At 42.3% G+C, this 71,744-nt stretch overlaps 3 protein-coding genes, 1 long non-coding RNA gene and 1 other non-coding gene across 9 annotated transcripts; 4 read left to right on the top strand and 1 right to left on the bottom strand.

The window, feature by feature from the left end:
• Positions 1 to 3,488: 3,488 nt before the first annotated feature.
• Positions 3,489 to 19,177, top strand: dtwd2 (DTW motif tRNA-uridine aminocarboxypropyltransferase 2). Of its 3 annotated transcripts, none has more exons than XM_029709762.1 (6): positions 3,489 to 3,732; positions 5,974 to 6,064; positions 9,695 to 9,789; positions 9,879 to 10,107; positions 11,700 to 11,831; positions 18,750 to 19,177. In XM_029709762.1, exons 1-6 carry the CDS (start codon positions 3,542 to 3,544, stop codon positions 18,927 to 18,929), a joined length of 918 nt encoding a protein of 305 aa, XP_029565622.1. In that variant the 5' UTR covers positions 3,489 to 3,541; the 3' UTR covers positions 18,930 to 19,177. The 3 variants fall into 3 exon arrangements, with proteins under 3 accessions (XP_029565622.1, XP_029565624.1, XP_029565623.1); XM_029709763.1 differs by lacking the exon at positions 3,489 to 3,732 and adding an exon at positions 4,035 to 4,146; XM_029709764.1 differs by lacking the exon at positions 5,974 to 6,064 and having other exon boundaries at positions 3,490 to 3,732.
• A 774-nt stretch (positions 19,178 to 19,951) lies between these two features.
• Positions 19,952 to 20,022, top strand: trnag-ccc (transfer RNA glycine (anticodon CCC)). Its single transcript has one exon. It is a non-coding gene; the product is annotated as a tRNA-Gly (tRNA).
• Positions 20,023 to 20,208: 186 nt separating this feature from the next.
• LOC115159740 (nucleolysin TIA-1) lies at positions 20,209 to 27,531 on the top strand. Of its 3 annotated transcripts, none has more exons than XM_029709766.1 (12): positions 20,209 to 20,463; positions 21,878 to 21,974; positions 23,041 to 23,139; positions 24,556 to 24,610; positions 24,854 to 24,941; positions 25,321 to 25,396; positions 25,673 to 25,781; positions 25,924 to 26,019; positions 26,139 to 26,223; positions 26,445 to 26,595; positions 26,821 to 26,969; positions 27,258 to 27,531. In XM_029709766.1, exons 1-12 carry the CDS (start codon positions 20,435 to 20,437, stop codon positions 27,394 to 27,396), a joined length of 1,173 nt encoding a protein of 390 aa, XP_029565626.1. In that variant the 5' UTR covers positions 20,209 to 20,434; the 3' UTR covers positions 27,397 to 27,531. The 3 variants fall into 3 exon arrangements, with proteins under 3 accessions (XP_029565626.1, XP_029565627.1, XP_029565628.1); XM_029709767.1 differs by having other exon boundaries at positions 26,445 to 26,583; XM_029709768.1 differs by having other exon boundaries at positions 26,445 to 26,583; positions 26,824 to 26,969.
• A 4,943-nt stretch (positions 27,532 to 32,474) lies between these two features.
• On the top strand, positions 32,475 to 37,738 carry c23h2orf42 (chromosome 23 C2orf42 homolog). Its single transcript, XM_029710651.1, has 8 exons — positions 32,475 to 32,608; positions 32,996 to 34,221; positions 34,334 to 34,447; positions 34,999 to 35,103; positions 35,199 to 35,306; positions 36,289 to 36,389; positions 36,565 to 36,727; positions 36,840 to 37,738. Exons 2-8 carry the CDS (start codon positions 33,051 to 33,053, stop codon positions 37,064 to 37,066), a joined length of 1,989 nt encoding a protein of 662 aa, XP_029566511.1. The 5' UTR covers positions 32,475 to 32,608; positions 32,996 to 33,050; the 3' UTR covers positions 37,067 to 37,738.
• A 20,371-nt stretch (positions 37,739 to 58,109) lies between these two features.
• Positions 58,110 to 60,044, bottom strand: LOC115160234 (uncharacterized). Its single transcript, XR_003869045.1, has 2 exons — positions 59,659 to 60,044; positions 58,110 to 58,499 (listed from the first exon to the last, which is right to left on the bottom strand). It is a non-coding gene; the product is annotated as an uncharacterized LOC115160234 (long non-coding RNA).
• Positions 60,045 to 71,744: the final 11,700 nt, after the last annotated feature.

Consider the following 71,744-nt stretch of genomic DNA (forward strand, 5'->3'; position numbering starts at 1 on the left):
GCCTCGCCTGGTTCACCAACTACTTCTCAGACAGAGTTCAGTGTGTCAAATTGGAGGGCCTGTTGTCCGGACCTCTGGCAGTCTCTATGGCGGTGCCACAGGGTTCAATTCTCGGGCCGACTCTTTTCTCTGTATATATCAATGATGTTGCTCTTGCTGCTGGTGATTCTCTGATCCACCTCTACGCAGATGACACCATTCTGTATACATCTGGCCCTTCTTTGGACAAGGTGTTAACTAACCTCCAGACGTGCTTCAATATCATGCAACTCTCCTTCTGTGGCCTCCAACTGCTCTTAAATGCAAGTAAAACGAAATACATGCTCTTCAACCGATCGCTGTCCACACCTGCCCACCTGTCCAGCATCACTACTCTGGACGGTTCTGACTTAGAATATGTGGACATCTACAAATACCTAGGTGTCTGGTTAGACTCTAAACTCTCCTTCCAGACTCACATGAAGCATCTCCAATCCAAAATTAAATTTAGAATTGGCTTCCTATTTCGCAACAAAGCATCCTTCACTCATGCTGCCAAACATACCCTCGTAAAACTGACTATCCTACCAATCCTTGACTTCGGCGATGTCATTTACAAAATAGCCTCCAACACTCTACTCAGCAAATTGGGTGCAGCCTATCACAGTGCCATCCATTTTGTCACCAAAGCCCCATATACTACCCACCACTGCGACCTGTATGCTCTCGTTGGCTGGCCCTTGCTTCATATTCGTCGCCAAACCCACTGGCTCCAGGTCATCTATAAGTCTTTGCTAGGTAAAGCCCCACCTTATCTCAGCTCACTGGTCACCATAGCAGCACCCACCTGTAGCACGCACTCCAGCAGGTATATTTCACTGGTCACCAATTCCTCCTTTTGCCAATTCCAAAGCCAATTCCTCCTTTTGGCCGCCTTTTCTTCCAGTTCTCTGCTGCCAATGACTGGAACGAATTGCAAAAATCACTGAAGCTGAAGACTCATATGTCCCTCACTAACTTTAAGCACCAGCTGTCAGAGCAGCTCACAGATCACTACACCTGTACATAGCCCATCCAACTACCTCATCCCCATACTGTTATTTTTTTGCTCCTTTGCACCCCAGTATCTCTACTTGCACATTCATCTTCTGCACATCTATCACTCCAGTGTTTAATTGCTAAATTGTAATTATTTCGACACTATGGCCTATTTATTGCCTTACCTCCCTTATCTTACCTCATTTGCACACGCTGTATGTAGACATTTTTTCCTATTGTGTTATTGACTGTATGTTTGTTTATTCCATGTGTAACTTTGTTGTTTGTGTCGCAGTGCTTTGCTTTATCTTGGCCAGGTCGCAGTTGTAAATGAGAACTTGTTCTCAACTAGCCTACCTGGTTAAATAAAGGTGAAATAAAAACATATACAGATTCTACAGATCCTAGTGAGTAATGTCAACACCACTTTTACTTCTGCACCTAGAATAATTTTCTCTCTTTAAGCCAATATGTAATTTATAGCCATGTAGTGTATTGCATTGGGACCAATGGAGGGGGTGAAGTAGAAAGTGTTGCTGGCATATAGACCTCAGTCCCCAATGAAATAACAGCATATATAGATTTCTACAGACCCTACTGAGTACTCCCCACCCCACTTTTACATCAGCACAAAGATATGTTTTTCCTGTACAATGCTATATTTGTACCAAACAGTGTCCAATCACCCCATTTTAAGCTGTTTGACCACGGTAGAAGTCCAGCAACACTCCGTATTGTTCAGAGCCCCATGAAATGCCACCATATAGATTCTTCAGACACTACTGAGTACACTTTTACATTGGCACAAATAATCGTTTTTCCTGTACAGACTATATTTCTACCATATAGTGTCCAGTAGTGCTGAGTGATTAACCAAAATTGTTTGGTTGGTTCAATTTTTTGAATTCCATTTCGTTTGTTTTTTTTCCTACAGATAAATCCAATTATTAATATATACACTAGACGACTAAGCGGGAGTGCTGTGTTGAAGCCACTGTGCATCCATCTTGGCACTCCCCACTACTTGTATTTGTATATATTATGGATCCCCATTAGCTGTTGCTATTGTAAAACATAGAAATGCATGTATTATTGTCTATATTCGTTTTTGCTACATTTATTATATTAGACACCTTAATGTATACTTTTAAAATATATTATGTGAGCTAAATAAAAAATATATATACTACTATTGTTACTGTCCCACTACAAAAAAAATGTATACTTATATGCATGTAATTTTGTCCTTTGTAGAATATTGTAGAATTCCACTCATTCCTATGGAGGACTGCTCCTACTGGGGAGTGCCAATATGGCAGACCGGAGGCTCCAAAGGCGCCCAATACATAACATCAGCAATACAGGGTTTATATACATCATAAGATCACGACCAAACTGTGTAATTGTAGTAGGGAGTTGTAGTTTCCAACAGGCCAATATTCAACATCGTTTAGTGCCAAAAAAACGTGTTAATTAACTACAAAGACCATAATCCATTGCGTTTCTACATGCCGGTGGAAGGAGAGGGATGAAGATCAATCGCATCACAAGGTATCTCTGCCTGAAAATACATGATCTAAGTGATTGATAGTTGGTATTCAGCAGTCATAAAAGTATGCTTTGGAGAACTACTAAAATAGTGATTTTGTCAGACAGCAACTCTATAGAGATGAGGACTTGGAATGAAATAATAGTCATCAAATAAAACAAATGTAACATACACAACAACTGAAATATTGCATTAAAGTAAAATAATGTGCCTAAATGATGGTTAGTAAGTGATAAGCATTAATGGCCAGTCACTACCATCATGGGACTTTATTAATTGTTTTAGTCTGTGTTCTTACAGCATTCAACCCACATAATGCATAGTGCATTTATTGCCTAAAAAAATCATCAAAATCGAAATAACGTGACAATTTTTTCATAAACAAAACCGAAACCGAACCGACCTCAAAAAGCACTAATCGCTCAGCACTAGTGTCCAGGCACGCCATTTTAAGCTATTTGACCACAGTAAAAATCCAGCAACACGCCGTATTATTCAGAGCCCTATATAATTACACTATATATAGATTCTACAGACCCTACTGAGTACTCCCCACCCCACTTTTACATCGGGACAAAGAATTGTTTTGGTACCACTAACAGATGGAAACAACGCGTTGACTTCATTCCATTGGTTCCAATATAGTTATTACAATGAGCCTCTTCCTATAGCTCCTCCCACCACCCTCCACTGATATACAGTGATTTGCATTGGGGGCATTTAATTAACCTTGGGACCTGTTTTAAAACCCACATTTAATGCAAATGTGAACGAATATGAATTTATGAACAAATATGAATCATTGTTAATGTTTAGACAATTATTTTTCATACATATAAATAAATACAGGTTAATGACACCTTCCTACTATTACGTGGAGGACTTTTATTTAGAAAATGTCCAAAATTCCGTAACCCGGAAGTACTTCTGGTGTTACTGACGAAAAGCTGATAGGAGTTTCCCTTCATTTTTTTCATGTTCCATACATTTGTAATGGACACAACATGCCAAGGTCTCTCAAATCTTTCCCTAAACCACCCTCTTGCTCCAGTTGAATCTGCCAATTGTGGCAGCTCTTCTTCGCAAGATGACGAAGACGGCTTTGGGGATCTGCGATCTCTGCCAGTAGATGTCTGCGAGAGACGACCCACATGTTTACGATGTTGGTAAGTTCAGTTGGAGCACCGCCATAAAATATAGAAGTTACCAGTATCTTTGCCACCACCATTGATTGATAGTATGTGAATGAAAGCTTTATCAGTCAAATATTTATGATTAGCTAGTTACTCTAATGGACCATCACATATCCAGTTACAATTCTGTAGCTACAGCTGGGGTGTATTGATTACACGAATGCATGCCAAACGCAACCGTTTGGATTAATGATTAGACCCGTGGTACACTGTGGGAGCCTTGGCAACCCGCCTAAAATAGACAAACTAGCTACAGGAGGATATTCTTTCTCCATGAACTATTCTGCTGCTTCTAAAGAGACGACATGTGGAAGGATTCCCTCGCAAGGCTAGGGGTAGACTACTTCTCAAATAGTACAGGGCTTCATTCATTATGTCCAGGGTTGGGTAGGTTACTTTATAAATGTAATCCGTTACAGTTGCAAGTTATTTGTCCAAAGTTGTAATCAGTAACGTAACTTTTAGATTACCCCAAACTCAGTAACATAATCGGATTAATTTCTGTTACTTTTAGATTACCTTCCCTTTAAGAGGCATTAGAAGAAGACAAAAATGTATGTTATCAATTGAACGACATCTATTGCAGGATAAATCAATGTCAAAGTTTACATAGCTGGCCATATATGGACGTAACATTTTACTTTATGGGTTGGTTATGTAGGCTTCTTCTAACCCATTGCTTTCTATTACATATAATAACACGATTAAATTATATCTTTACATTAAAAACCAAAGTCTATCAGAATTCCAGTCATTCCAATAAATGTTATACCCCTTGATCTTCAAGAATAAGGACTTGTAAATATGGAAATATAGACTACCCAAATTGTTTTACCTGAGCATGACACCAAAACTAAGGACTTATTAGCCAGCCCTACTCTGTTGTTTATGATTTTGTTGGCATGGAGGACTGATTGGGCTCATTGAAGGGTTTTTCTTGATTTTTTTCAATGAGTAGATGTGTCCAGACTTTGGACTGGTACTGTAGGTATAATATTTATGAATCTCAAAATGGATTTAGCAACTACAGATTGCCCCTTTAAGTCTATCAAAAGTGTGCAAGTTTGAGCATGTGTCCATTAGGCCTATGGATTTATTTTATCAGCATAAATTAGATTGATAAATTAAAGCCCCACTTTTATTCCATAGGCTTGGATCCGCATTATGCAGCTGTTGCAAGAGCGCATTTTTCATTGGCTGTCCACTGGCTTCAAAAATAATGATTGATAGACAGTTTAAACTTATTGAATTCAACCATTATTGGGTTCAAATACACATTTAGGTTTGTGAACAGCCATCCACAACAACCACAATCTGTAAGGCGCAAATAGCTAAATGAAAGAGCAGCAGTGTGATTCACATCAATGCGCTATGTAGATATCAATAATAAGTGATATCCGTATCGCCAAAGACTACACCGCTACTGTCATCCTTACCTCCAAACGTTTATTCAAGTTGGATTATCTTTGGATGATGACAGCAGTCGCACCATTATAAGACATCGCTTGGACTGTAGCCTACAAAAGCCTATTAATGCTCTTTTCCCGCGATCCATCAAACACATTTGGTGTGTCATCATAGTGGTCTCTGACTTGTGGTCAGACTCGCTCAGGTGGAACAAACTTAAACTTGCGCCTTTTTTCAATGCTGATTTGAATGTCATTTAGAAAACAGATTTTTTTGCGCAAACATCCTTTCTGAATTTAAAACTAATCCTCAAAGTAATCATCTAGTTTTTCAAAAGTATCGGTAATCTGATTACAGTATTTTTTTTCTGGTAACGGATTACAGTTACCATTTTTTTTAATCCCTTACATGTAACAGATTACATGTAATCCGTTACTCCCCAACCCTGATTATGTATTGCAACGGATACCATTTACCAGACTCAACAGGAAGCTAACGGGGAGGGACCTACCTGAACTTGTCCAATACAAAACTCTAGTTTTTGTTGCAAACCGTTTTCCGTTTGGATGAAACATTTTGCAACAGAATCAGCATAATGAATACCACCCCAGTACTGAATAATTTTCTCCTTTTCTTTATCTACACACTGGTTTGTGGACAGGTGAAAGCAAATTCTCAGTAGTCATCCACCATAATTATACCTTTCACCTCTCCCTGGCAGTCACATATAAAGATATGCGATGAGGAAGGTAGTTATTTAAGACTGTTTGGGACACATCTTCACCCTCTCCTCTTCTCTCCAAACAGCCGTCCCCAGAAGGTGTGTCTCTGCCCGTTCCTGCCAGTCCACCCCCTGGAGGTCTCCACGTGTCTGTACATCGTACAGCATCCTGCAGAGGTGGGGTGTGTGTGTGGGGGGTCGTTCCATATGATTTAAATCACTTTCTGACTGCGCCCCTTTTGATTTGAACGACACCACCCTGTATTCAAGAGTATGCTGTGTCTCAACTGATGGCACAACACGAACTAGAGGTCGACCGATTTAATCGGAATGGCCGATTTTATTTAGGGCCGATTTCAAGTTTTCGTAACAATCGGACATCGGTATTTTTGGACACCGATTTGGCCGAATATTTATTTAACTAGGCAACTCAGTTAAGAACACATTCTTATTTTCAATGACGGCCTAGGAACGGTGGGTTAACTGCCTTGTTCAGGGGCAGAACGACAGATTTTTACCTTGTCAGCTCGGGGATTCAATCTTGCAACCTTACGGTTAACTAGTCCAACGCTCTAACCACCTGCCTTACATTGCACTCCATGAGGAGCCTGCCTGTTACGTGAATGCAGTAAGAAGCCAAAGTAAGTTGCTAGCTAGCATTAAACTTATCTTATAAAAAAACAATCAATCAATCATAATCACTAGTTAACTACACATGGTTGATGATATTACTAGGTTATCTAGCGTGTCCTGCGTTGCATATAATCGATGCGGTGCGCATTCGCGAAAAAAGACTGTCGTTGCTCCAACGTGTACCTAACCATAAACATCAATGCCTTTCTTAATATCAGTACACAAGTATATATTTTTAAAACTGCATATTTAGTTAATATTGCCTGCTAACATGAATTTCTTTTAACTAGGAAAATTGTGTCACTTCTCTTACAACAGAGTCAGGGTATATGCAGCATTTTGGGCCGCCTGGCTCGTTGCGAACTGTGTGAAGACTATTTCTTCCTAACAAAGACAGCCAACTTCACCAAACGGGGGATGATTTAACAAAAGCCCATTTGCGAAAAAAGGATGATCGTTGCACGACTGTACCTAACCATAAACATCAATGCCTTTCTTAAAATCAATACACAGAAGTATATATTTTTAAACCTGCATATTTAGCTAAAAGAAATCCAGGTTAGCAGGCAATATTAACCAGGTGAAATTGTGTCACTTCTCTTGCGTTCATTGCACGCAGAGTCAGGGTATATGCAACAGTTTGGGCCGCCTGGCTCGTTGCGAACTAATTTGCCAGAATTTTACGTAATTATGACATAACATTGAAGGTTGTGCAATGTAACAGGAATATTTAGACTTATGGATGCCACCCGTTAGATAAAATACGGAACGGTTCTGTATTTCACTGAAAGAATAAACGTTTTGTTTTCGAGATGATAGTTTCCGGATTCTACCATATTAATGACCTAAGACTCGTATTTCTGTGTGTTATTATGTTATAATTAAGTCTATGATTTGATAGAGCAGTCTGACTGAGCGATGGTAGGCACCATCAGGCTCGTAAGCATTCATTCAAACAGCACTTTCGTGCGTTTTGACAGCAGCTCTTCGCAATGCTTCAAGCATTGCGCTGTTTATGACTTCAAGCCTATCAACTCCCGAGATTAGGCTGGTGTAACCGATGTGAAATGGCTAGCTAGTTAGCGCGGTGCGCGCTACTATTGTTTCAATCGTCACTCGCTCTGAGACTTGGAGTAGTTGTTTCCCTTGCTCTACATGGGTAACGCAGCTTCGAGGGTGGCTGTTGTCGATGTGTTCCTGGTTCGAGTCCAGGTAGGAGCGAGGAGAGGGACGGAAGCTATACTTTTACACTGGCAATACTAAAGTGCCTATAAGAACATCCAATAGTCAAAGGTATATGAAATACAAATCGTATTGAGAGAAATAGTCCTATAATTCCTATAATAACTACAACCTAAAACTTCTTACCTGGGAATATTGAAGACTCATGTTAAAATGAACCACCAGCTTTCATATGTTCTCATGTTCTGAGCAAGGAACTTAAACGTTAGCTTTCTTACATGGCTCATATTGCACTTTTACGTTCTTCTCCAACACTTTGTTTTTCCATTATTTAAACCAAATTGAACATGTTTCATTATTTATTTGAGGCTAAATAGATTTTATTGATGCATTATATTAAGTTAAAATAAGTGTTCATTCAGTATTGTTGTAATTGTCATTATTACAAATACATTTTAAAAATCGGGCAATTAATCGGTATCGTGTTTTTTTGGGGTGCCCAATAATCGGTATCGGTGTTGAAAAACCATAATCGGTCGACCTCTAACACAAACACAACATAAACACCTCAGATGATGTAAAATAGGGTCTGAGCTACAACATACACAACCGTTCAAAAGTTTGGGGTCACTTAGAAATGACCTTGTTTTTGAAAGAAAAGCCCAAAAAATTGTCCATTAAAATAACATAAAAACATTAAAAAACGGCTGATTTAATTCTTGTCTATTCTTGTTCTGAGAAATGAAGGCTATTCCATCCAAGAAACTGAAGATCGCTTTCAACGCTGTGTACTACTCTCTTCACAGAACAGCGCAAACTGGCCCTAACCAGAATAGAAAGAGGAGTGGGAGGCCCCGGTGCACAACTGAGCAAGGGGACAAGTACATTAGTGTCTAGTTTGAGAAACAGACGCCTCAGAAGTCCTCAGCTGGCAGCTTCATTAAATAACATCCTCAAAACACCAGTCTCAACGTCAACCGTGAAGAGGCGACTCCGGGATGCTGGCCTTCTAGGCAGAGTAGCAAAGAAAAAGCCATATCTCAGACTGGCCAATGAAAAGAAAAGATTAAGATGGGCAAAAGAACACAGACACTGGACAGAGGAACTCTGCCTAGAAGGCCAGCATCCCGGAGTCGGCTCTTCACTGACTTACATGTGGTCGGCGGTTGTGGGACCGGTTCGACGTACTGCCAAATTCTCTAAAATGTTAGAGGCGGCTTATGGTAGATAAATAAATATTTAATTCTCTGGCAACATCTCTGGTGGACATTCTTGCAGTCAGCATGCCATTTGCATGCTCCCTCAACTTGAGACATTTGTGGCATTGTGTTGTGACAAAACTGCACAATTTAAGAGTGGCCATTTGATGTTCCCAGCACAAGGTGCACGTGTGTAATGATCATACTGTTTAATCAGCTTCTTGATATGCCACACCTGTCAGGTCGATGGATTGTTTTAGCAAAGGTGAAATGCTCACTAACAGGGATGTAAACAAATTTGTGCACACAATTTGAGAGAAATAATATTTTTGTGGGTATGGAATATTTCTGAGATCTTTTATCTCATGAAACATAGGACCAACACTTTATATGTTGCGTTTATATTTTTGTTCAGTATATATCAAACTCAACCATTTTTCTAATCGGTGATGAAGACATGGCTGTCTCATGGTAGGTGGAGTAGACAAAATGGGTCAACGTTGAGCCCCTCAATGTTTTGGCATTCAGGTCCAAAAAGTCACTTTCTGACCACTTGTACCATGGGCAAACATGTATGGAAGGTTTCGTTCAAATCACAAGGGGTCCGTTAATAAAGTGATTAAAATCCTATGGAACGACTCAATCACAACCCTGAGTTTAGCCCTTGAGTAAGGCCCCAAACTGCTTCAGGGTTACTGCTCTGCAGCTGACCCTATGCGCCTCTGATCCAGTGTGTGTGGTTGGGTAGTGTCAGTAAAAATAACAATGGAAATTATTTTCTCTGTGTTTTCAGGAGAGTCGAGCGCTTCGTACCGTTCCTCTCCTTGCTGCGTGTTTGCCCCCAGGAAAATGCAAGGTCTTGGTGGGAAGGAGATTCAATGAAGAGAGGTAAACATTTATCTTTATGTTGGTCCGATACTGAACATTACATGTACATCATTCTCTCTAAACATGTTGCCTCTCTCTCTACCTTACAGGAACCCAGAGCTGGCTGCAGTGTGTCGAGACAGCAGAACCCTGATACTGTACCCAGGACCAGATGCTCAGAACCTGGAGGAGCTAGTCCAGAAACAAGACTGGGACCAGGACAGGATGGGAGAGCAATTTGTGAGGGCAGTGGGACCCAATGTCATCATCATCGATGGCACCTGGAGCCAGGCAAAAGATATGTTCCTCAGAAACACCCTGCTCCACCAGCCCAAACAGGTGGAACAGCTATACTCCAACAGGGCACAATATAGTGCCTTGCAAAAGTATTCATCCCCCTTGGAGCTCTTTTCCTATTTTGTTGCATTACAACCTGTAATTGAAATTGATTTTTATTTGGATTTCATGTAATGGACATACACAAAATAGTCCAAATTGGTGAAGTGAAATGAAAAAAATGACTTGTTTAAAAAATGTAAAAACAGAAAAGTGGTGCGTGCATATGTATTCTTCCCCTTTGCTATGAATCCCCTAAATAAGATCTGGTGCAATCAATTACCTACAGCAGTCACAGAATTAGTTAAATGTACACCTGTGTGCAATCTAAGTGTCACATGATCTCAGTATATATACACCTGTTCTGAAAGGCTCCAGAGTCTGCAACACCACTAAGCAAGGGGCACCATGAAGACAAAGGAGCTCTCCAAACAGATCAGGGACAAAGTTGTGGAGAAGTACAGATCAGGGTTGGGTTATAAAAAAAAATATCCGAAACTTTGAACATCCCACGGAGCACCATTAAATGCATTATTAAAAAATGGAAAGCATATGGCACCACAACAAACCTGCCAAGAGAGGGCCGCATACCAAAACTCACGGACCAGGCAAGGAGGGCATTAATCAGGGGCAACAAAGAGACCAAAGATAACACTGAAGGAGCTGCAAAGCTCCACAGCGAAGATTGGAGTATCTGTCCATAGGACCACTTTAAGCCGTACACTCCACAGAGCTGGGCTTTACGGAAGTGGCCAGAAAAAAGCCATTGCTTAAAGAAAAAAATAATTAAACACGTTTGGTGTTCACCAAAAGGCATGTGGGAGACTCCCCAAATATATGGAAGAAGGTACTCTGGTCAGATGAGTCTAAAATTGAGATTTTTGGCCATCAAGGAAATGCTATGTCTGGCGCAAACCCAACACCTCTCATCACCCCGAGAACAAAATCCCCACAGTGAAGCATGGTGGTGGCAGCATCATGCTGTGGGGATGTTTTTCCATCGGCAGAGACTGGGAAACTGTTCAGAATGAAATGAATGATGACGCTAAATACAGGGAAATTCTTGAGGGAAACCTGTTTCAGTCTCCCAGAGATTTGAGACTGGGACGAAGGTTCACCTTCCAGCAGGACAATGACCCTAAGCATATTGCTAAAGCAACACTCGAGTGGTTTAAGGGGAAACCTTTAAATGTCTTGGAATGGCCTAGTCAAAGCCCAGACCTCAATCCAATTGAGAATCTGTGGTATGACTTAAAGATTGCTGTACACCAGGGGAACCCATCTAGCTTGAAGGAGCTGGAGCAGTTTTGCTTTGAAGAATGGCCAAAAATCCCAGTGACTAGATGTGCCAAGGTTATACAAACACCCCAAGATACTCGCAGCTATAATACAGGGGGTGAATACTTTCGCAAGCCACTGTACATTGAGTTTAATGGAACCAGCTTTCTTTACATCAGGTGTGTACTTGATTAAGTACAATAGAGCCAATGCAATAGTCCCAAAAGTGCAAACTTCAAGCCAAATCAAGGGCTTTCAAGTATACGGTCTGGTTATTTTTATTGTTGAAATGGAGTCTGCTGCGTTGTGTATTTCAGGTACAGCTGAGCAGGAGTGAGCAGACTAGCCTGTATGTGATCCGTTCTCAGCCATCTAACATCTGCCTGTCCACCCTGGAGTGTGCTGCTGTCACCCTGTCCATCCTAGAGAGGAACGAAGCAATACAGGAGGTGGGTAGCATATAGACCTATACTGTACGTGACATGACAATCATATATATATATATATATACAGACAATCATACTTGTTCTATAAATCTAATTTTATTGGTCAGATATGCATAGTTAGCAGATGTTATTGCGAGTGTAGCAAAATGCTTTTGCTTCTAGTTCCGACAGTGCAGCAATATCTAACATGTAATCTAACAATTCCACAACAACTACCTAATACACACATCTATGTTTTTCACAATTCCTGACATTTAATCCTAGTAAAAATTCCCTGTTTTAGGTCTGTTAGGATTACCACTTTATTTTTAGAATGTGAAATGTCAGAATAATAGTAGAAAGAATGATTTATTTCAGCTTTTATTTCTTTCATCACATTGGGTTAGAAGTTTACATATACTCAATTAGTATTTGGTAGCATTACCTTTAAATTGTTTAACTTGGGTCAAACGTTTCGGGTAGCCTTCCACAAGCTTCCCACAATAAGCTTGGTGAATTTTGGCCCATTTCTCCTGACAGAGCTGGTGTAACTGAGTCAGGTTGGTAGGCCTCCTTGCTCACACACGCTTTTTCAGTACTGCCCCCAAATTTTCTATGGGTTTGAGGTCAGGGCTTTGTGATGGCCACTCCAATACCTTGACGTTGTTGCCCTTAAGCCATTTTGCCACAACTTTGGAAGTATGCATGGGGTCATTGTCTATTTGGAAGACCTATTTGCAACCAAGCTTTAACTTCGTGACTGATGTCTTGAGATGTTGCTTCAATATATCCACGTAATTTTCCTTTCTCATGATGCCATCTATTTTGTGAAGTGCACCAGTCCCTCCTGCAGCAAAGCATCCCCACAACATGATGCTGCCACCCCCGTGCTCCACGGTTGGGATGGTGTTCTTGGCTTGCAAGCTTCCCCCTTTTTCCTCCAAACATAACGATGGTCATTATGGTCAAACAGTTCTATTTTTGTTTCATCAGACCAGAGGACATTTCTCCAGAAAGTATAATCTTTGTCCCCATGTGCAGTTGCAAGCCATAGTCTGGCTTTTTTTATGGTGGTTTTGGAGCAGTGGCTTCTTCCTTGCTGAGCTGCCTTTCAGCTTATGTCGATATAGGACTCGTTTTACTGTGGATATAGATACATTTGTACCAGTTTCCTCCAGCATCTTCACAACATCCTTTGCTGTTGTTCTGGGATTGATTTGCACTTTTTGCACCAAAGTACGTTCATCTCTAGGAGACAGAATGCGTCTCCTTCCTGAGCGGTATGACGGCTGCGTGGTCCCATGGTGTTTATACTTGCGTATTATTGTTTGTACAGATGAACGTGGTACTTTCAGGCGTTTGGAAATTGCTCCCAAGGATGAACCAGACTTGTGGAGGTCTACAATTTTTTTTTTCTGACGTCTTGGCTGATTTCTTTTGATTTTCCCATGATGTCAAGCAAAGAGGCACTGAGTTTGAAGGAAATCCATCCACAGGTACACCTCCAATTGACTCAAATGATGTCAATAAGTCTATTAGAAGCTTTCTAAAGCCATGACATCATTTTCTGGAATTTTCCAAGCTGTTTAAAGGCGCAGTCAACTTAGTGTATGTAAACTTCTGACCCAATGGATTTGTGATACAGTGAAATAATCTGTCTGTAAGCATTTGTTGAAAAAATTACTTGTGTCATGCACAAAGTAGATGTCCTAACTCACTTGCCTGAACTATTGTTTATTAACAAGAAGTTTGTGGTGTGGTTGAAAAACGAGTTTTAATGACTCCAACTTAAGTGTATGTAAACTTCCGACTTCAACTGTGCTTCTCGTGTCTGAGCCGTTGAATTGCGACTCCACTTTGTGTCTATACTGACATTTCGCTTGTTTAATTGCCTTGTGGAGGGAATAACTACACTGTTTGTATTCTGCCATATTCCCAGTCACCTTTCCATGGTTAAATGCGGTGGTTCGCACTTTCAGTTTTGCAGGAATGCAACCATCTATCAACGGTTTCTAGTTAGGGTAAGTTTTAAGTCACTGTAGGTACAACATATCCAATACACTTCCTTATAAACTCACTCACCGAATCAGCGTATACGTCAATATTATTCTCTGAGGCTACCCGGGAACATGTTCCAGTCCTCGTGATCAAAACAATCTTGAAGCATGGATTCTGATTGGTCAGACCAGCATTGAATAGTCCTTAGCATGGGTACATCCTGTTTGAGTTTCTGCCGATAGGAAGGGAGGAGAAAAATGGAGACGTGGTTGGATTTGCCAAAAGGAGGGCGGGGGAGGGCCATTTATGCATCACTGAAGTTAGAGTAGCAGTGATCCAGTGTTTTATCAGCGCGAGTGCTACAGTCAATATGCTGATAGAATTTAGGTAGGCTTGTTCTCAAATGTGCTTTGTTAAAATCCCCAGCTACAATTAATGCAGCCTCAAGATATATGGTTTCCAGTTTGCATAATAGACAACATCCATTTCTATCTGTACTTTCTATAACGTCTCACGACTTCTACCCACCTTACCTTACCCTCTTGAGCAGTGTTGGGGGTAATGTATTATAAAGCAACGTGTTACAGTAATAATATAATTTTTATAGTAACCAGTAATGTAATGGCGTTACTGCTCCAATTTGAGTAATAATATTATAGTTTCTGATCAAATAAATAGGTTGTTACTTTTGTCATCATTCCCTTTCTATTAGTTATTGATCCAAGTAAATATTTGTGATTATTATTTGCTCTCTAATGGTGCTATATATATATATGTGGGTTTAATTTGTGTGTGTGTGTATATATATATATATATATATATATATATATATATATATATATATATATATATATATACTGCTCAAAAGAATAAAGGGAACACTTAAACAACACAATGTAACTCCAAGTCAATCACACTTTTGTGAAATCAAACTGTCCACTTAGGAAGCAACACTGATTGACAATAAATTTCACATGCTGTTGTGCAAATGGAATAGACAACAGGTGGAAATTATAGGCAATTAGCAAGACACCCCCAATAAAGGAGTGGTTCTGCAGGTGGGGACCACAGATCACTTCTCAGTTCCTATGCTTCCTGGCTGATGTTTTGGTCACTTTTGAATGCTGGTGGTGCTTTCACTCTAGTGGTAGCATGAGACGGAGTCTACAACCCACACAAGTGGCTCAGGTAGTGCAGCTCATCCAGGATGGCACATCAATGCGAGCTGTGGTAAGAAGGTTTACTGTGTCTGTCAGCGTAGTGTCCAGAGCATGGAGGTGCTACCAGTAGACAGGCCAGTACATCAGGAGACGTGGAGGAGGCCGTAGGAGGGCAATAACCCAGCAGCAGGACCACTACCTCCGCCTTTGTGCAAGGAGGAGCAGGAGAAGCACTGCCAGAGCCCTGCAAAATGACCTCCAGCAGGCCACAAATGTGCATGTGTCTGCTCAAACGGTCAGAAACAGACACCATGAGGGTGGTATGAGGGCCCGGCGTCCACAGGTGGGGGTTGTGCTTACAGCCCAACACCGTGCAGGACGTTTGGCATTTGCCAGAGAACACCAAGATTGGTAAATTCGCCACTGGCGCCCTGTGCTCTTCACAGATGAAAGCAGGTTCACACTGAGCACGTGACAGACGTGACAGAGTCTGGAGACACCGTGGAGAACGTTCTGCTGCCTGCAACATCCTCCAGCATGACCGGTTTGGCGGTGGGTCAGTCATGGTGTGGGGTGGCATTTCTTTGGGGGGCCGCACAGCCCTCCATGTGCTCGCCAGAGGTAGCCTGACTGCCATTGGGTACCGAGATGAGATCCTCAGACCCCTTGTGAGACCATATGCTGGTGCGGTTGGCCCTGTGTTCCTCCTAATGCAAGACAATGCTAGACCTCATGTGGCTGGAGTGTGTCAGCAGTTCCTGCAAGAGGAAGGCATTGATGCTATGGACTGGCCCGCCCGTTCCCCAGACCTGAATCCAATTGAGCACATCTGGGACATCATGTCTCGCTCCATCCACCAACGCCACGTTGCACCACAGACTGTCCAGGAGTTGGCGGATGCTTTAGTCCAGGTCTGGGAGGAGATCCCTCAGGAGACCATCCGCCACCTCATCAGGAGCATGCCCAGGCGTTGTAGGGAGGTCATACAGGCACGTGGAGGCCACACACACTACTGAGCCTCATTTTGACTTGTTTTAAGGACACTACATCAAAGTTGGATCAGCCTGTAGTGTGGTTTTCCACTTTAATTTTGAGTGTGACTCCAAATCCAGACCTCCATGGGTTGATAAATTGGATTTCCATTGATTATTTTTGTGTGATTTTGTTGTCAGCACATTCAACTATGTAAAGAAAAAAGTATTTAATAAGATTATTTCTTTCATTCAGATCTAGGATGTGTTGTTTAAGTGTTCCCTTTATTTTTTGGAGCAGTATATATAAATACAAAAATTAAACCCATCCCAGATTCAAATGTGTTTTTGTCCTCAGTCTCACTAAGTTCCTGTTTATGCACGCACTATTACTAACTGCTTTAATGAGAGAGATGGAAAAATGACAGAAGCGTCTAAAACATTGACTTTCTCAACGTGGAAGTACTCCGCAAAGGCAACACAAAACTCGTATCGAAAGACCCCCCGAGACCTGACCGCTGCTGAAGATGTCTGTATCAAATCAAAATCAAATCAAATTTATTTATATAGCCCTTCGTATATCAGCTGAAATCTCAAAGTGCTGTACAGAAACCCAGCCTAAAACCCCAAACAGCAAGCAATGCATGTGAAAGAAGCACGGTGGCTAGGAAAAACTCCCTAGGAAAAACTCCCTAGAAAGGCCAAAAACCTAGGAAGAAACCTAGAGAGGAACCAGGCTATGAGGGGTGGCCAGTCCTCTTCTGGCTGTGCCGGGTGGGTATTATAACAGAACATGGTCAAGATGTTAAAATGTTCATAAATGACCAGCATGGTCAAATAATAATAATCAGAGTAGTTGTCGAGGGTGCAACAAGCACGTCCGGTGAACAGGTCAGGGTTCCGTAGCCGCAGGCAGAACAGTTGAAACTGGAGCAGCAGCATGGCCAGGTGGACTGGGGACAGCAAGGAGTCATCATGCCAGGTAGTCCCGAGGCATGGTCCTAGGGCTCAGGTCCTCCGAGAGAGAGAGAGAGAGAGAGAGAGAGAGAGAGAGAGAGAGAGAGAGAATTAGAGAGAGCATATTTAAATTCACACAGGACACCGGATAAGACAAGAGAATACTCCAGATGTAACAGACTGACCCTAGCCCCCCCGACACATAAACTACTGCAGCATAAATACTGGAGGCTGAGACAGGAGGGATCAGAAGACACTGTGGCCCCATCCGATGATACCCCCGGACAGGGCCAAACAGGCAGGATATAACCCCACCCACTTTGCCAAAGCACAGCCCCCACACCACTAGAGGGATGTCTACAACCACCAACTTACCGTCCGAAGACAAGGCCGAGTATAGCCCACAAAGATCTCCGCCATGGCACAACCCAAGGGGGGGGCGCCAACCCAGACAGGAAGACCACGTCAGTGACTCAACCCACTCAAGTGACGCACCCCTCCCATGGACGGCATGGAAGAACACCAGTAAGTCAGTGACTCAGCCCCTGTAATAGGGTTAGAGGCAGAGAATCCCAGTGGAAAGAGGGGAACCGGCAAGGCAGAGACAGCAAGGGCGGTTCGTTGCTCCAGCCTTTCCGTTCACCTTCACACTCCTGGGCCAGACTATACTTAATCATAGGACCTACTGAAGAGATGAGTCTTCAATAAAGACTTAAAGGTTGAGACTGAGTCTGCGTCTCTCACATGGGTAGGCAGACCATTCCATAAAAATGGAGCTCTATAGGAGAAAGCCCTACCTCCAGCCGTTTGCTTAGAAATTCTAGGGACAATTAGGAGGCCTGCGTCTTGTGACCGTAGCGTACGTGTAGGTATGTACGGCAGGACCAAATCGGAAAGATAGGTAGGAGCAAGCCCATGTAATGCTTTGTAGGTTAGCAGTAAAACCTTGAAATCAGCCCTTGCCTTAACAGGAAGCCAGGGTAGGGAGGCTAGGACTGGAGTAATATGATCAAATTTTTTGGTTCTAGTCAGGATTCTAGCAGCTGTATTTAGCACTAACTGAAGTTTGTTTAGTGCTTTATCCGGCTAGCCGGAAAGTAGAGCATTGCAGTAGTCCAGCCTAGAAGTAACAAAAGCATGGATTAATTTTTCTGCGTCATTTTTGGACAGAAAGTTCCTGATTTTTGCAATGTTACGTAGATGGAAAAAAGCTGTCCTTGAAACAGTCTTGATATGTTCTTCAAAAGAGAGATCAGGGTCCAGAGTAACGCCGAGGTCCTTCACAGTTTTATTTGAGACGACTGTACAACCATCCAGATTGATTGTCAGATTCAACAGAAGATCTCTTTGCTTCTTGGGACCTAGAACAAGCATCTCTGTTTTGTCCGAGTTTCTGTAGGACTACCTCATTCAAACAACCATGGCTTGATTTTAATCGTTCAGCAGGAAAGGGTGTAAAATTAGGGAGAGCTGAACAAGCTTTTCGCTGGGTATGTAGTAGATGAATTCTGCCCTTATCCATGGTAGAATCTGTCATTATTATTAAGGTACTTGTTTTGGTGTATAGGCCTACGTAACGTTGTTTACATTTAGTGAGGACGTGTAACATTTTGGGGTGTAACGTAAAAAAATAAGTAGTGTAACAAATTGCTTTTCCCAAAGAGTAATAAGTGAAGTAATTAGTTATTGTTGAAAATTGTAACGCGTAATGAATAATATATTACTTTTTGTGAGTAACGACCCAAACATTGCTCCTGAGCATAAGGCCGCTACAGACCCACACCATGATGGCGGATGGCCCTTTGCAGCAATCTGCCTGTACGTGACTGTACATTTCCTTTTCCTGTCCCTTCCAGGTTCTGTTGAAGCCTCTGCAGGCTCTGTGCTCTTTCCAGCTGCAGCATGGGGCCCTGGTCCACCACAGCAAGGAACACCTGATACGACACGGCATTTACGACAAACAGATGCCCACAAACAAACGCAAGATCAAGAGAATGGAGAATCTTATTACTAACCAGCACATCTGCCCTAGATGAGGGACTACTAGGTTGTTTATGAAATAAAAGAACACTCTGGCCTATCCTCATATAGTACACTACTTTTGACCTGAGTGCAATTTGGATTAATCAACATTTCTTCCACCTTACCCAGATGTGTACAGAGCACTGAAATTCAGACCCCTGGGTCAGTGTGGCTACCCCCTATATTTCCAATCCAATGTGTGGTTATTTGAAATTGTCTTATTTGTTTTTATACATGTGTTGAAATAAATAAGTAAAGTGTCTGCTGTCTAATTTGATTATGCAGGACTTGATGGCATGGTGCATAGTGGTGGGAAAAAGTACCCAGTTGTCATACTTGAGTAAAGTAAAGATACCTTAGTAGAAAACGACTAATGTGAAATACTGCTAGAGTAAAAGTCTGAAATGATTTAGTTTTACATGTAATTGCAAAAATATACTTAAGCATCAAAAGTTTAAATATTTTTTACATTCCTTATATTAAGCAAATCAGACCGCACGATTCTCTTGTGTTTATTTTATTCAGGGATAGTCAGGGGCACACTCCAACACTCAGACATTTACGTTTGTGTTTAGTGAGTCCGCCAGATCAGCGGTAGAAGAGATGACCAGGGATGTTCTCTTCATACATATGTGAATGATCCTGTCCTGCTAAGCATTCTACGTGTGACAAGTACTTTTGGGTGTCAGGGAAAATGTATGGGTTAAAAAGTACATTATTTTATTTAGGAATGTAGAGGGGTAAAAGTTGTCAAAAATATGAATAGTAAAGTACAGATACCCCCCAAAAACTACAAGTAACGTATTTATTTAACCTTTATTTAACTAGGCAAGTCACGTTACTCAAGTACTTTACACCACTGATGGTGCATAGAACTTCAGTGAGGACACCTGAACCGTCTTTGACCTAACACAGCATCATTCAAAATCATTGACAAGAGGAACGCATATTAATAAATGTAAAATTGCAGTAGAAGGGATGTTACACAATACTACAGTACAGGTTAAATACCTGAATTATCTTCAATCACTGTAACGCGCCGCTGGTGTAGTGGTATCATGCAAGATTCCCATTCTTGCGACCCGGGTTCGATTCCCGGGCGGCGCACGTGTTTTGTTACATTCTATCACAATTTTCTATACACATAAAAACAAATATCCAACATGCATAGCACAAATCATATGTTACTGTTAATCAATCGTTGCATTACAACTCTTATTTTGGTCATCGCGCCATCCTGCCAGTACATTTACCAAAGCCACAGTGCGCATGCGATGCTATACCTTAGCGATGCCGTATATCCGCTCTCTTTCTCCGCCATTTTATGTCGCTTTTCTATTGTTCATAATTGAAGTTAGCAGGGGCGGCGGAGCGATTTACTGCGCATTAAAACATTTTTGGATATTGCTCAGTGGACATCAGCAAAATAGGGTGAAGGAGCAAGAATCCAAGGTCATCATAGAATACGACACACGTGGATTTTTCTCTCTGGGTTCGATCTCAACCTCGGTCGGAAAATATGATGGACGACGAAACACCCAAGACCCTGTATGTATGAATAGCAGCTCGCTATTAGCTAGCCGAATGACCATTTATTTCAAGTATCATGTAGCAGTGCATCGGTCTTATGTGTCAATTGCATTTTCATATGATGTGGTTCATAATAATCATGCCAGTCATTTCTCTACCCACCCTGTTTATTAGCTAGCTAGTTGTGAGCCAGCCAACTGGGTTTATGATGGGAATGCACTGGCTAATAGGCTAGTTAACTAACATGTCAGACGTGTCCATTTTTAAGACAAAGGCACTGTAGCCACCTATGCTGTAGAAGAGAGAACATTGTTGCGACTTGCAAAATTGCCTCTAAAGCCACCTTTTTAGATCTCAACATTTAGAGATATTGTGATGTTCTTATTCGCCTATGGGAGTTAAATGTGAATTTTGTATATTTTGGTAATATCATATTTGAGGAAGACTAACGTTCGCATGATTAGCAGGATAACTAGCTATCTTGCTTACTAACTCTTGTCGACAGCATGCCGGGCCTCTAAATTAGCTTCAGTATCATGCTGAACAATGCTGTTGTCGTCAGCCCGATAACGTTACATTTCTACACCGGTGTCCATACAGTATTGAAGAAAACACAACCTAACTTCTAACCTTGGCTAGCTAGCTATACCTACACTGCTCGGCATACATCAATGACCAATAATAGTCGGACATCATGTTGCTGTTGGCTAGCTACCTACCATAACTCTACAAATCTGAGATTCAGATTGGGTATGTCAGCTAGCTAACATGAATGTTTTGGTTGCAACTACGACACTGGCCATGCATGATAATGCATATATAGAAATTGTTGAATACAATGTGAAAGCGCGGCCTAGTCCTCTCGGATGCCCAGATTCTGGGGCCTAGGCGCCTAATTTAGGAAATTCTAACTGAATGTTACTTACTCTATACATTTGTGTTAGTTTTTCCCGCAGTAGACACTAACATAATCTGTCTTGAAAATGTTCATATATTATGTTCAGTAGCTGTAAAAGCCAGGTGTCTACTTTCCAAACAAAGCCGGCTAACGTTACTTGACTGGTTTTGTATGGCACTGCCCTATGTTATGGTTTCAGTTTCACCTCAGTTGTTTTCATGTGGCCACTGTTGCTATATGGTGCCTTGCATGGGCTGGTATCCATTTTAAGATTTGAAATCCCAATATCTTCCTAATTGTTAGCTGTGAGGTAGAATACACAGAGTTAAAGGGATAGTTCACCCCAAAATAAGAAACAATTCCAGACAGTTTCATACCGGTGTACTTTGTCGATGGTGGTGAACTATCCATTTTAAATCTTGATCTTCACAACCACACTTCCTTGCCTATCAGCTAAGTGGAACATTCGGTTGTCTTGTATTTGCTGAGTTGAACCCAGGGTGTCCATGCTGATGTGTTGTCATTGTGCTGCAGGTATGTGGGGAACCTGTCCCGGGATGTGACTGAAGCCCTCATCATGCAGCTGTTTGGACAGATCGGCCCCTGCAAGAGCTGTAAAATGATAGTAGACGTGAGTCCTTCCTATTGGCTAGGAATGAACCTTCTCAAATCAGATTCAACTCAGAATTACTTACCACTGCACCATGTTCAGTCAGAACAAATGGGAGAGAATGTTTTGAAATGGAAAAACAAAAAGAGCATTATGATTAGACTTGGAGCTGGTCGTTATGGACAAAAATCCATATTGCGATAAATTGCCAGAATTCTGGTGATGACAATGAATAGGATAAGTTTATAATATTAATGTGCACTGCAGTTTTGGTAAATGATCATTTAAACTACTACTACTAGTATGATGGTTCTAGGCACCAACTGTCCCATTAACAATCACCCATATTAGATCATTTATTTCATTTCAAACTTCACATTTCTCTATTATAGGTTACTTATCTTAATGAACAATATCAGCAAAATGCCTGCGATAAGTGATTGTTATGGTCGGTCATTTTTGGTTTAACGTCCCATCTGTATTTGGACTCGTTGAGAGGGGTACCACTGCTTCAAAAAACATTTTCTCTAGTTTTGTGCCTACTGAACACAGGCCATGACTAGGGGCCTATTCAGTGGTCTGCAACACATTGCAGATGGGAATTTAATGTATAAAGCCTATAGAAAAACAAATATGACCACACAATTCCCTGTTCTACATGACAGAGGGATGTCTGTCCTACACACTATTGCTTTATCTGGCACCCACTGAAATTGACCCAGGACTGACTAGCCAAATAGGACAGAATAGCTTTGACCAGTACTAGTCAGCTGCCAGTTTAAGAACACATTGTACTGTTGTGAGTCTTTCTTCTGGGTTTGATTTACGTTGAGTCTGCCAAGCTAAATAGAGGGAAGATTGTTTGGCCAATCTAAATGATGATGGATTTTATTTTATAGGCTAACTGGAGTATAAAATGCTTTACATTTTAATTGTTTTAATTTAACTAGGCAAGTCAGTTAAGAACAAATTCTTAATTAAGGAGGGAGACTCAACTAGGTCTACATTTTACAATGGTAGGATGAAACGGTGGGCAGGTCTGGTGTCAAAGGTAAAGTCCCTGTTCTTGTCCACTGTTCCCCTCCAGACGGCAGGTAATGACCCATACTGCTTTGTGGAGTTCTACGAACACAGGCACGCTGCCTCGTCACTCGCAGCCATGAATGGTCGTAAAATAATGGGTAAGGTAAGCTATCGTATCTACAGGGTGAGTCTGGTTGGGTCGGCATGGGGTGGGGAAGGAGGAGAGGGTTGGCCTACTTGATGTAGGTCTGGAAAGGTCAGATGGGTGCAAGTGATATGGTGGCCCTATGAGGAATGGTTAGGGGCTTGATTTGGGACTTAGTCTCATTGACTGGGTATTACACTGAGTCATGTTATCAGTTCAACCTCAACAGTTGACATTAAACATCAGGGAGTATGACATGCATGGAACGTTTCCTCATTCAGCAATAATACTGCAACACCAGAAAAAAGTTTATTTTTTTTGTATGTATAAGTAGGCTACATTTGAATGGTCTTGCAGCATTCCTTACAACGGTAGGCTACTTTGTTCTTCGCCCCAAAATCTGTCTCCATTCCTCACATGTCTAACGATAGCCCAGATAAGACTACATATTCCACACAAATGTTGTGTAGATGCCATTTTATATAAATTAGGATCAATCTGCAGGCCTCAATCTCTAATTAATGGGGCAGTTTGACATTGGCATCATCTAATTCAGTTATATTACAATCTTTCCCATTAATTTGGGTTTGAGGCCAGCAGATCTCGCAATGTAAATGAAACGTCTGGTTCATTTGACCTGGGGGAGATACTGAATGAAGGAGCGTGGACGACGGATTGCTCTTGAATTCAAACACTATGAAACTCCCGTTGATAAGATGTTATGGATTTATTTATTTTTTGCTAGCTACTGATTTGGGACCCTGGCCACCTGACTCTGGCCATCCCAGATTGGTTGTAGCTAATAGGCTTACTACTCTACATACTATTTAATCCTACTGGTAGAAACAGCTTCTGGACGTCACCCATGTACAGTTTCATGCTTAGAAGAGAACTTGGCAGAGGCAATTAATATTGGCAGCGTGTCCAATGACTTTAAACCTGGTTGAGTTGTGTAATCTTTCTAAGTAGTGTCCCCCATTGACCGGTTTCAAATAACACTCCTATACTTCTACTCTTATTTTTCTGTACAATGTGTTCTTTTGCAAAAACCCTTTGCATAAAGAATCCAAATAATAATACTATTTATATATTTAAAGACACATTCAGTTGAAAATATTTTATCCTCAACAGGTATTGAAGGACCATTTGAGGAGTAATACAAGTTCGTAAAATTCACTTGTTTGTAAGTCCCTTGTTATTTGGACCTTTTTTTAACTTCCTAGACGTTTTGTTCCAAATTTGATTGATTAGACGGTGAGACTGAATTGTGACGTAGTCTGAGTGTGACCAGGCTTTCCCTCTATCACTGGTGTGACTACAACAAGCCCTCTAATAGGCTGACAGACGCGTGCTGTACAAGTAAGGCTTGCTTTTCACCCCTCTTTCCATCCCCCTCTATCTTTTTCTCTTTCCATCTCTCTTTCTCTTCTTTAGGAGGTCAAGGTGAACTGGGCCACAACCCCTAGCAGCCAGAAGAAAGACACAAGCAGTGAGTACTATCTCTATTAATACTTTGACATGCACTGTGCCTAACTGTGTTAAAGGACTAGTGCCTATATAAAGCATGGAAACTTAATTATTCAAATGTGGCTAGACTTTGTGTTTGGGGCATTTAGAGCACACTTGTGTCATCCAAGATTATTCCAAGAATCGTTAGCATTACTGCCTAAAATGAGTTGACTTTTTGTAATCTTCAAAAACGTTTTATACATATGATTCTGTTTGCGTTCAGATCACTTCCATGTTTTCGTTGGAGACCTCAGTCCTGAAATCACCACGGATGACATCAAAGCTGCTTTCGCCCCCTTTGGGAGGATATCGTGAGTGTTCTCTTTCTCCCTACCCCAGTTATCTCGGTTATGCTTATTCAAAAACACTACAAAGATATGTTCCTTCAATCGTGAATGTATTGATTGAACACGAGAACAAGCTGTATTCGCAGCATTCATCTGTAAAATATGTTCTCTACAGGTCATTTTGGAGTATGTCTCTCAACAAGCAGCTAATGAAATACTAATCACAGCACTTCTTAGTATCATACTTATCATCCAGTGCTTTACAGCAGCGTGGGGCCAAAACCTCCCTGGACAGCAACCCAGTTAGTCGGTGGCAAGGAAAAGCTTCCTAGAAAGACAGATGGATCAGTGGCCAGAGGCCATAACTTCCTATTGTCTTGCTAACAGTAGTCTCTGTCCACAGTGATGCTCGGGTGGTGAAAGACATGGCTACTGGCAAATCTAAAGGCTATGGCTTTGTGTCCTTCTTCAACAAATGGGTGAGTGCCCGCCCCCTCCCAACCTCAGCTTACTGTGCTGCATCTTGGGTTTGTGGCTTGCAAGAAATCATTAGCATCGGAGCAGTGTGAGACTCCATTCCTTTTGTGTCCCCCCTCAGACGTCACCCAGCAATGTTTAGCCAAGCAAATACCACCCTGTAATTCAGTAGCTACTTTGAGCTATGGAGTTTACATGGGTGAAGACAAGATTTAGATTCTATGTTACACCATTATTACTACCACTATGCATAATAAATGGTATGCCTTTGTGTGTAGGATGCAGAGAATGCCATCCAACAGATGGGAGGTCAGTGGTTGGGAGGACGGCAGATCAGGACTAACTGGGCCACCAGGAAGCCCCCTGCGCCCAAAGCCACCTATGAGAGTGAGTTAGACACACTACTCTAAAGAATGACTCGTGTGCGCACAGCTGTTGGCATCTGATTTGGGAAAAAAAATCTATGAAAAAAATTGGCATCTATTTTTTCTATTAATGTTTTAAATCAACCTTCTCCCCTGTGGCGCAGCAAACACCAAACACCTGTCGTTTGAAGAGGTTGTGAACCAGTCCAGTCCCAGCAACTGTACTGTCTACTGTGGAGGTGTCACAACAGGCCTCACAGGTCAGAACCTCAAGACAATCTGTACTATGGAAGTCACGACATAACTTGCAGGTTATTTAGATGGAATATGTGATGTCATTGGTGACCCCATCCTTACTGATGTACCTTGTTGTTTCCAGAGCAACTGATGAGGCAGACCTTCACCCCCTTCGGTCAGATCATGGAGATCAGAGTTTTCCCAGACAAAGGCTACTCATTTGTGAGGTAAGTCCATGCACATCGTCTACAGAATACACTGTTACAGAAGCCCTAATTCCCACAGAGTAACCCAGAATCACAGCAAACCCGGGTCATCTCCAGTTGAAAACGTGGAACTTTTGACTGCTGACCAGGTGTCTGCATCTCTAGTTCGATGGGAAGAGCCCTGATGGTGACCTTGAAGTTGTTTCGGAGATTTCTCTCACCTGTGTCTCTCCCTGGTATAGGTTCAACTCCCACGAGGGAGCGGCCCACGCCATAGTGTCAGTGAACGGGACGTCCATAGATGGTCACGTGGTGAAGTGTTACTGGGGGAAAGAAACCACAGACATGGTCAGCCCCATGCAGCAGGTACAGATGCCTCAGGTAAGACCGCAGGTAACAGCACTTCCTTTCTCATACAACATCCTTTATACTTTCTTAGATATAATATACATGTGTAGTAACATATCTACATGCTCAGCTTTAGGGGCTTGATGTAGCAGTTGCCCATAAGCACAGAGCAAAGTGGGCTATCTAAGGAAACAGAAAAACATAGTAGACCCATTTTGATCAAGTAGTTCATCAATTACATGGTTTGAACCCTAAGTGTTGTCTCTACAGCAGAACAAAATAGGGTTTGCAGCGCAGCCCTACGGCCAGTATGCCCAGTGGTACGGTAACGCCCAGCAGATTGGCCAATACGTCCCAAACGGGTGGCAGGTGCCCACCTACGGAGTCTATGGACAGGCCTGGAACCAGCAGGGATTCAAGTGAGTACTCATGGACTCCTAGAGGGAAGGGAGCAAGGTGTTTGAAGGAAATGCAGCCCAGATGTCAGGAGACTTGTATAACATTTCAGCCCAGATGTTGGGAGGAGACTTGTTTAACATTAGTGGCCCTTGAAGATCAATCTTAACTTCTTGTTCATGTCGTTGCTCTCTCTCTTCGTCCCTCATTCCCTTTACCGTCCTGCTCTTTAACCATCACCGGTTTTGGGTTTACACCTTTCTCTCCCCGTCCTTCACCTATCCTCTAACCTCCATGTTGTCTCTGTGTAGCCATTTACAGGCGGGTGCAGGGTGGACGGGCGTGGGAGCCGTCAGTAACGGCGGTGTGGTGGAGCCTGGACAGGGAGTCAATGGGACTGTGCTGGCCAACCAGTCCGGCATGGGCACCGCTGGCTACCACACCCACTGATCAGCGTTGGCCTGGCGGCCGAGTCGGCCTCCTACCCTCCACAACAGGGATCCTATACAGGGGGTGGGGGGGCCAACATGTGCCCTGTCTTTTACAACATGATTAAGAACTCTATGACGGGGAGGGGGGGGGGGGGTTCCCCTGTCCGTCCCCCCCACCCAACCTGGTTTTTACATGTAAGTTTTAAGGTGGAGAAGAGGAAACGCTTGTGTGTCATTGGCGATAGAGTTGCCCAGTTGCCCAGTCCTGGTATATAAGATACACACGTGTGTGTGTGTGTATACAGTACCAGTAAAAAGTTTGGACACACCTACTTATTCCAGGGTTTTTCTTTATTTGTACTATTTTCTACATTGTAGAATAATAGTAAAGACATCAACTATGAAATAACACGTGGAATCATGTAGTAACCAAAAAAGTGTTAAACAAATCAAAATATATTTGAGATTCTTCAAATTAGACACCATTTGCCTTGACAGCTTTGCACATTCTTGGCATTCTCTCAACCAGCTTCATGAGGAATGCTTTTCCAACAGTCTTGAAGGAGTTCCCACATGCTGAGCACTTGGCTGCTTTTCCTTCACTCTGCAGTTCAACTAATCCCAAACCATCTCAATTGGGTTGAGGTCGGGTGTTTGTAGAAGCCAGATCATCTGATGCAGCACTCATCACTCTCCTTCCTGGTCAAATAGCCTTTACACAGCCTGGAGGTGTGTTTTGGTTCATTGTCCTGTTGAAAACAACTTATAGTCCCACTAAGCGCGAACCACAAGGGATGGCGTATCGCTGCAGAATGCTGTGGTAGCCATGCTGGTTAAGTGTGCCTTGAATTCTAAATAAATCGGTGTCACCGGCAAAGCACATCACACCTCATCCGCCATACTTTACGGTGGGAACCACACATGCAGAGATCATCCGTTAACCTACTATGTGTCTCACAAAGACACGGCTGTTGGAACCAAAAATCTCAAATTTGGATTTATCAGACCAAAGGAAAGATTTCCACCGGTCTAATGGCCATTGCTCGTGTTTCTTGGCCCAAGCAAGTCTCTTATTATTGTTGTCCTTTAGTAGTGGTTTCTTTGCAGCAATTTGACCATGAAGGCCTGATTCACGTAGTCTCCTCTGAACAGTTGATGTTGAGATGTGTCTGTTTCTTGAACTCTGTAGCATTTATTTGGGCTGTAATCTGAGTCTGGTAACTGTAATGAACTTATCCTCTGCAGCAGAGGTAACTCTGGGTCTTCCTTTCCTGTGACGGCCCTCATGAGTCAGTTTCATCATAGCGCTTGATGGTTTTTGTGCCTGCACTTGAAACTTTCAAACTTCTTGAAATTTTCCGCATTAACTGTCCATGTCTTAAAGTAATGATGGACTGTCATTTCTCTTTGCTTATTTGAGTTGTTCTTGCCATAATATGGACTTTGTCTTTTACAAAATAGGGTTATCTTCTGTATACCACCCCTACCTAGTCACAACACAACTGATTGGCTCAAAGGCATTCAGAAGGAAAGAAATTCCACAAATTAACTTTTAACAAGGCACACCTCTTAATAGAAATGCATTCCAGGTTACTACCTCATGAAGCTGCTTGAGTGCCAAGAGTGTGCAAAGTTGTCATCAAAGCAAAGGGTGGCTAATTTGAAGAGTGTAAAATATATGTTGATTTCTTTAACACTTTTTTTTTTTTTGCATACTACATGATTCATATGTGTAATTTCATAGTTTTGATGTTTTTACTATTCTGCAATGCAGAAAATAGTAAAAAAAAAAAAACTGGAATGAGTAGGTGTCTGAACTTTTGACTGGTACTGTATACATGCGTACACACCCCCTACAACTGACACATGATTCAAAAAGGACTATGCCATTTTTAATTAAAGTACCATTAAATGATAAAACTTATTTTGGATTTGCTTTTTTTCGTTGGTTTGTTTAGAACGATTTCCACTGCTGATATCGTTAAGAAACGAGCTTTGCCTTTTGAGTTTTTTGTTTTGGGACTGTCATTTTAAAGAAATGTTTAAAGCAATGACTCCATGGAATCATGTGAAATGTAAGAACCTTTTTTTGTTTTTTATGTTTATAAAAAACGAATCAAATGGATGTCAGCTGTTGTATTTTTTTTTTAAATTTCAATATCTCAACTAAGAAACAATTGCAGGGATTACTGCCACTGTTCTTCTTTCTTTTAAAGGCAGACAAATATTGCACAATACTATTACTTAGTTACCTTTTCACAAAATTTGATGTTACACAAATTCTAGGTATTTTGAATTGTTTTGCATTCCACTTTTTTCCTTTTGAAACTTTTGTTTTAGGAGGGCGTACGTACGTATACTGTTTTGTATGTAAATAACCAAACAAAGTCTGTTCAACTGTTCTGACGCTGTATAAAGAGGAAAAAACCTCATGTTAATTATGGAAGCTTGCTTGGTTTTTGACGGCTGGGGATTTAAACTAGACTGAGGCATATTAGCATCACTGCTAAATGCTGGTCCATTACAATGTAGGGACAGTGCAACATTTGATTCTTCCAGGGGCCTAAGGAGAGCGACCGGCAGTGCAAAAATGATCTATACTGAAAGTAATGTAGAATTAAAGTTATTCTGTGTATAAAACCTAAATATTGAACTTTTTGGTGTTTTTTTTATGACAAAGTAGTAAATAGTTATCAAACGTAAAAATAAAACTTGAATGGATCATAATTTTGCACTGTGCCCCCCCCCCATGGAGTTGTTTAAATAATACAGTTGGATGAGACCCATTGTGTTGCCTTATTTTGAGTTAATTTAATTTTAACCAACCAATTTATCATAGAGTAGGCAGTGCCTAAAGATAGACCTTATGTTTTGGGGGTGGGGTTATGTTGCTGATGCTATAACGTGTTCTTGCTTTGTCCCATTAAAATGCTGATGCTTATAAACATTGCTAGTGGAAACGGATCATATTTCTATCTCCATCACACTTCTTGTTACTGTGTTTTTACAGGCTTGAGTTGAGTATTGGGAGAGGTGGTCCAGTCTTGCAACTAAATGCTTTTTTGTTTACAATGAGCTTTCCTACTTGTAGTATTCCGATCCATTGATTTTTGTCATCAGATAACACCTTTTGTAAGTAACAGAAACTGGAATTACAAGAGCAGGAAGACCTACATGCATTACATACACTTTTGACCCAAGCTGTGTTTGAATTTCTGATCTACAGGTATGAACAAGATAGAAACTACATGTCACTTGATTCTCTTCTCTGAAAAGGGCTTTCATCTCGGCCCTGTGACCAACACCAATAATGTGTGTGTGTGTATATAGGCTGCCTTCACTTGCTAGTTGGAAATATCTGATTTCCAAACTGGTTGAACACGCCAACCATATAGCATGTCGAAAATGTCCAAGTTATCTAGATCTGACTAGCATGTGAACGTGGCAACAAACATTTTATTGCTGATGCTATGTAGTGACCATTTGAGTGTCTTTGAAGCCACTGGTCAGCCATATTTGCACTCCCCAGTAGGAGCAGTCCTCCATAGGAATGCATTTTTTAATTGTACCTTTATTTAACTAGGCAAGTCAGTTAAGAACAAATTCGTATTTACAATGACGGCCTTCGAACAGTGGGTTAACAGCCTTGTTCAGGGGCAGAACGACAACAAAAAAACAAAAAATTGTTTGTTGTGGGGACGGTAACATTGACCTAAAACAAATATATTTTAAAGACTTTTATATTTTTTATTTTCATGTATAGCTCACAATTTAAAAGTATTTGCATGAAGGTGTCTGTAATAGAATAAACGTGGCAAAAAAATGTAGTCATTAAATGTGTTTCTATAGAGCTCGCCAGTTTGTAGTCCTAAAACCCGGAAATGAGTTACCTCTGGTTCATTCAGCAATTCCCATGGTGGAAATGAATGGGGAAAGAATAGGGTTTTTGGGATAAATGCCGAAAACAAGGTCTGAGGTTATCACAAGTTTAAGAGATGATATACGTTTTGTTCTCTGAGATGTCAGTTTGTTAACCTGAACTTTTTGAGATATGAAGCCTTTATGTGCTTTTTAAAATTACATAAATGCTTCAAAATTAACAAAGTGACATCCGATGAAGATTATCCTAGAACAAAATGTATAAGATCTTATAAAGCCATATTCGGACAGAATACGTTTTACTGGGGAGCTCAGATATTGTAATTATGTCCACGAGCACTAATCACCACATCCCTAATTTAGTTTTGTCCGACTGTTTTTCGGCAAACTCCGAGGTCTTCTGATAATACTTATCCTGGGCGAATCGTCATTCCTGTGTTTTTAGGGATATTACAGAGTTTGGTGCTGCACCCAGTTTGGGTATGAACATGAGGAACAAATTTATGCTTAAAATAAAGCACTAGCTTACAGATGAATTATCTGTTTTGTCACATATAAACCTTTCTAGTGCCATACTTCTCTTTTAAAATATGAAGTGGACGATATTGTGCCAATAAATTGATACATTGCCAAATACGTCAGGTAATTACATGTCTGCATAGGGTACCGTTTATGGTTATTATTGATATGCAATATTATTTTGACTTTCCCAGAACTGAAGGCCATTAGGCCAATAGTAGGTTATGCCTAGACATTTAAGATATCTTCACGCCTAGAAGAGCCTCTGAGTTTCCGTCATAATGGTCAATTGACAATGAGAAAACCCCCAATAATTACAGGGGCCGTTTGGTAAAACTAATCCCCTCCAAATCGTCCACTGGAAAAACGGACATGCTGGGGTTATTATTACATAACCGACGTTCAATAGTAATACTAGCCCCATCAGAGTATGGTTTAAACCTGTGTTTACCACGTCATTTATTTTCAGCATTTATCCAAAAACACCATTCATTTCCGCATAGGCTTTGTCCAATGAACCTTTGCGGAGGTAGAACAATGAGCTAGTTATAGATCTTTGCTATCCGTGGAGTTAGTGCTTACAAAAATACGCCATAAGCCATTACTATTTTACAACCGTGGGGGAGTACCAAGATGGACGTGCGGTGGATTAAACATCTACTTTATGTATAAGTCATTGTCCAACACCCTACCCAATCAGGATGCTCGTTACAGGCGCAATGCGGAGACACGGATGTAAGGAGGAATGGCGACGGTCGAGGGGAAGAGGAGGTTTGTGTATGAAAACTGGAACGACCATACAGCACCAGGATTATAGGTAGTGAAAAAAACAGGTATGCACCCAGCTGTAACCGGTCATGGTCCAAACACAGGCGCGGAGCAGTAGATTGCGATGCGTCTGGTATAATTATGGACCCATTTTACGCACCGTTATTGTTCGCTTCAGGAACAATGTCATCCTACATAAATTGGCTTTTCTATTCCTTTCTTATCACAGTTACATGTGTTGAAAAGTAACAGTTTTTTATGATAAATGATTTGTCACATTTTGTAAAGAAACAACACGTATTTCTGATTACATAAGGAAACTCGATAAAGGCCTACAAAGGCTTGACTGGAACAAAAGATTGCATTATGGCCTAAGTTATTTTTTGATCACATTGATTAGAGTAATATCTACTTGCTGAAATTAAATCAGGCTGTATCTGTTCTCTTTTCAGACCTACTCTGTCTTCCAGACTTCAGGCCAACTGCCAGTGGAGACCGGCTGCCCAAATGGAGTCTGGCGTGGCAGTGACCTCACCTCCTGCGTCGGTGGTTGCCCCTACACCCCCCAACCTTTGCTCAAAGCAGAGAGAGAGTAGCAAGAAGACTGCTATCAGCACCACCCCCTCCTTTCTGTCCAATCTGGGCAAGCCCACCCTACGAGGGATCAGGAAGTGCCCCCAGTGTGGCGTTTTCAATGGCACCCGTGGGCTCAGCTGCAAGAACAAGGCTTGTGGAATTGTCTTCAGAGATGGGGGGGCTGTGGGGGGAGGCAGAGGGGCCAAGAGAGGGGCGATGGAGGTGGTGCGGGTGGTGATTGACGGAGGAGGGGAAGATGAAGAGGGGGATGAAGGAAGAGGTGGTGAATCCTCAGGTGGAGGTGCGCAGGTGTTCTCTGTCTGTCAGCGAGTGAGAGGGGTGGGAGCGGCTGCAACACAGCGGGGGTTCATAGAGCTTGTCCCCACGGATACGGCCATTGCCACGAGTGAAGGGGCGACTCTACTGACACGGGTCAACATGGGCCGCTGCTTCCTGCCCACCTGCCGCCATGCCAACGGTCAAAGGTCAGGCCAGAGCCAATCACAGCAGGCAGCTGTTCTAACTAACCCCCCCTCCAAGCAGGGCTTGTCTAACTCCGTCACTCCCTGTGTCCACGTGAAGCAGGCTATGGAGTGCCAGGTGCAGGCCACCCCTCTCCCCCTGAAGAGCTCTATCCTGGAGGGGCTTCAGGCCTCAGCCGAGGCCAGGGAAGAGCTCTGGAGGTTGGCTACTGAGTCCCCGGGACCCCTGGTTCAGCGGGTGAACAAAGATACTCTGGTGGTGAAATGTCACAGTGGACCAAGTCATCCTCTTGGGCTTCTGCACCTAACTGTAGGCGCGGGGGGGTCTGCTGCTGGGGGGAAGGGGAAGGTCAGAGAGGGGGCTGTGTTTCAGTGTTCCTGTCAGGGGGGTGTCAGAGGAGGTACGGCAGGGGGAAGAGTGACTGTGGAGACCTCCCAGGATGGGGAGGTGAGAGGGTCCTCAAGTGGTGTCTTACCTGACTCCAACTCTCGGCCTGGTGCTGATGCTGGCCCTACAGCTCCATACCTCTGCCTCCACTTCTATGCCTGTGTTTGCGCCTTTACCAGCGACGAGAAACTGGCCTCAGAGTTCACAGGTTTCATCAACTACAGCTCCAATGGTAGGTCCCTAGGAGAGGGATTGGTGTGTGTGATCTTTGTGTAATATGTCATGGTGTATGTATATGTGCACTGCAGTACCTGTAGGAGACTCTGTTGTCATCTGTACTGCAGGTGTACAACAGAATGCTGACTGCACAGTCCTCTGTGGCTCCAGCCCACCTCAGCTGCCTGAACCAATCACCGCTCACAAAACCAAGAGACTCCGTCTGGAAGAGCACCTCATTGGTGAGCTGCCCTGTCAATCACACTGTTCATCCAATAGAAGTGCGAGTGCCTCATCATGAAAATAGGACCTTCTTTATGTTCTTTGAAATCTGCCTGAGCACAATTTTTTTTCTCTCAATCTGTCCTTCTCTGTGACCATCTATCCTCTTTTTCCTCTCACTCCTTTCTTCTTCATTTCCCCTGTAAGTCCCTCCTCTCTTCTCTCTCCTCCCTCCGTTCAGCTGTATGTCCTGTAGGGTGGGTGGGGGTAGGATGGGTAGAGGAGACCTTTTCAGAGGAAACCTCCTGGTCATTGTGCTCCTGTTTCTATTGGGCTGAAGAACGCAGGTGCAGCCTGCCTGCTTTCTGTCTGTCGCTCTGTGTCTTACCCAGTGCCTCTGTCCTGTCCATCTGTCCTCCCTTTCTGTCTCTTACGGCCTTTCTCACTGCCTTTCTCACTGCCTTTCTGCCTCTTAACGGTATCCAATAAACCACAAATTCTTGAGCATTAAAAGGTAATATTATATTATTCTGTCTCTTTTAATTAATTATGACGTGTGTGTGTGTGTCAGGGAGCAGCCAGCCTGTGGATGAGAGCCTGGTGACCCTGGGCTTCCAGCAGTGGCTAGCCAGCGTTACAGAGAGGATCCACCAGACCATGCACTACCAGTTTGATGGTAAAGCGCACACACACACACACACACACACACAGCCCTCCGTCCCTGTGTGTTTGTCTTATTGATGATGATGATAAAGATGTTGTTGTCTCCAGGTAAGCCGGAGCCTCTGGTGTTCCACGTCCCCCATGTGTTCTTCAACGCCCTGCAGTATCGTCTGTCCCTGGGCTCCAAGAAGAGACGGCTGCCCAATGCTACCTCAGGTAACCCTTAACCACAACCCAACGCCATCCCTAATTCAACTATAATGAGCTCCAAAAGTACTGGGACAGTGACCCTTGTTTGTTGTTGTTTTGGTTCTGTATTCCAGCACTTTGGATTTTAAATGACACAATGACTATGAGGTTAAAGTCCAGACTGTCAGCTTTAATTTGAGGGTACCAATACTTTTGGTCCGCTGAAATGGGGGCACTATGTACCAAAAGTGCCATAATTTCTAAACTGTTTCCCACCATATGGATGAAAATACCTTCAAATTAAAGCTGACTTAACCTCATAGTCATTGTATCTTTTAAAATGCTGGAGTACAAAACCAAAACAACATCAAAAAATTGTCACTGTCCCAATACTTTTGGAGCTCACTGTATAACGCTACAAATGAGCCTACTCTAACCCTAACAGCCTCGGACACCCAGGCTTTGTTTACATTGTTCCGAACTCCTGGGGAACTTGTCTGCAGAAAGATGCCAAAAATACGGTGGAGTCTAGATGAATGCTAGTGACACATTGCCACCTATCAAATCAATCAAACATTTTGATTGGGTGGAGCTCCAAACAGAGGCTATGTTTCTAAAACATGTTCTGGCTTGCAACAAGCTAACTAGCATACGATACAAAAAAGAAGGCAGCATAGGCTACTAAAATGTTGTCTAACCGGTAGGAAAAGAGGCACAAACAAAACTAGGAAAAAACAACTCATTTTAATTTCTACTCTGAGACAATCAAATGTGAGCGTTAACAGCCAGCACTCCCATTCAAATGCAAAATCCAATACTGAAGTTCTCCAGACTTCCAATATTTGTGTCATCAAGATGAGATTTGGAAAGATGGCTTCACGAGACTAACCCTAACGCAACTACAGGTAAACCTTAACCCAACACCAAACATAACCCTAAAGTAACCACCACTTTTAGGATAAGTTACAAGGGAAACATGGTTTGTTATCTTTTTGTTTTGTTTGGTCAGCGTTTGTGAGGAATGATGATCTGCACCATGGCTCCTTCCCCAAGTACACCTGGCACATCACCAACCTGATGCAGGTGAAACGCATCTTCGACACCCCAGAGGTCAGCTCTCTCTTCTTCACTCCTCCCCATCTCCCTCCTTCATCTCATCCACTCACACGGTCTTCAGACTGCTCGTGTCACGTATTTACCACAGGGTGTTAGAGTGACTAAGACCAAAACATACTATCTCACCATGCATCCTTCTCCCACTCTCTGTCTTCCTCTGTCTGTCTAGCTGCCCCTGGAGTTGACCCAGAGTTTTGTGAAGAACAGTGATGGTTCCTACTCTCCGTTCCGCTGTCCCGAGCCTCTTCCTCCTGACCCCACTGAGGGCTACAGCCGGACGGACAGATCCCAGGCCATACGACCCCTGGAGCTACGCACCTTTCTCCAAGTCGGTGTGTGTGTGTGTGTGTGTGTGTGTGTGTGTGTGTGTGTGTGTGTGTGTGAGAGCTGGACTGAACTGCTATGTGTGATGTCATATGATCTGATTTGTTGTGATCACCACAGGACTGTGTACAGCAGATCAGAAGGATCCCACTCCCTTTGTGATCGAGTGGATCCCAGACATCCTGCCTCGCTGTCGCGTCGGAGAGCTCCGCATCCGCTTCCAGTATGGTCACCAGCATGGAGGACAGACGGAATACTGCGATGGAACGCCGAGGCGCACCGGAGCGGGAGGGGGGACAGAGAGGGTGGGTTGCAAGTCATCATCAGAGACCTCCCTTCCCAAATAAAAAGTTCCACAGGCAACTGTCCCATGAGAAATCACTGGAGAATCTGTTAGTTAATAGTTCTGGGAATTATGAAAGTCTAGAGCATTGTTTTTAGAAAGGGAGATGAGGGGCGACTGTTTTTTAGAGAGGGAAAGAGGGAGAAATGAGGGGGGGAACATTTTGAGAGAAGGAAAGAGATGTGAAAGAGTGCTGCTGATGGCCAAGAATTGTATTTTTTATATCACTGTTTGTACACTCTTCTCCCAAAGTTACCCTCTGTCCCTTCCATTGCAGCTAACATGGATTTCTGTTAATTCACGCTATTACATGACTTCTATGTATCAAATCGCAGGTGCTTGATAACATTAGCTACTCTGCGAAGAAGTAGCATCTGAATGTAATATCAAGTCATTGAGATCATCAACTGACAAACGTGTGTGAGGCTAATGTGTGTGTCTGAAGGGTTCTAAATGAATGCCATCTGATTGATTACCCTTTACGTGTGTGTGTGCATTTATAAGTGGTGTATAATGAATAAGAACTTTCTGGTGTGTAGCGATCTAATTCACTGTCGATTAGAATATTTACGTTTGTGCCCGTAGTTACAGAATAACTTAATGGTTTGTTTTCTTTTTGTTTGTTTGTAGTGTGGATTAATACATTCATTGACCTTGAGAATAGACAGTATTTCTCTGAAAATCAACTTTTTCTATTTCTTAGCATCGCTCCCTCCCATCCTTTACATTACTTATTTTACTGATAAAAAGAGCGTGCACACTTGTGTCCTAGACGTTGCTTGTTTTTCAGCCAAAGTGTTGAGCTTAGTCTTTGTCCACCAGGTGGCGACATTGGCTAACAATTTCACACCAGTGTTCCACAAACTTGACTAGTGCCTACGGAAGAGAGAAATTATGTTTTGCTTTATAGAAACGTGACTGTCCAATGTTTGGCCATGGCTCCATCCCCCGATGAACAGACAGCTCATTTCAATTACACACTCCTTCTCAGGATATTATCATAACCACACAGTCTCAGAATAAGATCCACTTTTACATGAACTAATTGATTCAGTTAATTCTCCTTAGTGAACCACATGCCAAATGAGTGATATACAGAGTAGGAGGAGGACATTAGAGTATCAGAGGTGTGTGTGGGTGTCAGAACATCCATGGCTCCCGGCCCTATTCGTCCTCCCTCTCAGACCCTCAGGAGACAACCTCCACAAGAGTGTGTGACACTAACACTGAATGAAACTAAGCGAGAGAAGAAAAACATCCTGTTTGACAGCATGAAAACGAGCTTGAAAGTTGGATGAGGATGAAGGAGCGAGCTGGAAAGAGGGAGGGAGGGAGAGAATTATATTGGTAGAAGAATTGGAGCGAAGGCCGCATGTCAAGTAGAATATGATTCAAATCTCAGGGTCACAAAATTATTTTAGCTGGTGTGCAGTGTGTGTTTGTGTGCGCACTAGTGTGTATGTGACCCTTAATGATGGAATTGTGAGGAGCCAGCGCTCTGTGACTGTGTGTGTGCGCGTGTGTGTGTCTCTGTGTCAACGCCAGCCTACAACACACTGAGACGACAGCTCTCTCTTAGCCTTGCTCTTCTGAATTACAGAGAAAATGAGTGTCAGTCTGCGCCAAGGCTATATAGTACGCGGGTAAAAGGGTAAAAAACTAAATGGAATCCAAAGGGTGCTCACACTCAAACCATACAGGGAAAACCTGCAGGTGGTCGAGATGGAGATACTGGACATATTTATATTATTTAATACATGTTCAGGTACTACGTGCAACATTTTTTACACTTCCTCTGGACACTCCCTCTAGGCCCTTCAACTTAATCCAATCCAAGAGGGGGAGCGAGCAAGTGCAGACTTCAGAGAGGTGTATAGAGATTTGAGATTCACCCACAGTCTAATTAAAGAACACTGAGACAATGAAGTGATTAGCAGATGTCTATCAGTACCTCTGAGACTCAGTGGATCACTTAACTACTGACCTCTAAGGCCTGGCTGTCAATCATTAAACCAACCAACCCAATCACACATCACTCACCTGCCAATACCTCCTACTCTCTCTCTCCCTCCCTCACTGCCCTCTTTCTTTCTCTCTCCACCCTTCTTCCCCCTCTCTCTTTTTCTCTCTCTGTCTCTCTCTCTCTGGAATGTTGGTGGTTAGTGAGGGGGTGCTGGGTTCAGTGGTGACCCTACTCATCCCTAGTTTGTATGATCCTCTCTGACCCTGTGTTCCTCTCTCTCTCTGTCCCATTACAGCACCATTTATCCGACATGTTTTCCTGCATTATAACCAGGCTTCCCACAGAAAAACAAGTTGAAATTCACCAATTTTATTAATCTGCTTGTTCTGCCCTCATATTTTGTATCACATTGAAGTATTTGACAATTTTATTTTTCAGAACAACCAGGGTTACAAGTACAACACAAAACAGTTGCATTAATGAGTTTTATTGACTAATGTCAAACCAGTAAGGTCTTCTAAGCAAAAACCTGATAAAAATGTATTTATAACAATACAGAAATTGTTTGCTCTATGAGAAATTAATATTGTATTCGTCAGTAACAACTGTGTGGAGTTTGTAGTTTGCGACAACAAGTATGGGAGCCTATTACAGTATTATAGACACTATGTCCTGGGATTTCCTGTGATCTTCTATGTAGAGGAACCCCTTACCTTCTTACAACTCTTGTGTGGCTTCTGAGATTCATAGAGCAGTACACGTGCGTGTTCGTGAGAGTCTCAGGTTTTCATATATTGGGTCATAGTAGTTTTTAGCTCAAACCATTTGGACTCTTCAGACGTTTTTGTGAGAAGAACCGCCCCCGGACCCCTTCGGGACCTGCCCTTGTCTCACAAACACCGCTCTAACTCAGCCCTCATTAATCACAGACTATTGGTTGGTATCAGCAGATGCAGAAGAAATAGACTAATCCAACGGTACAACCCATCAAAAACATTGTTTTAAAGGAGTTAGAAGTCCAAAATGTGACGGTGGCTCTCAATAGGTTAACTCAACCGTTTATCTGTTACAACAAGGCCCCTACAGAGAGTGGAAGAGATATAGTGAGGTGAAGGGGTGAGGTGAGAGGAGGAGATACGGAGAGGTTGAGGGGTGAGAACATGTACTAAGAAGAATGGCAAAACATGTATGTTCAAAATTATATTAAAACCATTTATATTGTTGTGATGTTGTACTCTCATAAGGACCATTAGTATCTCAGTGAGCTTCATATGAGAGACATTTCTTCTCTTCTCTATTTGCTTGTTTCTCCCACTCAGACATTGTGTCCAGGGTACAGTATTACTATAGGTCATGAAGCCATGCTTTGTCTCGTTCTGTTCAGTTTGGCTAATTTACTAATAGTATTAAAGTGTGGGATGTCTGGGATCCACTCGATCACAAAGGGATTGGGATCTTTCTGATCCGCAGTACACAGTCCTGTGGTGATCACAACAAATCAGATCATAGGACATCACACACACCAGTCCAACCCAGCTCACACACACATACACATGCACGCACACACACACACACGTACGTAGTGTAGTGTTGAGTAGCTGGGCTGAGTAGGGCTGTAAGTAGATCCATCAGAGAGTAGAGGAGTCAGTAGCCTGAGGATACATGGGCCAATTATGGTCATAATTCTAATGGGACTGAGAGACTGGCAGGATGACTGATGAGAACTAGGGCTCATTTACATGGCTGTGTAGCCATCATCAGACCTCTCTACTGTAAGGCTGTTTTAATGGGAGAGCTCTATTTCCAATGTACTTATTACATATGGCAAAATGTTACTTGGATATGGCCAATAAACTTGAACTGGAATATGGCAAGTAAACTATAACTTGTACTTGAACTAATACTAACCATAACTTACTCTAGTCCTCCTAACCCTTTATCACATGACTGTCCTCCATGTCAACTTAGCAACAACATAAACAGTTACCCCTTTAGTACTGTTCTCTAGTCACTTTTAGCTTTTTACCACTGTTTGTAAAACCTCACACTCAGGGTTAGGCTGCAGTTACATGGGTAATCTGATCCCAGACCTGTGTTAGGGAACACGTTTTGGCTGTAGCCCCAAACAAAAACACCTGATTTAACTGATTGAGACCTTGATGATTAGTTGACAAGTTGAATCAGGTGTGCTTGTCCAGGGCTACAATAAAATGTGTTCTGTTGGGGTACTGGAGGGGTGTAGAGCACACTGGTGTAGAGCACACTGGTGTAGAGCACACTGGTGTAGAGCACACTGGTGTAGAGCACACTGGTGTAGAGCACACTGGTGTAGAGCACACTGGTGTAGAGAACAAAGGGGTGCAGTGTGCTGACGTGTGTCCCCATGCAGAGCAGAGCAGAGCAGTGCTGATAAGCCTCATGGTTAATGGTGTTAAGGAAGATTCCATTACCCCTTCCACAGACTGCGCTCATTAAATAAACATCCCTCAGCCAGGTAGGAAGTCATTGTAAATAATGTTACGAACCGGCTCAGAGTTCGCAACAAAAGGGAGACAAGGAGTATCAAAAATATGTATTTATTAGATACCACAACTAGCACAAACAAAACAACAAGGTGTCTGCGTGGAGAGAGTCTCCCCAATGACTGTGGAAGAGGTGTCTTTATCCTGGGACACACCCGGGCCCAGGTGCTTGCCATTTAGCTGACGACCCTTCCAACTCCGCCCACCGGCATCCTAATAAGGAACAAGAGCAAAGAGAAAATACAGCAGACAGAGTGGGAGGGTCGTCACACACCCCCCCATAAAACCGGGGACCAACAAGGGCCCCGGAACAACGTACAGGCCCCTGCGTCCCAAACTGACACAGGCCCCTGCGTCCCAAACTGACACAGGCCCCTGCGTCCCAAACTGACACAGGCCCCTGCGTCCCAAACTGACACAGGCCCCTGCGTCCCAAACTGACACAGGCCCCTGCGTCCCAAACTGACACAGGCCCCTGCGTCCCACATTGATGAGGGGTTACATGTTCACCTTCCACTTGCCCCAGCCAACCGCCTTCTCCCCAGACCTCAGCAACCTTTGTGCACAGGAAGCAACGTTTAAGAGGAAAGAAGAACACAAGACCAGGAGGGAAGAAACAGGAAAGTTATAACATGACAAAACAAAACAATGGTCAGTCACATAACACTCAGGAACAGGGCACACAAGAGACCACATCAGCTACAAACATCTCCCAACGGTTCATAGTCACTCCAACGGTTCATAGTCACTCCAACGGTTCATAGTCACTCCAACGGTTCTGCTGAGCACACCAGACCACAACAAGAGAAAATACAATCACACCGGGCACCACAGAAAAGAGATGAGATATGGATTTTCCCCAAAACCTACAATAACTCAACCCTAGTCTTCATGCAGATTAGCAGTGGGTAATTATGCACTGTAGCCCGCTGGCAAGGAAGTAACCCCCCAGCACGCTGGTAGATTCCACCAAGCCACGGATGTGCCCCCGAGACAACTGCTCAGTCCACAGACACCACACAAAAATAACAAACATTAACAATGCCCAACATATTCCAAAATGAAACACGTCGCTAAGCCTATCAGGGGAAAAAGGCTATAGCTCCAGGTAGTAAGTTTCACTACCCTATCCAAATCTCCCACCGAGGTACACAGCTGATTGTACTCACCTCAGACCAATGTCCCAACAGCGAGTAGAACAAGTGTTTCCAGGCTGGGCAGGGCCTGGAAACTAACCAAATGTACTCTCTCCAACGCAGCACACAAACCAAACAAACAAAGGCAACCAGTACTGAGCACCAAACTCAAACTAACTAAATATACAAACAAAGCACCTACAGAATTTAACAATACCTCCACGTTTTCTCCCAAACACAAGTTCAAAATCCCAGATGAGCCCCCACTTGTTACGAACCGGCTCAGAGTTCGCAACAAAAGGGAGACAACGTGGAGACAAGGAGTATCAAAAATATATATTTATTAGATACCATAACTAGCACAACCAAAAACAAGCTGTCTGCATGGAGAGAGTCTCCCCAATGACTGTGGAAGAGGTGTCTTTATCCTGGGACACACCCGGGCCCAGGTGCTTGCCATTTAGCTGACGACCCTTCCAACTCCGCCCACCGGCATCCTAATAAGGAACAAGAGCAAAGAGAAAATACAGCAGACAGAGTGGGAGGGTCGTCACGATAAGAATTTGTTCTTAACTGGCTTGCCTAGTTAAAAAAAGGTTAAATTAAATAAATAAATGTAAATCCAGACTGAGAGAGAGGAGGGCTGGAGAGAGGGAGGGAAGGAAGGAAGGCAAGAGGGAGGGAGGTGGAGGGAGGCAGAGTGTGAGGGAGTTAGGGAGGGAGAGGGGAGGGAGAGATAAACTGTTCTGGGATAACTGTAGTACTACTAAGATCATTACCAGAGATATGACAGATATAATGTCTGCCTCCCATAGTGTCCACTCCCTCACCCCCTCTCTCTTCCTCTCTTTATTTCTCACTGCCCCACCTTTCTTATCTCTGTCCTATATCTTCTCAGTTGCAGTCTGTTACCTCTTTTCTCTCTCTTTTCCCATCCCTATCTCCCTTTCTTCTACCCTCTCTTTGCCTGGCACATCTCCTTTCCTCTCTCTCAGACCCTGTTTTGACCTTGCTGGACCCAATGCATCCTCCTCTCCTCCCCTTCTACTCCCCTTCTCCTTCCCACTCTCCTCTATGAGTAATCTGTGCCGTGGCCCTCCCTCCATCCATCAGAGGAGTCTCATTGTTGTGACGTCTGGTTAATTCTGGTCTCATGATTTATCAAATTCTTATTACAGCTCGCTGAAAGCCTCATTCATTGTCCTGATGTATTGAAATGATAGTCCCAGTGTCGCTGCCAGAATCTCAACAAACTTCTCTTTTTCTCCCTCCCTACCTCCCTCCTTTATTATTCTCTTCTGTTCATCCTCATTCTTTCTCTTTGTGCTTCTCATTTTTATTGAAGCTTTCTTTCTTTCTTTCTTTCTTTCTTTCTTTCTTTCTTTCTTTCTTTCTCTCTCTCTCTCTCTCTCTCTCTCTCTCTCTCCATCTCTGTCAGTCTGGATGAAGGGACAAGTGTTGGGGTAGAGGAGGTCAAGCATAAGCACAGCTATCTAATCACCTCTCTTCCCTCTTTCCTCCCATCCATCAGTGAACTGGGCCCAGTTTCCCAAATGCATCTTAAGGTTAAGTTCATCGTTAGAACCTTAGTAGGAACATTGCTAATTCTCCGAGCTGCATTGCCACGGGAAGTTTGTGTGTTGAGGGTGCTGCAGCACCCCATGATAAATCAGAAGAAAAAAAATGTGCCCTTCCGTTTCACTTTATTCACAGAAGATCTCTGCTAAACATGGAATCAAGATGTTTATCTGTCTGATTGTGACCACCTTACTTCAGAACGAAGTTGAATACAAGTACATAAAGTTGCTAAAGTCTTTATAATTGTTACAAACAAATGAAGGATGAAAAGATGATTCAAATGAAAACCGATGTTAACTACATGGGCCTATATATTGGAATCATATTGAAATCAATTTCATGTTCAATAAATTGAGTTATATTTTGCCAATAGGCATTTGTCTGTAATTTTTGCTTGAATACATTTAACGGACAGAGTTGACCCTTGTATTTAATTTTTTATTTTTGCACTCTATGCAGAATCACAGGACTCTACACACTCACGCACACTGATGTTCTAACACACGCACACTTAATTTGCTCACAAACAAATAATTTGCTTAACCCTTACCTTTGCTCACACACATAACATGCACACACATTTATCCGCCAGGTCAACCGTGATACAAGTCAGAATTCAACGTCCATCCATGTCTGAGGATGTCGGGAGATTACGTGGAAACCGGTCACTAGGGGCAACAGTGAGCGCTGTTACCTTCAAGTAGGTTTGGGTTTTTCTAGGGGGTTGTGGACAGGAATGGTGGGGATGGCCTCTAGTGCCAAAGGTTGCATGTTCAAAACCTTAACCATTTGGAGTTAATGCCTAACCTTAATATTTCAGAGTTAATGCCTAAACTTAACCTTAAATTTGATATTTGAGAAACATGGATGAATGTCTAATTCTGACATGAGACTGAGAGCTTGTTGCAGCCATTTATACTGAATCTACACACACATACTATTATCATATACACTGCTGCTACTCTGTTTATCAGATATCCTGAAGCCTAGTCACCTTACCCCGATACATATCTACCTCTATATAGTATGCTTACTTTCATGTTTTTCTTATTTTTATTTATTGTGTGTTTTTGTCTACTTTATGCTAGACAACCATTTTCAGATCTTTCCATAGATTTTTAAGTAGATTTAAGTCAAACTGTAACTCAGCCACTTAGGAACATTCACTGTCTTCTTGGTAAGCAACTCCAGTGTATATTTTGCCTTATGTTTTAGGTTATTGTCTTGCTAGTGTAACCGATGTGAAATGGCTAGTTAGTTAGCGGTGGTGCGCGCTAATAGCATTTCAATCGGTGACGTCACTCGCTCTGAGACTTGAAATAGGGTTTCCCCTTGCGTTGCAAGGGCTGCGGCTTTTGTGGCGCGATGGGTAACGATGCTTTGTGGGGTGTCAGTTGTTGATGTGTGCAAGGGTCCCTGGTTCGAGCCCGGGTCGGGGCAAAGAGAGGGACGGAACCTACACTGTTACATTGGTGCCGTGACCCGGATCATTGGTTGCTGCGGAAAAGGAGGTCAAAAGGGGGGTGAGTGTAACCGATGTGAAATGGCTAGTTAGTTAGCGGTGGTGCGCGCTAATAGCATTTCAATCGGTGACGTCACTCGCTCTGAGACTTGAAGTAGGGTTTCCCCTTGCGTTGCAAGGGCTGCGGCTTTTGTGGCGCGATGGGTAACGATGCTTCATGGGGTGTCAGTTGTTGATGTGTGCAAGGGTCCCTGGTTCGAGCCCGGGTCGGAAAGGTGAATTCATTGCCCAGTGTCGGGTGGAAAGCAAACAGAACCAGGTTTTTCTCTAGGATTTTGCCTGTGCTTAGCTCCAGTCCGTTTATTTTTTATCCTGAAAAACTCCCCAGTCCTTAACGATGACAAGCATACCCATAAGATGATGCAGCCAACAACATGCTTGAAAATATGGAGAGTGGTAGTCCAATTTGTAAGTCGCTCTGGATAAGAGCGTCTGCTAAATGACGTAAATGTAAATGTAAATGTAGTCAGAAATGTTTTGGATTTGCCCCAAACATAACACTTTGTATTCAGTGTGAAAAAGTTAATTTCTTCATCACATTTTTCTGCAGTATTACTTTAATGCCTTGTTTTAAAACAGGATACATGATTTGGAATATTTTTATTCTGAACAAGCTTCCTTCTTTTCACTCTGTTAATTTGGATAATCTTGTGGAGTAACTACAATGTTGTTGATCCATCCTCAGTTCTTTCAAAGACATTAAACTCTGTAACTGTTTTAAAGTCACCATTGGCCTCATGGTGAAATCCCTGAGCGGTTTCCTTCCTCTCCGGCAACTGAGTTAGGAAGGACACCTGTATCTGTAGTGACTGGGTGTATTGATACACCATCCAAAGTGTAATTAATAACTTCAACATGGGATATTCAATATACATTTGTTTACACATCTACCAATAGGTGTCCTTCTTTGCAATATATTGGAAAACCTCCCTTGGCTTTGTGGTTGAATCTGTGTTTCACTTCTCAACTGAGGGACCTCACAGATAATTGTATGAGTGGGGTACAGAAATGAGGTAGTCAATCAGAAAAACATGTTAAACACTATTATTGCAAACAGAGTGAGTCCATGCAGCTTATGTGGACTTACTGTAACGATCGTCGTAAGGAGGAGACCAAGGTGCAGCGTGGTAAGTGCTCATGTTTACTTTTATTTAACTCAGAATACTAAACAAAATAACGAAAAGGAAAACGAACGTTACGTTCTGCATGCTTACACAGAGCTGTACAAAAACAAGATCCCACAACTGAAGGTGGGAAAAAGGGCTGCCTAAGTATGATTCCCAATCAGAGACAACAATAGACAGCTGCCTATGATTAGGAACCATACTCGGCCAAACACAAAGAAATATATGACATAGAATGCCCACCCCATATCACACCCTGACCTAACCAAACAGAGAAAAACGGCTCTCTCAGGTCAGGGCGTGACACTTACTTAGGCTTTTTACTTACAGTAAGTAAGTAAGCATACTATATATACAGGAAATATTTAAAAAGTCATTTCCAATACCATATTTACATATGCAGGGATACTGGAGTGATGGAGGTAGATACAGGACCAGTCAAAAGTTTGGACACACCTACTCATTCAAGATTTTTTCTTTATTTTTACTATTTTCTACATTGTAGAATAATAGTGAAGACATCAAAACTATGAAATAACACATATGAAATCATGTAGTAACCCAACAAAATGCCAAGAGTGTGCAAAGCTGTCCTCAAGGCAAAGGGTGGCTACTTTGAAGAATCTCAAATATAAAATATATTTAGATTTGTTTAACACTTTTTTGGTACTACATGATTCCATATGTGTTATTTCATAGTTTTGATGTCTTTACTATTATTCTACAATGTAGAAAATAGTAAAAATAAAGAAACCCTGGAATGAGTAGGTGTGTTCAAACTTTTGACTGGTGCTGTATGTATAGGGGTAAGGGGACAAGGAAATAGGATATAAGATAGACAGAGTAGCAGCAGCTTGCCTGTATTTGAGTGTGCGGGTGTGCAGAGTCAGTATAAATGCATGATCATATTATGTGTGAGCGAGCAAATTATGTCATGAGTGTTTGTGTGTGTGTTGGTAGTGACAGTGTTTGTGAGTGTGTAGGGCCCTGTGAGTGTGTAGGGCCCTGTGAGTGTGTAGGGCCCTGTGAGTGTGTAGGGCCCTGTGAGTGTACATAGAGACAGTGCAAATATTGAAATAAAAGGTATATAAAGATGCAAGGGAAACTCGGTCTGTGTAGCTATTTTCTTAGCTATTTATCAGTTATAATGCTAGGAAATAGAAGTTGTTAATAGCCTGTTGGTGTCAGACTTGACGCACCAGTACCTCTTGCCGTGCGGCAGCAAAGAAAATAGTCTATGGCTTGAGTGGTTGAGGTGTTTGACGATTTTCCAGGCCTTCTTTTCACACCGCCTGATATATGGGTCCTGGATGGCAGGGAGCTCGGCCCCAGTAATGTACTAGGTTGTCGCACAACCCTCTGTAGCACCATGCAATTGGGCGGCGCTATTGCCATACCAAGCAGTGATGCAGCCAGTCAATATGCTCTCAATTGTACAGCTGTAGAACCTTTTAAGGATTTGAGGGCCCATGCCTAACCTTTTCAATCCTCCTGAGGGGGAAGAGGCACTGTCACGCCTTCTTCACGACTGTGCATGTGTGTTTGGACCATTTGAAGTCTTTAATGATTTGTACACCGAGGAAATTGAAGCTGTCTGCCTACTCCACTGCCGCCCCGTCAATGTGGAAGGGGGTGTGCACGCCACCCCCCCCCCCCCCCCGTTTCCTGAAGTCCACAATCAGCTCCTTCTTCTTGCTGACGTTGAGGAAGAGGTTGTTGCTCTAAGAACACACTGCCAGGTCACTAACCACCTCCTTGTAGGCTGACTCATCGCCGGTGATCAGGCCTACCACCGTCGTATCATCAGCAATGATAATAGTGTTGGGTGAACAGGGAGTACAGGAGGGTACTATGCACACACCCCTGTGTGGCCCCTGTTTTAAGGGTCAGCGTGGTGGAGGTGATGTTGGCTACCCTCACCACCTGGGGTCGGCTCGTCAGGAAGTCCAGGATCCAGTTGCAGAGGGAGGTGTTCAGTCCCAAGTCCTAAGCTTGGTGATGTACTTGGAGGGCACTATGGTGTTGAATGCTGAGCTTTAGTCAATGAACAGCCTTCTCACATCGATATTCCTCTGATCTAGGTTGGTGAGGGCAGTGTGGAGAGCAATTGAGATTGCATCGTCTATGGATCTGTTGGGACGGTATGCAAATTGGAGTGGGTCTGGGGTGTCTGGGATGATGGAGTTGATGTGTGCCATAACCAGCCTTTCACAGCACTTCATGATTACAGAAGTGAGTGCTACAGAGCGGTAATCATTGTGGCATGAAGTCTTAGAGTTCTTAGGAACAGGAATGATTCTGGTCATCTTAACACACGTGGATTACAGACTGAGAGGTTGAACATTACCGTGAACATGCCTGCCAGATGTTCTGCGCATGCTCTCTACCATTCTCACGTCGGCCTCGGAGAGTGCGTCACCAAGTCCACTTGGTCGGTGACGGCCTTCACATCCAGCTTGATGTTGTTATTGTCAAAGCATGCATAAAATGCATTGAGTTCGTCTGGTAGAGAGGCATCGTTGGGCAGATCATGGTTAGGTCTTCCTTCGTAATCCGTAATGGACTGTAGACCCCGATTGCCATTACAAAGGGGTTGTCTTAATTCATTTGTAAAAATAAAAAAATAAAAAATTCCACTTTGACATTATGGGGTATTGTGTGTGTGTCAGAGACAAAAAAATCTAAATTTAATCCATTTTGAGTTCAGGCTGTAACACATCAAAATGTGGAAGAAGTCAAGGGGTGTGAATACTTTCTGAAGGCGCTGTACATTAAGGTAAGATTTGAATGGAGAAAGCTGATCCAAGAGAAGCGATTGTATCGACACATGGTCTAACTACGCATTTAGCAAACGTTCTCTCTGCGTAGTGTTTTGGGAAACTCTTGTTACATCTTCGGCCGTTGTAGGAACGCTGCATCATTAATACACTCATAAGCCGAAGTTCCATCGCTATTAGGAAACCGGGTCCTGGCCTCTCCCCACACACTCTCAATAAAGTTATATTTTGCTAATAAGCTACTCTCTGTAATTTTTGCCAGAATATATTTCACGGACTATCTGAGTTGACCCTTGTATTTAATTTTAATTTTTTCCACGAACACTCACACGACTCTACACACACACTGACACACGCGGCCATACATCTCCCTCCAGACAGGCTCGTGTGGAGAGAGTGGATGGATGCTGCCAAACTCATGCATCTTGTGTCACACCACGGCCCTCTCCTTAATTAGATTGTCTGGGCCCAACCCCTCCTCTCTCCTCCTCCTCATCCATTCTTTTCCCTTGCTCTACTCATCCTTCCTTCGTTTGGCCACCTGTATCTGTCTTTATCAGACCAAACTAAGCTGGGCTGGGCTCTCTGCCACTTTCACTCTCCCTCTCTCCTTCTCTCCCTTTTGAATCATTCCTTCTTTACTCAATTTAATGAGATTGTCTAGGGTCTGCCCCTCCTCTCTTCCTCTTTTTTTCTATCTATGTCTGGCCACCTCTCATGTCTGGCCACCTCTCATGTCTGGCCACCTCTATCCCTCTCTTTTTGTTGATGGTGAAATAGAAGAGCTAGACAGAGGAGAAAGATGTCTGTGTCTGACTCTGGTGTCATATAATGTTATGAGAGAGCGAGAGAGAGAAATCTATTGGGTGAAGTACCACAGTGATGCCATCACAGCAGCAAGATGTTTGACCTGTCACCACAGTTTCTTTTGAAACTTTTGTGAGTGTAATGTTTACTGTTAATTTAAAAAAAAAATGTTTTTCTTTAACTTTTGTTTATTATCTATTCCACTTTGTTTGGCAATGTAAACATGTTTCTCATGCCAATAAAGCCCTAGAAATGAGAGAGAGAGAGAGAGAGAGAGAACAGTTAGTATATGAGTATATGGGGCCTGGAAGTGACTTGGTTAAGGTATATATCTATTATCTTTGTGTGTGTCCTGGCTGGGCTGCTAGATGTTACCTGATGCATGGTTCTGGCTAGGATCACAATCATAACTACTCATCAACCCCATTGTGTGCATGCAAGCGCGTGTGCATGTGCGACTACACTCACTCTTCCAAATTGTTCTCCAAACAGCAAAAATAAAGGTTCTCTGAAATTATATTTTTTGATGTCTGCATTATTACAGTAAATATATAGTATAACTGCCTAATATCATACACATTATCCCCCCCCCCCTTCTGGAATAGCCTGTTTAAACTGTGAATAAAGGTAATGAAAAGATTGAAAAGATACACTTCACTATGACAATGTTTTGTAATGATGCCCCCTTCTGGACACAGTCCTCTACACCCAGTCTGGTCTCTGTCCGTCCAACCCTTCCATTCCTCTCTCCCTCTTTCCATCCCTCTCTCCCTCCTTCCATCTGCGGGCCATTCTTCAGTGTTATTATTGGATTTCAGAGATGCCAGAGGGGGCATACATCACTTCTCCTCTCATCCCTCCCCCCTCCCTCCTTCAAATCAAATCAAGCTTTATTTATACAGCACATTTCAGACATGGAATGCAACACAATGTGCTTTACAGGAAAAAATAATAAAAAATGAAAATAAAATCTGAAATATATACTACACAACAAACATAAGATAAAAAACTAAAGAACGACACAAACTGAACAACTAAACAGCACCCCAAGGAAAAGCAAAGCTAAAAATCTGTATTTTAAGATCTCTTTAAAATATGTCCACAGTTTTGTTCCCCCTCAGGTTCTGGGATAGTTCAAATGGAAGTGCCAGAGGACCTTACTGGGTACATAACTTAAAAGCATGTCTGACATGTATTGGGGTGCACAATCGTGGATTGATTTTAAAACCAATAGAAGAATCTTAAAATTAATTATAAAACTCACAGGTAGCCAGTGCAGAGACCTTAAAACCGGTGTAATGTGTGCTCTCTGTCTGGTCTTGATCAGTACCCGTGCAGCATTCTGTATGTTTTGCAGTTGACCAATGGCTTTCTTATGTAGACCAGACAGGAGAGCATTACAGTAGTCAAGCCTGCTTGTAATAAAATCATGGATGAATCTCTCTGTATCAGCCTGAGAGAGAAATGGCCACACTTTGGCAATGTTCCTCAGGTGGTAAAACACTATTTTGGTCCTAATGTGTGATTCGAAATTTAGTTCAGAATCTAAAATAACACCTAGGTTTTTTACCTGGTGTTTTATCTTTATTGCCTGTGAATTCAAATGTGCGGCTAGATACTCTCTCTGTGATATGGCTCCAACAATAAGAACATTGGTCTTGTCTTGATTTAGCTGGAGGAAGTTGTGAGGCCAAGTATTTAAATCACTAATACAGTCAAATAATTTATCCGTGGAGACTTCATCCCCCCTTCACACTCATTCTGTCATACCTCCCTCTCCTCTCTTTTGCCATTAATAATGTTGAACTGACTGCAATATCAACCCCTGCCTTAATCTCTCTCTGTCACTCTCTCTCTCTCTTTCTCTCTCTCTTTCTTTACCCTCCCTTTCTCATTCTCTCTCTCCAGTTCATCAATGCTCTCTTCAACTCTTTCCCCCCCTCTATCACATCCCTTCATCTATCTTCTCTTCTTTCCAGCCCCTCCATCTCTTTTCTTCCCTATTGCTGGTGAGCTTGCATATTCTTTATCACCAATTTTTGGGGAGCTGCATATTTATTTATGGCAATCCTCTCTCCCTAGAATTTGACATTTGCGCTGCACCCATCCTATATAGCTGTAGTAAATCTGCAATCTATTTGCTAGCTCAGTGGTTCTCAAACTTTTTGACCCGCAAACCCCTAAAAGGAGTGGTTCAAAGGTGGTGACCCCAAGCACCAAGGACTCACATACACACGCACACAATTCCTGCGCAAATGTAGCCTGTCATTACAGCAGTGGCGGTCGGTGCCGTTAAAGATGAGGGAGGATTATACATTTTTTTATGAGCATGGCCTTATTTCTATTAAAACATTTTGGATGACTGTCATTCAAATTTCATTCACCCAGCTCAATGTAACATCGATAGGTTTAGGCTACTACATGATACTCAAATTCTCCCTATACCCATCATGAGGTTGCTACAACCTAGCTTATGAATGAAAGTTTACAACATAGGTTGAGATACATTTTTTTGTAATCAAGGTGACAGACAGTGACACATTCAATACCACCTTGCATACTCTTGCCTGCATCTTGCTAATCTAGGATGAAATCATTAGTCCAACAGTTGCAAACGAGAGTTTCTATTGGACAAATTCAGGTATGTTTATCCCCATTTCATTCCTTTTGCTTCTGTTTAAGAAATGTTTTTCAACAGCATTGGTGGAATGAATACACCCTGGAACACACACAAACATAACAGTTCACTTTCATAGCAGCCACATACAAACAGCATGAAATCTTTGCTCATTGTATTCCTTCTCACATCTACGCACTCTCCTCCTCTCACCTTTTCCCTTCGCTTGTGGACTTCAGTGCACAACACATCAGCTGTATGTGACCAGAAGAAAAAACCTTTCCAGGCCAAACCTTCATATTGTCATGACTCTCCTGTGAGGATACGAAGGATCAGGTTACAGTGAGTCTGCTCTACAGCGCCCTCTCTCTCCCGCAGAGAGGGAGAGGGGTGAAGTTGGCCATTTTATGACGGTCGTAACTACCTTGTAGAAACTCCGCCTTTGGGTTCTGCAGGATTGAGGGGAAGGAAACCTTTTGTTACAAGGAGATTCCTCCTGCCAAAACTACAACATCAAAAGGCTGGATCACGATAGTGGAATTCCTTTCCCTCTCCCTTTCCCTCTCTTTTGAATCCGCCTTTTAATGTAACAAGCCGTCATATCGGTTTTGTCCACTAGGGACTTTTCATTGCATTGTGTAGTAATCAATGTGTAAGCAATCCTGTTTGTGTGTTTATGTAATTCTGTGTGATTATTTAGTTAGTTAGTAAATAAATAATTAAGCTAATTTGTATATCGCTGATTCATCATTTATGCTAGGGTTCGTGCAGATATCCAAGGATTTTTCAACATTCAGAATGAGACTGAAGGTAAATAAGAATGAATGAATTGAGTGTTACTGATGTAAGAGATATTTATATCATTAGAGTTTAGTTGGGAGATAGTAACTCATTAAATCATTTCCCGTGGTGCCCCAGATTAATAATGAATTCATTGTTATATGATTAATTCAATCACATAATAATTTAACGTGGTATGTAATTATTTTATAAAATAACAGTCAAACACATTAATGATAGTCAAGACACGACAATATCATAACCACTAACCTCTACACACAGCCTATATTGTTGTCACCATATTAGCTAATGTCATAGTCAACATAGCTACTAGAACTAAAGCGTTAGTAAACCCGCTACAATCATGCAGTACAGTGTACAGTCAGCGAGCAGTTTAGCAGTTACAACGGCGGGCCTCGTGGCAATAAATGAATTAAACCTAAAACTTACCTTGACCTGGAAGAGTTCCAGTGTTGGATAGCCATAGCCTGCTAACTAACATTAGATCCCTCTCTGTTGAGCTGGGTGTTTGAGTAGGCTAAACTAGCTAGCTGCATTCGCTAGATAAGTGAAAGCAAAAAACAATATACAATGAAATATAGCTAGCTGTCTCTCTTGTTCTCTCTCTTGCATCTCCCTCATTTTGGAAGGAATTAATTTGTTAAAAACTGTTCAACTATTATCTTTCTCTCTTAGTCACCTACTCACCACATTTTATGCACTGCAGTGCTAGCTAGCTGTAGCTTATGCTTTCAGTACTATATTAATTCTCTGATCCTTTGATTGTGTGTCAGTTCATGCTGCAAGAGCTCTGATAGGTTGGAGGACGTCCTCCAGAAGTTGTCATAAGTTTATGGAAGGGGGTGAGAACCACGAGCCTCCTAGGTTTTTTATTGAAGTCAATGTACCCAGAGGAGGTGTCACGTCCTGACCAGTAGAGGGGTCATTTTGTTATTATAGTATGGTCAGGACGTGGCAGGGGTGTGTTTGATTTATGTGTCTTGGGTTTTTGGTTAATGTTCTATGTTAGTATTTTTCTATGTTCTTTCTAGGTCTTCTATTTCTATGTTTAGTTTATTGGGTTGACCTTCAATTGGAGGCAGCTGTTCCTCGTTGCCTCTAATTGAAGGTCCTATTTAGTAGGGGTGTTTTTTCCATGGGTTTTGTGGGTAGTTGTTCCATGTATAGTCAGAGTACCTTACAGGACTGTTTTTCGTCGTTGGTTTTTGTATAAGTGTTTTGTTTTGGTTTCCTTCTAATAAAAGAAGATGAGTATTCATATACCCGCTGCGTTTTGGTCCGCTTTGTACGACGCACCTGACAGGAGGATAGAAACTAGCTGTCCTCTGTGGTACCCTACAGAGTGCTGTTGAGGATACTGTAGACCATTGCAAAACAGTGTGTTTAAATCAATTATTTGGTGATGTGAATATATTTAGTATAGTTTTATCTAAAAAGGATACCTTATTTTTATCAAATTCACTGAGGAGGACAGTCCTCCCCTTCCTCCTCTGAGGAGCCTCCACTGCATTATAGACATAAATGGTGATGCATTTTCAAAATGCAAGACACATAAATAAACTGCGTTTTACACCTGAATTTTGAGGTGAAAGTCATTCATGTTAGTGGCCAATATCAACTAGCGATATCTTGTCACTCCTCTGGATTCCAGAGCAAGAGGATAATATGCTTACCCTACCTGACTGATAGAAAGCATGGTCTGTCTGCATCACTTTGGAAGGCCGCTTGCCTGTAGGAGTGCTCGTTGCCAACTGTGTAGCCCATTTCTTCTTCACAAATATTGCAATAAATTCACCAGAATATATTACATCTTTTCCCACATTATTGAAGGCTGTGCAATGTTACAGCTATATTCAGACATATAGCCAGTAGCCACCCAAACTACGACTATCTGAAATCTGAAAATATTCAATGAAAATGATAGCCAGGTAGCCTATTGTTTATTGTTCTGGGAAAGATGCGTCCATAGTAGATTGCTATACGGATAATATAACCGTTGGCCTACTCTGTTTGTGCCAGGCAAAACTGGAGAAAATGAAACAAGTGCTTTTTTGAGACTAATCTGGATATGCCGATGCGCTCGAATGCTATGAATGGTCATTGGTCAATAATCAAGACACGCAAAGTTTTGGTTCTGAAGCACAGATTCAGTTTTTTTTATAATAATTTGGTGCAACACTGTATGTTAGAAACCAGATTGATAGGGAAGGATATAAATATAAAATAGAAATGGTATGCACTGTATATGTAGCCAATTAAAATATGTATAATTTTTTATTTTTTATTTTAGCTCATGAAACATGGGACCAACACTTTATATGTTGCATTTATATTTTTGTTTAGTGTACTTGAATCACAAGGTAAAATGGTAATTACACCGTAATAACCTAGATATTAGGCTACTTGTTTGCTTCTTGGTACCAGATTAGTTATTTTTCCCATTCAGTTTCATACTCATGACACCCTAGAATCTTCTCCACTTTGAGATCCACTGCAGTGGCTCACTGGACATGTGTTGATCGACAGTTTGTTGGTCCAATCAGAAGGCTGAGTGTGCCTTCTGTCTCTGGTTGCGTGGAGAGTAATCAACAGAGATTCTGTGCCACAAAATGAGTTACAAAACATTACAAAACCTGGCTAGATCATTTCAAGTCATCAGTCTCAAGTCAATGTCGAATCCCGAGTCTTGAGGCTCCAGGTCCAAGTCAAGTCATTATATTTTATATCAAGTCGAGTCTCAGGTCATCAAATTTGTGACTGGAGTCAGACTCGAGTCCCTCTTCTCCCTTTCTTTCCTCCCTCTATTTCTGTCCCAACAGATCAGTCTATCATGTGGCGAAGGTCTGGACACTGGCCTCCCTATGCCTCCCTTGACCTGTGAAAAGCAGAATCACTCTCTCCTCTCCTCCACTGGCTCCTACCACTTATGGTATTATCCATCACACCTGGCACAAAATCAATACCAGCTTGTCCCCTACTCCTCCATCTCTTTTACACTCTCTCTCTCTCTCTCTCTCTCTGTCTTGCCTTCTCTCACCTCATTCTCCTGTCTTCTACACCTGATGTAGTGATGTGGCTGTATGCATATTTACAATTATCCCTAAATAAACCAATTAGTCAATCAATAACTTGATATCCCTTATAATTAAATTAACAGGTAATCTCTTTCTACCATGTGTTTTTGAAAGGAAACTCACTTACTGCTTCTGCCAAGAGGCCCAGGCTTTTATGGTAGAACACTTGACCCATAACCTCAGGGTTGCTGGTTCACACACCACATTGGCCGTTTCCCCTCTATCACTACATTTGCCAGCTTAATAACGAACCCATTGCGACAGCGTTATTAGTAATTTCCAAAGATCTACTTGGCCTTTGCATCTCCAGTTAGAGGCCAGTTGACAGAGGCAGCCCTGGTAAAAAGAGAGGTTAACTGTGGGTATAATTGTGCTGAGCACCAGCTCCAGTGGGAAAAACTGATTTGTTTAAACAGCCAGGGAGTCGTTAGGCAGCCAGCCATGCCTCCCAGACTCTAAAGCTTTTCTAACCTCGTTAGTAATCTCTAATTCCTTCTCTCCGCACCACCATTAAACCTTTCTCACAGGCTCTGGGCTGTGAATGGAATTAGATTGGATGTGTTGAGCAAACAAACCATAAATTACACCCTGCTCACTTACTAGTGTAGGTGGCCTGAATGACTATACACTGTGCAGGCTTTTGTTCCAGCCCAGTATGAACACACCAGATTCAATTAAGCAAGGGGAATCTTAGCACACGCTCAGACAACACAAACTCAGACATACACATTACTACATCACCTCCAGCATGGGCAGCCTGACAGCTGGGTCACAACTGATCGCGGGGGTACACAATGTGACATGACCCCTGTGTAAGAGTGTGGTGCAGTACAACACATCTCAACATGACGCCAGACAGACAGGGCTGCCATCATCTCAATTTTCCAGCCTCACCATGCAGCAGGTGTGTGCGTGTGTGCGTGTGCGTATGTGTGTTTGGCACAGCGAGGGGCAGAGTACAGGCTAACTTGACAAGCTGAAATGAGGACCATTCATATTCTGCTGCATCAGTGGACCTGAGTCAATATTTCCCCTCAGAGCCTCCCTTTGCCTCCAGATGAATGAATAGACAGACTAGTATTTGAGCAGCTGACAGACAACAAGGGAAAAGGGGAAGAGACAGAGATGGTAAGAAAGTTGCCTTTAATAACAAAATCAATTAACTTGTTTCTCGTGGAAGAAAACAGATGTACTCTAATTCAGTTGAGTCTCAGTAATGTGTAAAACTTCATCAGATGAATGAAAGTTCATAATGTGCATCATAAAATGAATGCATATATTGTTCAATGATTCTGCCCACTAACTGAATCGGATCAACGTAGAAGGAGAGAGACAGAGAGAGAGAATGTCCCCCTCTGTCATCCTGTCACAGCACTACTCCCCCTTGCTGTCCGTCAGCTATCAGAGGACGAGTGACGAGTGACAGCCTCCGTGACACACACACACGCACACAGGAGATCAGGTGCATGGAAGGAAATGCCAGGTCCTGTCCCCCACAACGACTGTGGTCTGCAAGCTGACACAGAGAGAGATAGAGGAGAGGCCGTGTCGGAAATCTGCTGTTGTGACTTTGGCTATGGCTATTAAAGATCATTTACTGATTAATTACTGGAATAATTCATTTATCTAATTTATTGTAATTAACTTGCTTATCCTATCCAAATTAATCAAAGGTTGGGCACCATCAAGTTTTTTTTAAATATAGAGATCTCTTGAATTAACTCCGTCCGTAGTTATCATTAACCGTTATACCAATCCTATATTAACAATAGTCTTAATCAACAGTTACTATATTCTCATTGTGAAAGTTGTTGAGCTCAGAAACTTCAAGGATCCAATCACTTGTAAATGAACTCAAGGCCACAAATTCATTTTTAAGGTTGTCACGTCCTGACCATAGAAAGATGTTATTTTCTACGGTAGAGTAGGTCAGGGTTTTTCTTCTTCTATGTTTTCTATTTCTATGTTGTCAGGGTCTAGTTTTGTATTTCTATGTTGGGGTTTTATTTGGAATGATCTCCAATTAGAAGCAGCTGGTCCTCGTTGTCTCTAATTGGAGATCCTACTTAAGTAGGTTTTTTCCACCTGGGTTTGTGGGAGATTGTTTTTTGAGTAGTGTATGTTTTAACTCTGCGTCTTGGTTTGTTCTTTAGTTTATGTATCGCATAGTTTCACAGTGTAAATAAAATGTGGAACAACACACATGCTGTACTTTGGTCTGCTTCTCCTTACGACAACCATGACAAAGGTTTTATTTACTAGACTAAATAAGTTGGAAAATTAGGTAGTTAACAGAGTATAGCAGAACAGAGTAAGGCAGGGTCCAGGCTAACAGAATACAACACAGTTATTGAAGTGAGAATCTCCACAGGTCAACATAAATTAACTTCTGTACTTGAACTGAGCAAATACAGCAGTACATACATTCACCAGACTTTTGAGGATGACATGGTCTTATCAACTGATAGTTGTCACCACTGTTGAATTATAGGTTCATCCACCAAGAGTTGCCAGTGGCTAGGCTATCAGTTCGCATCCGAATGTGGACAATGCCTTAACAGTATTAATTATGATACCTAATTAAGACTAACAGTCTTACAATAATCTGTTACTGCCACCACTTTTACACAGACAGCATCACAAAAAAGGAAAATGCAACGCATCAAGGTATTTACGTGAATTTGAGTGTCGTATTGTTCAGTCGAGTTTCTGTTATGATGGAGTGGTACACAGGGAAAAGGTCTGTGGTCCTGGCGTTTGGAGCTTTCGGTCGAAGAAGGCCCTCATAGAAGCTCAAACACAGGCTCTCTCAGTTCAGTTCTCAGTTCGTTCAGTTCAACGAGATAAAGTTTGTTAAGACACTAGGGTGCAATATAATGTTGGTTTCGGTTTGCCTTTGGGAGCGATGAAGACTCAGCGGTTCCTCTCAGGCGAATCTTCTATTTGAGTAGGATGGTGCAAATCAAAGTTGCGTAGGTTTCTCGCAGCTATGTTTTGGTTCCAAGGAGATGGATCATTGAACCTTCAAGGCATGGCCTACACCTCACAAAGATCTGATCTGATTTCTGGTTAGTAAGTCCTCTTATTTAAAATCAGAATCACAGAAGGCAGGGTCTAACGGCCCAGTTATGCAACAAGGGAACGCCCCGTTGATTGTAAAGATTTGGCATATCCATTTTCATAGGCGATAAACATGAAACTTACTCATGTTTCACAAAATGTTTCACGAAATACAAAAAGGTGTTTTTGAATGTGAGAACTATCTCTAGGATGAGGTACATAGTCTGGGGAGGCAAAATGTGACCTTTTTTGCTCTTGCCATTTTCTCCTTGTTAATTAAGAAGAGTGAGGAAAAAAGCGTTCTTTTGTTGGAACATAGCTGTGGCGCCTCTCGGATGACCTCCCTCCCTTAATACATGTAAGTTGTAGAAAGGGTCTGCTGACTGTCTCCTGACAACCAGCCTGGCATTCAGAGTCATAACAGGATTGTGGGAAGAGCAGTTTGTTTGTTCTGTGATGGGTTGAAAGGAGGCTCTGTGAATTACAGAATCTGTGAAGCTTGGCATGAAATGTCACGCTCTGTCCACTCATGGGTTCACGACACAACACTGTCTTGCCTACTACTTACTAAAATGACATACTGTGTCCTAATAGCAGGCTACTACATACTATTAAGAAACTACTGTTTATTAAAAATGTATTCTGTAAGAAACAAATGTAAACATAATAGGCTCATACGTCTAATCCGCAATTGTGTTGCAACCCGCCATTTGTTCATTTTGGTATAATGCGTCCCCTTATCTGATTATTAACTGTTGACAAAATAATGTTGGTCTGGAAAGACGGTTCTCTTCCTCAATAGTGTGCAATGAATTCTACAAGATGAAAAGCCGAAATGAATCTGACATCCTGGCATTTAAAGCATGCAAATTGTCCAGTGTCAGGGCAGTGTTAGTAATAGCAGGGGTGACTTTGGTGATATTGTTGGGATATTATGTGCTGAGGGCATTGATGTTAAAATGACTACACAGTGTTGGGTTACCTCAAGATGAGGTAAAATTGATTAAGCTACAGCACGTTTATATTGGGTGGCTATGGAGGAAGATGATGGGGAGCAAAGTGAGAATGACATGGCTTGGGAACACCTCTTGGATCCTGCAGTCTGATGGGGAAGACTGGGCGAAAGCATGAGGAGGCTTTTTAGGGCTTCCATTTTTGCCAACCTCAGCAGAAAAGTATCCTGAAGTCATAGTCAGGCTAAGAGAGAGTGGGAATTGTCATGTTATCAAACTTTGGTGGAGGAAGCCAACAGCTTCATCTGGAATGGCATTCTGTTGTGTGATGAGAGATTGTAATACGAGTGTACATATAGAACAGAGGCCATAAGCCTAACTGTGAATGTTAATCATGTTTTATTTTTTGTTCATGTTTTATTATTATTATTATTGTTTGTCCATTTATAAGTAATTTCCAAGTGTATGTAGTGTTGAACAGTATGGAGTTAAATGTTCAAAACGGGGGACTGTTAGATTCTGGGTTAAACTTGGAACATTGTTATACTAGAGACATGATACATCAGGAGTAACACTATAGTATATGAGGAGTGATAGAGACTGGTTTTTACATCAGAAGTTAATGGTTATCTGTAGGAGCCAGATGGCTTTGGAATGTGCTGGGTAGAGGGGAGGCAGTCACGGGAGTGCTATAGGTGATATGGGTGGAGAGCTTTGAATTAGGCATCAATGAGGTTGAGGTCAGGTCAGGTCACCTTAAGGGAGGAGGAGCGGTTTATTACCCCATCACTTTGTCTTCCTGTCGAACCATAAAATATGTAAGGGTTGGAGAGAAGGAGAAGTGCATCTAAATTGGAGTATATATACTTGTGTTGGTGGAAACATGTCTTGTCTGATGCAGCTGTACTGACCCCCCTCTGGGAAGAATAAACTTGGTTAGGCTTTCATAGTGTCCGTTGAGTTTTTTACTCTGAGAATTAGAACCTAACAAAACACAGAAGGCATTTTTTGAAGTTATATTCTTGCTCTCAATAATTTCCACTCTAGAGTTGCTGAGATAGCATTATAGTACTAGCCAATCTTGATAGGCTTACAGTTTCACCATCACATAGGAAATCATCTTGATATAGTTATAATGAAAACAGACATGAACACAGTAGTTAATCAGTTCACCTTCACCTGTCCAGGTAAATCTATCTACTCCCCCGTATGTGTGACTGACTGTTTTCTCGGCTCTTTCTTTTTGTAGACTCAATAAAAAAAAACTCTGAAATGTTTGACTTGTTAAGTGGTTGTAGTTATACACGTGCCACGTTCAACCAGTTAGCAAGTTTGACATTTCGGGGTTTCCTAGTTCCGAGTAGCACGTGAACGCGGCATGAACCCTTTACTTGGCTGAACTCGCTCTGACAAGCTAGTTTACTGTGCAGATGGATTCTTCTTACCTATTAATTTGATTCACTTCCTACATGTTAAAAGGCAATATAATTTAATTAACTTCTGTAAACTAGACCAGTATACCTGCTGGGGTTACAGAGTTATATAACCACTCCCCCAAGCAACTTTGAGGCTCATGCTGCGTTCGTAACCAGGTGGGAGGTGAGAATTTACCAGTTGTGAAGTTGTAAATACCAGTTGGATGCATTCACATGGTTTGAACTTGTTGAGAAATGCTGGATGGCTAATGGCCTACAAGCTGAGTAAACCATAAACTAAAAGTACAGCTGTTACGCTAGTAAACAAATTATAGTGTTCAAAAACAAAATTCATAGATTGATTTTTATAAATCTTTTTTTATAACACTTCATTTTATGCATATGTAATAAGTATTGTAATTAATTGTTATAATGTATAGTTATACTGTACTAATAAAATGTAACTGGTCATAATTGCAGTCTGTAATTACACAGGTGTAACAACGAATGCTTGCTACCATGCTTGTTACAAATGTTCATGTTTCCAATAGCATCCAATGCATCATTTTTCAACCTGCACAAACCACAGTTATAAGTGTTAATCAATTTAAAACCAACCACCTCATTGAAACAGCTCTGCTATAAAGGGATCTGGAGTCTGATGCCCATGCCCAGATCAAGCTTTCGTTTGAAACGAATGGAAGCTTATAAGCACTATGGAAAAAATGGGGGGTTTACATCATTTAACCTGTTATGGCTAGGGGGCAGTATTTTCACGGCCGGATAAAATACGTACCCGATTTAATCTAATTATTACTCCTGCCCAGAAACTAGAATATGCATATAATTACTGGCTTTGGATAGAAAACACCCTAAAGTTTCTAAAACTGTTTGAATGGTGTCTGTGAGTATAACAGAACTCATATGGCAGCCAAAAACCTGAGAAGATTCCAAACAGGAAGTACCCTCTCTGACCATTCCTTGAGCTTCTTGGCTCTGTTTAAAGAAAATGTAGGATCTTTGCTGTAACGTGACACTACCTACGGCTCCCATAGGCTCTCAGAACCCGGGAAAAAGCTGAATGATGTAATTCCAGCCGCTGGCTGAAAAACTTTAGCGCGTTTGGATGGTGGTCGATCAGAGTACCATCAGACTGAGGCTCGTGCACGAGGGGATCCCATGCTTTTACTTTCTCTCTCTCTGAACGTAAACACGCTTTGCCGGTCGTAATATTATCGCTTTCTTACGAGAAAAATGGCATAAAAATTGATTTTAAACAGCGGTTGACATGCTTCGAAGTACGGTAATGGAATATTTAGAATTTTTTTGTCACGAAACGCGTCGGGCGCGTAACCCTTATTTACCCTTTCGGATAGTGTCTTGAACGCACGAACAAAACGCCGCTATTTGGATATAACAATGGATTATTTGGGACCAAATCAACATTTGTTATTGAAGTAGAAGTCCTGGGAGTGCATTCTGACGAAGAACAGCAAAGGTAATAACATTTTTCTTATAGTTAATATGACTTTGGTGAGTGCTAAACTTGGTGGGTGTCTAAATAGCTAGCCGTGATGGCTGGGCTATCTGAGAATATTGCAAAATGTGCTTTCACCAAAAAGCTATTTTAAAATCGGACACAGCGAGTGCATAGAGGAGTTCTGTATCTATAATTCTTAAAATAATTGTTATGTTTTTTGTGAACGTTTATCGTGAGTAATTTGTAAATTCACCGGAAGTTTGCGGGGGGTATGCTAGATCTGAACGTCACATGCTAATGTAAAAAGCTGGTTTTTGATATAAATATGAACTTGATTGAACAAAACATGCATGTATTGTATAACATAATGTCCTAGGGGTGTCATCTGATGAAGATCATCAAAGGTTAGTGCTGCATTTAGCTGTGGTTTGGATTTATGTGACATTATATGCTAGCTTGAAAAATGGGTGTCTGATTATTTCTGGCTGGGTACTCTGCTGACATAATCTAATGTTTTGCTTTCGTTGTAAAGCCTTTTTGAAATCGGACAGTGTGGTTAGATAAAGGAGAGTCTTGTCTTTAAAATGGTGTAAATAGTCATATGTTTGAAAAATTGAAGTTTTTGTATTTTTGAGGAATTTGTAATTCGCGCCACGCCCATCATTGGCTATTGGAGCAGGTGTTCCGCTAGCGGAACGTCTCGATGTAAGAGGTTAAAACAACAAAAACATGGTTTATCATTTAATGGTGCATTTGATCTGGATAGCAACAGTAGCTACTTACTTTACTAACCATCAAACATTGTTAACACATTAATACATACATTGTGAGATGCTGCTTGCCAAATTCTGAGCCTAATAAGCTTGGTTGAAGAATGGTTTATAAATGCACTGGTTTAACTTCTTAGTGATCCCTTCCCGCTCGAGTCCCGTTAACGGGATTGATTTGACAACATCCAGTGAAATTGGAGTGCGCCAAATTCAAAAACAGAAATACTCATAATAAAAATTCATAAAACATACAAGTGTTAAACATCAAAATAAAGCTTAACTTCTTGTTAATCCAGCCGCTGTGTCAGATTTCAAAAAGGCTTTACGGCAAAAGCAGACCATGCGATTATCTGAGGACAGCGCCCCGCATACAATCACATGAAAATCAGATTTCAACCAGGCAGGTGCGCGACAAAAGTCAGAAATAGTGATGTAATTAATGCCTTACCTTTGAAGATCTTCTTCTGTTGGCACTCCAAAATGTCCCAGAAACATCACAAATGGTCCTTTTATTTGATAATGTCCTTCTTTATGTCCCAAAAATGTCAATTTATTTGGCGCGTTTGATTCAGAAATAGACCGGTTCCAACTCGCCCAACATGCCTACAAAGTATCTAATAATTTACCTGTAAACTTGGTCCAAACATTTCAAACAACGTTCCTAATCCAACCTTAGGTATCCTAAAACGTAAATAATCGATAAAATTTAAGACGGAATATACTGTGTTCAATACCGGATAAATACAACGTGAATCGCGTTCCAGTTCACGCGCACCAAACAGAAGAGTCCACTTGGCTTGACACTTACAATGAACAGCCCTACTTCCTCATTTCTCAAAAGAAAAACATCAACTAATTTCTAAAGACTGTTGACATCTAGTGGAAGCCATAGGAACTGCAACTGCAACCATTTTTCCCCCCCTGGATGGTTTGTCCTCGGGGTTTCGCCTGCCAAATCAGTTCTGTTATACTCACAGACATTATTTCAACAGTTTTAGATACTAGAGTGTTTTCTATCCAAATCTACCAATTATATACATATCCTAGTTTCTGGGCCTGAATAACAGGCAGTTTACTTTGGGCACGCTTTTCATCCGGACGTGAAAATACTGCACCCCTATCCCTATGAAGTTTTAAGAACATTCTCACTTTTGGATGGGATGCACTGGTGCACTTATTTATCCCAGGAATTAAGGCATCATGTAAAGATCTGCCCATCTGCACAACATGTTCGAAATAACAACGACCTTGAATGTACCCACAATTTGTATTGACACGGATGTCATGGTGACAGTCCCCCCATCCTGGGAAAAATATTATTTGTCCCCCCAATATATCACTGTAAACATAACTATGTATTTTAAATAATATTAATAATACGCAATGAAAGCAATTGTGCTGATTATAGACACTTAATAGCGCGTTTTTAAGTTTCAAAAGATTGCGACCCCCCCACCCTTTGCCTCACAATGGTTTGATCCACTGCCAGTTCCTTAGTTGTCAAGGTAACAGAGGGGTCGTGTCTACTGTCTGAAAGGCACTCAATGCACGTAACTGACGGGAGGTTCATCCAGTCAATCGCGCCAATGCAATGTTTTGTTTTATGTTGGCAGGGTTCACACACACACTAGCTGAATATGCAGAGCTAGCACGCAAATATTAACTATTAAGCTAGCTAGTACCTATTCCATTTATGTGGCGTCGTCAAAGATGGAATCTTTGCTATCGTCAATTTATTCCAAGATCAGCATGCAGATGATGTAAGTTAGTGCTTCAAAGTCCCTGTGATAAGGTTAGCGATAAACTGAACAGAACTACACTCTCTTCTACCATTGTCTTAAATATATTTAATGGTCTCGTCGCAAGGGAACTTTTATTTATTTCTTTTATTTTACCTTTATTTAACCCGGGTAGCAAAGATTATAGCAAACACCACTGAAACGGAATTGGTGCTCGCTAGCTTTGCAAATTCAGCTTTTGTTGGAAGCCAGCCAATATGAAACAAACTATTAAAATTACAAAAGGTTGCAGCATATGTTGTGTAAATGGTGAACTCATACAGCTGTCAACTCTTGTCACTGCAATCCGTTTCACATTTGCTAGCTACCTTTTAGATCGAAGCCCATATAGAATGATAGAAGATAAGATGATAGAAGCCCATCTCCTACTGTAAATAACCTACACACTGTGTGTGTGTGTGTGTAGCCACCCAGCCAGGTAGAAAAATGGCAGAAAAATAAAAAAGACGGACATCAGAGTATTTTTCAGTACACCAAAACGCAAAGTAAGATCCCTAGTAGCCTGATATCTCAAAGACTAGTTGATAAAATGTTCATAAGAAAGAAATGAAATTCTAATGGAAATGTTTCATAATGATGTCATTAGGCAGAACAGGCAACAGATGGCACACAGACAGCAGAGTTGGGGACAGATATGCAGGGACAGACTGGCAGAGACAGGGAGTCTCAGGTAAGTTTGAGTCTTTGTTTGGCAACATTATGAAAGGTTCTCAATTTTCTTGACTTGTAAAATAGGAACATAATTGGAAAATGCCATGGATACCCCCACTCTCAACTTAAACTAGTGACTGAACTATGATTTGTTAAAGGCAATGGTATTGCTGTTGTGATTAGTTGTGTAGTTTTGGGTACCGGTAGTTAGGAGTACGGCAAACACCTTATTTCTTTGGTTCCTCAATATACATTTACCATATTACAATGTAGGCTATGTGTTACAGTGCTACTTTTGGTGTCCCCCTCAGGAATTGCTCTTGAGAAAATTTCATGTAATTGTCCCCTCCAAAGTTGATATCAGATTTTCACCCCTGGTGACAGTGTGCAAAGAACAGAGATCGAGAAGAAAGTTGTGTGCAAAATCCAGACATAATAGATTGTTCCATCTACTCAGTGTTGTAGAGGAAACAAAAACTTTGCTACAGGAGAGAGAAGGTAGGTTTTGCATCTAATTCGTTTTGCTTTTTGGATACAGTCTAGTGGTTAGGATTCAGCCGCGGCCCGGGTTCAATTACCAGTCAGGGAACTACTCTTTGGGCTCCAGAGTGGCACAGTGGTCTAAGGCAATGCATCTCCGTGCTTGAGGCATCACTACAGAACCTGGTTCAAATCCAGGCTCTATCACAACCGGCTGTGATTGGGAGTCCCATAGGGCGGCACACAATTGGCCCAGCGTCGTTAGGGTTTGGCTGGGGTAGGCCGTCATTGTAAATAAGAAGCATAATATTAGCCATATTGCATTAGATAGCTAGCTAACTAGCAGGCAAATGCTAGCCAACTACCTAAATCATCCAGCAAATGCTAGCTAACATTTTTGATAGGCCTAGCTAACAAACGTTTGCTGCTGTTTTTAGTAGGCCTACCAACTAGGCTAACTAGCTAGCTGACTCAATATCTACAGAATAGACTTTCCATGCAATTTGTTGACTTTCTTTAGATTAGCACATAATCACATTGGCAAGCAAACAGTCAAGGAATTTTCTGCAATAATATATACTCTTCCCTAAACGATTGACAACTGAAGAATAACATTCTAAATTCAAAACATTTACAAGTTAGATAAGAAGGTGGAAACAAAAATAAGAAAAATACAAAAAAGAGGAACATTTTATTTCATTCAACAATATGTATTGTGTCTTATCTGATAATTGTGCATGCGACTGAATAATCGAATAAAGCATTTTTTGAAAGCTACAACTCAGTCTGTCTGACTGACAGGAGAGATGAGGGGGGGGGAGGAGTTTTCACCACCATTATTAAGACCAGGTCTGAAGTATGCATAGGGTTTCTTAGTGAAGGTACAACCAGTGAAAGAGTAGATATGAGACTTGGCCTCAACATCATGAGACTCATCATAATCCACAAACACCCCCACTGTCTGGGGCTTCTCTCTCAGGAGGAGGGGGACAGATTTTCCAGTTAAAGCCCAGTACTCATTCCCATACAATGTGCCAGTGGATGAGCTGGCACACGAGACGTGGCTTCAGTTCATGTCAGGAGACAGTTGACAATGGTAGTGGAGTGGAGTAGTCATCACCTCTTAAATCAGGGAACAGGAGGGGACTTAGCTGTAAATACAAATAGCAGATACATTAAGTCCACAGCATTTTCAGCAGCGGTGGCCATTCTACAATTCTGGCAGAAATAACTGCACACTCGCGCTGGTAGCTAGCTAACTACTGAAGTTAGCAAAGCAAATATAAATAAATTACACTGACTTCACACAAAACTTAAGTTCTAAAACCAAGAAAACAATTTATAATAACCCTATATATCCTACCAACGGGACATCAAAAACTGTAATATCCTATGTTTCACGGAATCGTGGCTGAATGACGACATGGATATTCAGCTAGCGGGATATACGCTGCACCGGCATGATAGAACAGCACACTCCGGTAAGACGAGGGGGGGGGGGGGCGGTCTGTGCATATTTGTAAACAACAGCTGGTGCATGAAATCTAAGGAAGTGTCACGACCGTCGTATAAATAATTGGACCAAGGCGCAGTGTGAGTAGAGTTCCACATTTTAATGAAAGTTTGTGAAATTTCCAAAACAACAAAGATATAACGATCGTGAAATATGTAGCGCACATAGGCACTCATACAAAACAATATCCCATGTAGCAGGTGGGAAAAAGGACACACTAAGTATGATCCCCAAATAGAGGTAACAATATTCAGCTGCCTCTAATTGGGAACCATACACACACCAACATAGAAATATAATACCTAGAAACCCCCCTAGTCACGCCCTGACCTAAAACACCATAGAGAACCCCGAGGGCTCTCTCTGGTCAGGGTGTGACAGGAAGTCTCGAGATTTTGCTCGCCTGAAGTAGAGTATATTGTGATAAATTGCAGGCCACACTACTTGCCTAGAGAGTTTTCAGCTATACTTTTCGTGGCTGTTTATTTACGACCACAGACAGATGCTGGCACTAAGACTGCACTCAGTCAGCTGTATAAGGAAATAAGCAAACAGGAAACCACTCACCCAGAGGCGGCACTCCTTGTGGTCGAAGAATTTAATGCAGGGAAACTAAAATCAGTTCTACCAAATGTCTATCAACAAGTTAAATGTGCAACCAGAGGGAAAGAAATTCTAGATCACTTGTATTCCACACACAGAGACGCGTACAAAGCTCTCCCTCGCCCTCCATTTGGTAAATCTGACCACAACGCTATCCTCCTGATTCCTGCTTACAGGCTAAAATTAAAGCAGTAAGCACCAGTGACTCGGTCAATAAAAAATGGGTCAGATGAAGCAGATGCTAAACGACAGGACTGTTTTGCTATCACAGACTGGAACATGTTCCGGGATTCTTCCGATGGCATTGAGGGGTACACCACATCAGTCACTGGCTTCATCAATAAGTGCATCGAGGACGTCGTCCCCACAGTGACTGTACGTACATACCCCAACCAGAAGCCATGGATTACAGGCAACATTCGCACTGAGCTAAAGGGTAGAGCTGCCGCTTTCAAGGTGTGGGACTCTAACCCGGGAGCTTACAAGAATTCCTGCTATTCCCTGCGATGAACCATCAAACAGGCAAAGCGTCAATACAGGGCTAAGATCGAATCATACTACACCGGCTCCGATGCTCGTCTTATGTGGCAGGGCTTGCAAACTATTACAGACTACAAAGGGAAGCACAGCCGCGAGCTGCCCAGTGACATGAGCCGTCAAGACGAGCTAAATCACTTCTATGCTCGCTTCGAGGCAAGCAACACTGAGGCATGCATGAGAGCATCAGCTGTTCTGGATGACTGTGTGATCACGCTCTCCGTAGCCGACGTGAGTAAGACCTTTAAACAGGTCAACATACACAAGGCTGCGGGGCCAGACGGATTACCAGGACGTGTGCTGCGGGCATGTGCTGACCAACTGGCAGGTTGTCTTCACTGACATTTTCAAAATGTCCCTGATTGAGTCTGTAATACCAACATGTTTCAAGCAGACCACCATAGTCCCTATGCCCAAGAACACAAAGGCAACCTGCCTAAATGACTACAGACCCGTAGCACTTACGTCTGTAGCCATGAAGTGCTTTGAGGCTGATAATGGCTCACATCAACAACATTATCCCAGAAACCCTAGACCCACTCCAATTTGCATACCGCCCATACAGATGCACAAATGATGCAATCTCTATTGCACTCCACACTGCCCTTTCCCACCTGGACAAAAGGAACACGTATGTGAGAATGCTATTCATTGACTACAGCTCAGCGTTCAACACCATAGTACCCTCAAAGCTCATCACTAAGCTAAGGATCCTGGGACTAAACACCTCCATCTGCAACTGGATCCTGGACTTCCTGACGGGCCGCCCCCAGGTGGTGAGGGTAGGTAGCAACACATCTGCCACGCTGATCCTCAACACTGGAGCGCCCCAGGGGTGCGTGCTCAGTCCCCTCCTGTACTCCCTGTTCACCTACGACTGCATGGCCAGGCACGACACCAACACCATCATTTGTAGACGACACAGCAGTGGTAGGCCTGATCACCGACAACGACGAGACAGCCTATAGGGAGGAGGTCGGAGACCTGGCTGGGTGGTGCCAGAATAACAACTTCTCCCTCATTGTGAGCAAGACTAAGGAGATGATTGTGGACTACAGGAAAAGGAGGACCGAGCATGCCCCCATTCTCATCGACGGGGCTGTAGTGGAGCAGGTTGAGAGCTTCAAGTTTCTTGGTGACCACATCAACAACAAACTAGAATGGTCCAAACACACCAAAACAGTCGTGAAGAGGGCATGACAAAGCCTATTCCCAGTCAGGAAACTAAAAAGATTTGGGTCCTGAGATCCTCAAAAGGTTCTACAGCTGCAACATCGAGAGCATCCTGACTGGTTGCATCACTGCCTGGTACGGCAACTGCTCAGCCTCTGACCGCAAGGCACTACAGAGGGTAGTGCGTACGGGCCAGTACATCACTGGGGCTAAGCTGCCTGCCATCCAGGACCTCTACACCAGGCGGTGTCAGATGAAGGCCCGAAAATTTGTCAAAGACCCCAGCCACCCCAGTCATAGACTGTTCTCTCTACTACCGCATGGCAA

Source organism: Salmo trutta, chromosome 23 (assembly GCF_901001165.1).
Source record: "Salmo trutta chromosome 23, fSalTru1.1, whole genome shotgun sequence".
NCBI lineage: Eukaryota > Metazoa > Chordata > Actinopteri > Salmoniformes > Salmonidae > Salmo > Salmo trutta.

Excerpts from the sequence above, each read along its gene's own strand:
- dtwd2 (XM_029709762.1), top strand. The coding sequence starts at position 3,542 with ATGTTCCATACATTTGTAATGGACACAACATGCCAAGGTCTCTCAAAT. Across the intron at positions 10,108-11,699 it reads TGCTCCACCAGCCCAAACAG|GTACAGCTGAGCAGGAGTGA; the intron begins GTGGAACAGCTA and ends TGTGTATTTCAG. Across the intron at positions 11,832-18,749 it reads GGAACGAAGCAATACAGGAG|GTTCTGTTGAAGCCTCTGCA; the intron begins GTGGGTAGCATA and ends TGTCCCTTCCAG.
- LOC115159740 (XM_029709766.1), top strand. The coding sequence starts at position 20,435 with ATGATGGACGACGAAACACCCAAGACCCT. Across the intron at positions 25,397-25,672 it reads TGTCCTTCTTCAACAAATGG|GATGCAGAGAATGCCATCCA; the intron begins GTGAGTGCCCGC and ends CTTTGTGTGTAG. Across the intron at positions 26,224-26,444 it reads AAAGGCTACTCATTTGTGAG|GTTCAACTCCCACGAGGGAG; the intron begins GTAAGTCCATGC and ends TCCCTGGTATAG.
- c23h2orf42 (XM_029710651.1), top strand. The coding sequence starts at position 33,051 with ATGGAGTCTGGCGTGGCAGTGACCTCACCTCCTGCGTCGGTGGTTGCC. Across the intron at positions 35,104-35,198 it reads CATGCACTACCAGTTTGATG|GTAAGCCGGAGCCTCTGGTG; the intron begins GTAAAGCGCACA and ends TGTTGTCTCCAG. Across the intron at positions 35,307-36,288 it reads GCTGCCCAATGCTACCTCAG|CGTTTGTGAGGAATGATGAT; the intron begins GTAACCCTTAAC and ends TTGTTTGGTCAG.